Here is a 72,089-nt window from a genome sequence, read left to right on the forward strand (position 1 = left end):
CTGGTAGACAATCACAACGCCCCATTTCGGCAAGGAGCCATCCAGCAGCTCACCTCGCACTTTCCGCTCCACTTCCCGCTGGAACTCCGCGATTAGGTGGTTCCGATATTCTCCCCAAGGGAAGGGCCCGAGGTCGTGCCCCCCCCGGTAATTCGGGGCCAGGCGGCGGGGCCATCAGGGCGTCAATGGTCGCGGTAGTGACTGGATCAGGTGCGGGGTGAGGCGTCCTCCCCGGGGGTCGGGCACTGAGAACTTACGCTTGAGGTAACTCCTCCAGTATACATATAATGGAAAGGGGGCACCACGGATCATGGGATACCACCAGGACCTGAGACATATGAGCATACACAAAAGGTGAAACAGACAAGGTCCTAAGAAAGGGGATCACCACAACAAGGAAATGGCGAAAAATTATATATACACAGCTTTATTGAAATATATATACAAACAAGGGTAACAAACACATGGACATATAAAAACACTTAAAAAGCATACAAATGCTATACACAACAGCCCCTAATACGGCCGTACCCCACATAGGACTCGAGTCATGTACATATGATGTAATTACCTAGAACCAAATTGCTCATAGAATGAAAGAAATAGGCCAAGCTACCTGGGCACTCCCCTGGGTACTGCAAATGGGAACAGACCACTAATAGTGTGAATGCAAAATAGCAAGAGTATAAAGCCCACATAGACATACAAATCCCTGCACTGCAAGTGCTAGATAAGGGACACACATGCACAAACCTGCCTAGCATGTAGAGACGACAGGTGTGTACATAACGGTACATAAATGTCAAGCAGCAAAAAATATATCAGCATAATGCCTCAATAGCATGTGACTAACTATCTAACATGCCACTATACAGAAAAATAGCACCAAGATAGTGTGAGCTGTAGAGATAGCATATTACCCAGGGCACATAATGCCCAAGCCTATAGCGCCTGGAAAAAGAGTCCTAATGTGGGCTACAAGGAGACCCAACGCGTTGGGTCTCCTTGTAGCCCACATTAGGACTCTTTTTCCAGGCGCTATAGGCTTGGGCATTATGTGCCCTGGGTAATATGCTATCTCTACAGCTCACACTATCTTGGTGCTATTTTTCTGTATAGTGGCATGTTAGATAGTTAGTCACATGCTATTGAGGCATTATGCTGATATATTTTTTGCTGCTTGACATTTATGTACCGTTATGTACACACCTGTCGTCTCTACATGCTAGGCAGGTTTGTGCATGTGTGTCCCTTATCTAGCACTTGCAGTGCAGGGATTTGTATGTCTATGTGGGCTTTATACTCTTGCTATTTTGCATTCACACTATTAGTGGTCTGTTCCCATTTGCAGTACCCAGGGGAGTGCCCAGGTAGCTTGGCCTATTTCTTTCATTCTATGAGCAATTTGGTTCTAGGTAATTACATCATATGTACATGACTCGAGTCCTATGTGGGGTACGGCCGTATTAGGGGCTGTTGTGTATAGCATTTGTATGCTTTTTAAGTGTTTTTATATGTCCATGTGTTTGTTACCCTTGTTTGTATATATATTTCAATAAAGCTGTGTATATATAATTTTTCGCCATTTCCTTGTTGTGGTGATCCCCTTTCTTAGGACCTTGTCTGTTTCACCTTTTGTGTATGCTCATATGTCTCAGGTCCTGGTGGTATCCCATGATCCGTGGTGCCCCCTTTCCATTATATGTATACTGATTGTGTTTATGTGGTGTCTCCTTTGACCACATCTTCTGGGTGTTGGCACACGGTAGTCTGAGTAACCTTTTCATTATTATTATTACTATTTCCCATATCTTGTTTGATAGGATATTGTATTACTATGGATTTGGCAGCACGAGAGGCTGCATGGAGTAGTCAGGCCAGTGGTATTTTTAATGATGACTATGGGGATGACCCCGGTAGTAGGGGTGACAATGATGATTTTCAAATTGTTACTAGAGAACTCACCAGTTTGCATAAGGCACTCACTAAATCTTGGTGGAACGTTAAATCACTAGAAGGATACAAGAAAGCGGGACTGGTTCCCAGAGGCCTTAGGGTACGGATTTTCCCGGCATGGGAAGTGGAATCTGGGTTTCAAAATATTTGGGAGTCTGGATTGTTGAAATGCTCTCATATTCTAATTGACATGCTATTGGAGCATGATCAGGGTGTATTGAGAGCATTGAGAGACAAAATCAAATCTTGTGAGGAGAAACTTCTCAAATTTGACAGAACCACACTGGTTGAACCCTTTCAAGCTCAACTTAAAAATACGATAGATAGCTTTGAAAAAGAGGTTATAGCCAAGAAAAAGCAGAAATATAGGAGAGACCAACTTGATTTTAAAAATGGTCGAGCTTACAGGTGGGTGCACAGAGGAAATAAAAGGTTTGGTGCACCAGAAGGCACGATAGCTGCCAGTACCATCACTACGCCTGATATACAATCTAGCGATGATTTTTTATCCTCGGGCCCGAGCGACGTCGAAAGCGCCACAGGAGGGGCCGCAGGAAGAGACACGGCACAGAGAAAACGAACCAAGAATTACAAGGCATGGTCGCCCAGGAACCAGCGAGAGACACGGCAATACAGGAAACGCCAATACTAGATATGGATTCACGGTGTCCACCAGCTGCTGGTAAGCTACAAATCATAAACTTGTCCACATATAATCTATCGGAGGCTGAGGTTACAGTATTGGAGAAGGGGCTATCTTTTTGCCCAACTAGTGGCCTGGACAAATTCACCTTTATTAAGGACGTTTACCTGTTTTGCAGACAGCTTACATTTAAGGTTCTGTTTCATCGCTCTGCAGCATTGGATGATCTCTCCACGTGTGATAGACAGATACTGCGGGATTTATTGGATCTGCTGGACGAAGGGGAGGAAGGTCATACTAGACGTAAGTTTACTGGACGATTACCATCTCAGGCCACCCCCTCGTTTGCATTATGCCCGGCTGTGCAATGTTTCTTTGATGCTGTATGTAGGGAGGTACATCAATTGAAACTAGACCCTACCAGGAGCAGGAATATCAGTAAAGACGAACAGGCCATCATAGCACGGCTGGGGTCCAATAGGGACTTCGTTATTCGGGAGGCGGACAAGGGGGGCAATTTGGTCATTTGGCCAGTTAACCTCTATGTCCAGGAAGCTATGCGTCAATTACGCAACACAGAGTGTTATCAAGTCCTTCCCTCTGACCCTACAGGTGCTTTTCAAGCTAAATTAAACCGGCTGTTAGATAATGCGTTTACATATAACATCATTAATAAACGTGAGAGAGAGTTTTTGACCACCCAACATCCTAGGACCCCGACCTTTTACATGCTCCCCAAGGTCCATAAGTCGTTGGAGGTTCCACCGGGCAGGCCTATAGTGTCGGGGATAGGGGGACTACTTGAGCGTCCCTGCACCTACATTGACTTTTTTCTTCAGCCCCTGGTCCTTAATTTACAATCGTATGTCAAGGACTCAACATCTCTGATTTCATTGCTGCAGGACTTCGAGGTTCCTCCCAACACGTGGCTGGTGACCCTGGATGTGGAGTCCCTTTACACGTGTATAAGCCATGAGTTGGGGACACAAGCTGTAGCGTATTTTCTGGACTTGAATTCATCGGGGGATAGGAGACACGATTCGTTTCTGTTGGATCTGCTGCTGTTTATCCTGGATAGGAACTTCTTCACCTTTGACCGTGTCTTCTATAGGCAAGTGAGGGGCACGGCTATGGGGGCTCGCTGTGCCCCGGCTTATGCCAACCTCTTTTTGGGGTGGTGGGAGGCTACCAGGGTGTACTGTCTGGAGGGGTATGCCAAATATGTTATCAAGTGGCTTCGATATATTGATGATGTTCTATTCCTCTGGACAGGCACCCTGGATGAGTGTCAGGAATTTGTCAAGACACTAAATGAAAATCCATGGAACATCCGATTGACATCTCATTACTCCCAAGTGGATATTGAATTCCTGGACCTTAAACTGAGTGTGAGGGAGACAAAAATCAATACCACCTTGTATCGGAAGCCTACAGCTACTAATAGTCTCCTCCACTTCAATAGTTTCCATCCTCAACATTTGAAGACAGGCATTCCGAGAGGACAGTTTTTCAGAGTCAAGAGGAACTGTAGCCAGCAAGATGACTTCGACAGATGCTCTCGGGAACTCACTACACGCTTTCGTGAACGTGGATACCCACACAAGGTAATCTCTTGCGCTTTTGTTGCAGCAAGAGATAGCGACAGGTCGGTTCTCTTACATCCTCGTGCTAAGACATCTGTTAAACCATTGGGGGTTATTACGGCCTATAATAACCAGTGGACGGATGTAAGAAATATCCTCTCCAAATATTGGGGTATTTTGCGTAGTGAGGTCAGATTGCAACCACACATTGCTACTCAACCGAGTCTAATAGCTAGGAGGGCTAAAAATTTGAGGGACTGTTTGAGCCATAGCCATTTTCAGCGGCCAACCAAGAGGTTGAATAGGGGGGTCAGACTCACGGGTACATTCCCTTGTGGGAATTGTAATGTTTGTCCCTATATGGTTGGTGATAGAGTTATTACCTTGCCCACTTTGCCTTTACAGATCTCCACTAAGGCTTACTTCAATTGCAAATCTCGGAACCTGGTGTACGCTTTGATATGCCCGTGCCGTAAGGTGTATGTCGGACAGACTACACAGGAGTTGAGGAAACGCATACAGCAACACTTCTCAAATATTTCCATGGCTAAAGCGGATAAGGCTAAAGGAAAGACTTTAACGTCAGTGGCTACACACTACCTGGACGAACATAACTCCCAACTGGTGGATACCAAGATACTTGGATTGGAGGGCGTTCAAACGAACATTAGAGGGGGCAATGTCACCCTGGAACTTTTGAGGCGTGAATCTAGATGGATTTTCGATCTTAATTGTCTAACTCCTTTTGGTCTCAATGAGGACCTTCTATTTACAGGGTTTTACAAACAAACCTGATTGAATTGGCCTCCCCTGGGTTATCTACTATAGCGACCTATATGTCTTTCTGTACCACCTATGGTGTCCGTGGTTGCAGGGGGCAATATGAGTCTCTACTATGGTATCTACGATTTTTTGTCCCTGTATTCATGAGTATATGTTGGTGGGCGCAATAAAGATTACTCCTTCATGAGGTACTGTATATCTATAGGGGGTCTTTGTGTTCTCTAATCCCTAAGTGTACCACTGTTTTTCATCTTAGGGCCAGGATATTCGGGTATTCAGATTGGCTCCCCTGTGCCACTACACTTAATAAGGCCTTTCGGGTATAGTCGTGGGGTTTGCTGTAAATGCCCTTTAATATTTGGCACCTCTACTATATCTTTGATAGTCTGTGAGTTTCTTGTCCACTGTGTACCTTCCATTATAATATCGTTGCAAGTTCATGTGCGTTAATGTATTTTTCATTCTATGGGGTTAGGGTGTAACCCTACAGCAAATAGGGTCCATCTAAAGCATTTTGATAGTCCTGGTTATTCTATACAGGCTCCTAACGCTATGCAGCGTAGGAGTATGCGCAGTGTGATTGTTACGCTGCTCCTGAACACACAGGACATGAGGGGGTTAACTGGTTAGTTATGTAGCGTTGGCTGCATGCATTCATTCGTTTGGTGTTTTATTGCATTCCTGCACAGTCACTGCAGTGGATGCGTTTTACACTGTGTGGACACTTCTACTTTGAAGTGCTCACTGAATGGCATCCTGATTGCCTGGGTAATTTTGGGTATTTCTTATTATACGACGCAGGAGCCTGTGTAGAGCGATCTCAGTATTGCTCCAGGCTATACTTATGTGGCAACAGCATCTGATCGGTATGTGCTAGCTGGCGCTTGTACTTGCTGCATCTATGGGTGGTATCGTAGCGTGGTGCATGGAGCGGTTCCCTCTCATGGCATTAGCGCTCACATACTTTATTGGCAGTATGACAGCTCATACAGTGTATTTGGCTCATCTTAATGCGTCTTGACAGCTCTGATATTTTTTGCAGGTTTCTATCACTATGCGGCGCAGGAGCATGCGCTGTGCGATCGTTACGCAGTTTCTGAACATATGGGTTAGTAGTGGTTAACTGGTTGGATTTATGTAGCGTAATTTGCGCTCATTCATCCTACTGGTATCCTATGGTCCTTTGCATAGCCAATATGGTGGATACATTATGTTTTATACTGTGTGGGCACCTCTATTTTCAAACGATTTTGTGTGCTTTGATTGCCTGGATTACTCGGTTTGGGCATTCATTAATATGCGACAGGAGCCTGTGTAGAGCGATCCCAGCATTGCTCCAGGCTGCACATGTGTGACACTGACATCTGATCGGTATGTGCCAGCCGGCACTTGCATTTGCTGCAGTTATGGATTACATTGCAGCGTGGTGCATGTAGTGGCTCCCTCATACCGAAGGGTTAAACTCTGGAAGCTTTTCTTGTCTCCCCGGCAACTGTATTTTCACACCAATCAGCGTTCGATGCCGGAGCATGCTCAGATGGGGGAGATTCTCCATGTTGGTGTGACTCATACTACTCCATGCGGCCGATCTAGCAGCAGCACAGCTGATTATGGTAATGCTATTCATTTATGTGTTATATAAGGGGCAAGTACTTGGTCTTTAAATTACCCCTGACGAAGCTGCCCGGTGTGGTGGCGATACGCGTTGGGTCTCCTTGTAGCCCACATTAGGACTCTTTTTCCAGGCGCTATAGGCTTGGGCATTATGTGCCCTGGGTAATATGCTATCTCTACAGCTCACACTATCTTGGTGCTATTTTTCTGTATAGTGGCATGTTAGATAGTTAGTCACATGCTATTGAGGCATTATGCTGATATATTTTTTGCTGCTTGACATTTATGTACCGTTATGTACACACCTGTCGTCTCTACATGCTAGGCAGGTTTGTGCATGTGTGTCCCTTATCTAGCACTTGCAGTGCAGGGATTTGTATGTCTATGTGGGCTTTATACTCTTGCTATTTTGCATTCACACTATTAGTGGTCTGTTCCCATTTGCAGTACCCAGGGGAGTGCCCAGGTAGCTTGGCCTATTTCTTTCATTCTATGAGCAATTTGGTTCTAGGTAATTACATCATATGTACATGACTCGAGTCCTATGTGGGGTACGGCCGTATTAGGGGCTGTTGTGTATAGCATTTGTATGCTTTTTAAGTGTTTTTATATGTCCATGTGTTTGTTACCCTTGTTTGTATATATATTTCAATAAAGCTGTGTATATATAATTTTTCGCCATTTCCTTGTTGTGGTGATCCCCTTTCTTAGGACCTTGTCTGTTTCACCTTTTGTGAGGTAACAGCTCCGGTGCCACTCCACTCTCCTGAGGGAGGCGTACGGGCTGGGGACCGTTCAGGCATGGGATGCCCCCCCGGCAGCTCCCATGGGTCCAAATCCTCCAGCGGGGGCATGTTGGCATAGTCCTCCAGTGACTGGGGCCGGTGCGGGGCCATTCTTTTCCACAGGAATTCTCTGGTCTTCAGTCCCACCTCATCTGAGTCATAGTTTTGTTTCTTCGGTCTCCACCCCCCATAGAAGATCAGGAGGCGGGTTTCAGCTGCTGACGGATACGTCCTCAGGACACAGTAATATTTAGACTGGGCGGCCATTGTCTTTCGAGCTCTCCAGCTTGTGTACGCCCGCTCCACGGCCTTCTTCTTCTCCTGCGCTCCTCTTGGCGCTGTAATGGCGGCGGTTTTGGCGGGAACTTTTGGCGGCAATAGCAATACACAGTCTTTGCAATAAATCACGGTTCAAGCACAATTCAATCACAGTTCCAAGGCACACATGACCTGATTCTTCAGGCTTAAGTAGATCCTGTTCATGACGCCAAGTTTGGAGCGCTCCCAGACACAGGGCCCTGGGGTACTCGGTACCGGGCCTCTCTGTCTCGGTCTTGGGGTTGTCACGGTGGCCTGACCCGGTCCATGACCCTGCTAAGGGGCGTCCAATTAAAGGTGGTGGTGCGTGGTGCGATGAAATAACGAGGACACAGGGTTGCAGTCTCTTTACCTCTTTACTGAAGGCTTCGGGATCCGCAATCCAGAGCACTGCTAACAGGCCTGGCTGAGACCGGCCGGTCTGAAGGCACATCCAGAGTTCCCTTTGCAGGTGGAAATCAGTGCCTACCTACTAGTGCCTGGGTATTGTAGTACTTCCCTGCTGAGAACCTCGAGATAGTCCTCACAACTGTCGTGTATGTTTCTTATGTTCTTTCTCTCCATCCCCCAGATGGTTCTCCCGCCTTTTTGCTGTGATCTCGTTTCTCACTTCTCCACAATAAACCTCGCTTCTTGTCCTTTCTTAGGATGCCGCCGCAATGTTGAGCAGGCGCGGATCCGTAATGATCTGTCCTGTTCGCTAGGCCACTGTCAGGATCCCACCCCTGACAGGGACCCCCCCTGATTCTTCCCAAGCAACCTCTTCTCTCACTAGGTGTTGCCTGGGCAAAACCCAGTCAGCTTCTCCCTAACTTCCTATCCAGCCCCCAGTTTTACCCAAGTGTGAGGAGTGGCCTAATACATAGAACCCTTGGCTCCCCCTGGTGGCCAGAGTGTGAAGTGTAATGTGTGACTGTGATACCTGGTCAGGTGAACTCCTTTAGTGCAATCAGACGTACCATCACTCCCCTTAGTGGCAGAGCGACGTTACTGCAACGACCAGGTCTCTGGGGCGCTGCATCTGCACTGCTCCGCAAGGCTCTGCATGGCTCCGCAAAGCGAGGCTCTGCACTGCTCTGTGCTGCATCTGCACTGCTCCGCAAGGCTCTGCATGGCTCCGCAAAGCGAGGCTCTGCACTGCTCTGTAAAGCTCTGCGCCTCTCTGCATTGCTCTGCATGGTTCCACAAGGCTCTGCACCTCTCTGCACAGCTCTGCCAGGTTCTGCTCTGCAGATTTCATGGACCAGCCAATCCACAGCAAGCCGCCGGGAGTTCATGGACCTGCCAATCCAAAACAAGCCACCTGGAGTTCGTGGACCCACCGATCCACAGCAAGCACCTGCTGAAATCCTCCCAGGTACCTCCTGGACCGATGCCGCAGTGTAGCAGCAATGTTATTTATGATGTGTTACAATCACATACCTGTTAGAAGATTTTATTGTACAGGGGGTCTTTGAATAGACCTCTGTAATTTTATATAGTTGATAGTACCGTCCTTTTTGTTTTGATTATGTTTACCACTTTAAATCCTCATTTTTTCATTTATCATTATCCCCTAGCACTCCAATAATATGGTTGTTGCCGTGGGCTGCACAAAGATGGACACTATGGCGCGCATGCGCAGTTTCACCAGCACATTACTGGTTTTATTAGTCGTTGTGTGGGGCGATTTAATTAGATTTATGCACGTTCTTTCACACGCCCCATTCTGAATGAGCACACATACCTGGATACTAATATTCCATTTTTCCTTATGTTCCTGCTGCTGCTTGAGCTTTCACAATCTTTAATGCCCTAGTGCGCATGCGCCGCTCGATCAGCGCATTACCGGGCCATCCCTGTGGCTATCTCCTCATACGATGTGCGCTTGCTCCATGACGTCACCTGGCAAGGTTTTTGCCTGCAAGCGCACACCGTACTGACGGCCATATGATGTGATGGATACTTCCGGTCTGCGCTCGTCGGGGCTCATGCGCCGCACCTGTTGGCAATGTAAGATTGGTCTATTTTAACCAAGGGGACACAACACACGCTACTCCCCTTCTTGAAGAAGCACTTACGCGAAACGCGCGTCAAGGGGTCACAGCAGGTGGACCTAGGACACGTATAACCATGGGTGAGTGATGGCAATCTATTGATTCGTGTAGGGGGTTTGGGGGTCTTGTATTAATGGTAACAGCCATAGAGGCTAGTGTACAGAGCCTGGTTGTTGGACCTTGTATCTACTCATGTTCTCCTCCCCCCTCATTTGGTGCAGCCATACCAGCCCTTATTTTGTATTACTTTTGGTCCACTCAAACCTGCTGTGCTAACAGGTTCCCAGTATAGCTCCTCTTATTTACCTATCGCCCGTTGATTGGGCTATTTTTGCATTGTGTATATTTTAAATGTAGCAATAAAATTATTGGTTTTACCTTTCCAATTGGCTAGTGTTTTTTTACTCCATGTTCTCTAGTTTACAAAGTGTAGCAGCAATTGTAGAGATCGTAGCTACTCAGATGCAGCAGGAGGAAGACATGAGGTACGTTTCTTTAAAAGAAAATCCGTGCGGGTTTATTTGCTTCATTAGCCCCTAAGCACAACAAAAGGTAAACGGCCTTCAGAGCAGGCAAAACAACACAAAATGCACTTAGCCGGGCTCTCTGATCCCTCAGGCCTGTGGGCACACAGGCTGGTGTAATGTCCAGCAGGCAGGCTCGGTCTGGAGCCACACACACAGGAGGCCTTCTATCTCCCAAGACACAGACCATGTGCAAACAACAGCCTTCATTATGTAGGCTGTAACCATACCCACAGGTGAGGTATGTGGGTAGCCAGACCCGCCTATCTCTTAGGGTACTGTCACACAGTACCATTTTGATCGCTACGACGGCACGATCCGTGACGTCGCAGCGATCGTATGATTATCGCTCCAGCGTCGTAGACTGCGGTCACACGTTGCAATCACGGCGCTGGAGCGATGCCGAAGTCCCCGGTAACCAGGGTAAACATCGGGTAACTAAGCGCAGGGCCGCGCTTAGTAACCCGATGTTTACCGTGGTTACCAGCGTAAACGTTAAAAAAACAAACAGTACATACTTACATTCCGGTGTCTGTCCTCCGGCGTTCTGCTTCTCTCCACTGTGTAAGCGCCATGGCCGGAAAGCACAGCGGTGACGTCAGACGTCACCGCTGTGCTCGCTTTCCGGCTGGCAGACGCTCACACAGTGGAGAGAAGCTGAGACGCTGGAGGACAGACACCGGAATGTAAGTATGTACTGTTTGTTTTTTTAACGTTTACGCTGGTAACCACGGTAAACATCGGGTTACTAAGCGCGGCCCTGCGCTTAGTTACCCGATGTTTACCCTGGTTACAAGCGAACACATCGCTGGATCGCTGTCACACACAACGATCCAGCGATGTCAGCGGGTGATCAAGCGACGAAAGAAAGTTCCACACGATCTGCTACGACGTACGATTCTCAGCAGGATCCCTGATCGCTGCTGCGTGTCAGACACTGCGATATCGTAACGATATCGCTAGAACGTCACGAATCGTACCGTCGTAGCGATCAAAATGGTACTGTGTGACAGTACCCTTACAGCTACCCGCCACCCGGTCCCAGGAGCACTAAACAACATCTAAGTGCTCACGTGCACTAAAGTTAAATACTCCGGGTTAGATCACAGGAGCAGCAATCCCTGTGACACATACCTTCCCATTGATTTCACGGCCATTTGCTCCTTACAGTATATAAAAATAAATCTGCCCTTCAGGTCTTTTTTTACCAATTGAAACAACCATATCAGTGACTTATGCACAATAGTGACTACCCCTCTAGAATAGGAAGTGTGTGGCGTGTTTTTGCCATTGTATCCAAGGTTTATTCATTTTGGATATAGAGTCTGGTGTTAAGTGGGTTTTCTGAAGGCATATTATCTGTGCCTGCAATTTACGTACCTGGGGAATACCATATTCCATTTTCTGGCATTTCCCAGCCACCTAATGTTCCATGAAAGGAATTTAAGTGATGCCATAAAGACTCCATATTGAATTTTGATATAGGATACTATTCCCTTCCAAAGTGTTTACATTTTTATTTGCAGACCTCTCTTGGACAATGAAGTATAGGTACAATGCTTACAGTCAACCATTGACAAATATTGGTCATAGAAATACAACTGGATATGCCTATAAAGTTTCCAAAACTTAAGTATAAGCATAAGAAAATGCTTATTTTATTTTCTATCTGAACCACTAATAACAATTATACTCAATGCATACCTCTTAAAAAAAAATTATAAAAGGCTTCTACAGAATTGTTGGTCCGACCAACCCAGTTTTTGGTGAACCTAGAGGGCAACCGAGTTTTTGGGCCAGGGATCAAGACGATAGCACCAGCAGAAATGGGTATCTTACCGCCATCCCATTTCGGATTCTTAATAATCTCCATCTGTCTTTCCTAAAAGTATTAACATGCGGAGGTATCAAATCAGAACATGAATCCCACCCCTTCCCTATACACTGTTGGCTAATATATTCAGGGGAGGTAAAACATCTTTTAGCTAACCAGTTTATTAACATTTCAACAAGTCGATGTAAGAATAGACTCTATTCCAATAATCAGAGAGATATTTCAATTGGTCACTCTAATATCCGCACACAGATGCAGATATAACTATCATCAAATAATTTTTAAACAGTAACGTGCTGGTATCAGGTTAAAAATCTCCATCTAAAATTCAGTGTTAATACAATAAACTCTTTAGATTAATATGGATTTTCATTACTATCTCTGGCGCCTTTGTCTCCCGGAAATTCACTCTGCTTCCGCTGGATTCCGAAAGAAAATTACCCTCTCGCCATCTACCACCATTAGCCTGGCTGGGTACGCCATTGAATAAATCACATTGGAACTTTTCACGCATCTCTTAGTTGATATAAATGAAGCTCTCCGTTTCTGCAAATCAGCTGAAAAATCCGGAAACCACCCGGTGTGTCCTCTCCACCCCATATGCAGCAGAGAAGGTGGCTCCAAGAAATAGATCACGTATCCATTTTTCCACAAAGTCATAATTTCTTTGTAAGCACATTTCCATTTTATGATCTGTCACTCGGATACGCTCTGGCCAGAGCACCATTTGGTCCTCCAGATTCGAGATTCTGTCCTCCACCTGTTGAACTTTCTTTCCCAGATTTGACATGTCATTGCGGAGGAGTCCCAAATCAGTTTTAACTTCTTCAATTTTCCCAGTCAGGGAAGCTGTGCTGCTCTGAATGGCAGTTAGCAGTTGTGCGGATTCCTGTTTCAGAGTGGGTTCTGAATCCATATCCTCTGGTTCTTGTGACATTGATGTCTTTTCTTGAGACAATTTATTTAAAGGTTTCTGAATTGTCATCAAATTCTTTCCCCTGGCGTAGATCCTCAGCTTGACAGCTGCAGATTGTGATTTATTAGGACTCATAATGCTTTCCCCAAATTATGTATGCACTATGAGAATAAGTCTTATGACTGGTTATTCAGTATGAATTGATAGGATAGCGTTAGAGGTTCGGATATTAATAGTAAGAGGGTTACAAAGTCATGTTTCTACTCAATTTAGCAGCATAATTATGTGCAATGGGTGCAATTCTCAAACAGAGCACTAGATGGCATCAGCGCCCTGCAGCCTGCAAGTCCATAGAGTTTTATCACACTGGCCAAGTGTCTCCAGCTTGTCCCAGGAAATCACTCCAAACAATGAGGGAAGGGGGAAGAGGGGAAGTTGTTTACCTTAGTCTGTAAACCCCCGTACTTCTGCTGCAGCTAGCCAGCTATCTTCCACAGCTGTCTCAGGATCTCCTGCCTGCCTCGTCGTCGTGTCTCTCCTCCAACTCCAATGTCTTCTCCACGTACCAGAGAAATCCCAAGATGGCCCCCGCACCTCAGGTCAGTTCCTGCCACCAGCGGTCCCGCGTCTCCAGGGGACCAAGGCCTCAGCACCCAGCCCACAGGCGCTCTCCTCAGCCCCCTCGATGCCTTCAACTCATCCGGGAATCGACCTGCAGGTGAGTCACTGACCGTGCATAACAGATGTCTGTCGACTCCGAGCGCATACAGCGAGCCGCTGCCTCAGCTCTGCATGTGTGCCGTTTTGCGGGACAAGTGCTAACTCAAATCCTTCCTGTCGGCTCCCTGGTGTCTCCTCCAGCCAAACTGAGACAATAACCTGCCGTTTACTAGGCAGGAACCCGATGTTTGTGAAAACGACGGGGAGAGCTCAGTACTGCACGTCTGCTCTCTTCAGTGTCTTAGCCACGCCCCATCTGAGTTATTTTTGATGGTCAACAAAATATGATTTTCTAGTAATTTATTTTTCACACTCTACTGTAGGTATGATAATGGTTTCTCTCTGTGTGAGATTTTTGATGTTTAAAGGGGATATCCACTACTTGGACAAACCCTTCTCACTGGAATGGAAAAGATTTATCCAGCTTCTACTCTACAATTCCAAGACATGTTTAAAGTTATGAAATCTTTATTTTTTCAAAGTTAAAATATATATTCTTTTTTTCTTTCTTGGTTGAAACATGCAGGGAAAATGTATTTAAAGATCATAGAAAACATAGGGAAAAGACTAGTAGAATTCCAAATGCTTTTTGAAAGCAAGTGCATTCTTAAACTTGGTTCACTATCTTCACTCTTTGGACACATCAAGCAATAAGAGTAAGCCAGAGAGCAGCTGCAGCCTTGGCTTCCTTTTGATGTTAAATACATCTGAAGGCAGGAACAGTGAATCAATCAGCATGGGAAAACGGGAAAAAGGATTTTCACAGTGCTCACCAGAGGAGTATCACAGGACCACGGGTGCCAGGTTCAATGTCGCTGGAGTCCACTTGTAAATGCAGGCAAAAAAGAAAAAAAGAGCACCAGTTGATTTCCATAAAAAATCAAATGTTGTCTTATTTAATCCAGTATTTGTAAAAAGTTAAAAACATACATGTGGCCTGCAGGAACAGTGAAGCCAGTGCTTATTCCGCGCTGGGCTTGTGTTATGTAACAACCTCACATGAGCCCCGGGAACGTGACTGCTAAGACCCTTGAACAGCGCAGGCATGCAAAATGAGTATGAGTGTTTTTATTTGAAAGAGGACAAACATGAGGGATGACAAAGTGTTGTCCTAGTAATGGACAACCCCTTTAAGAAATACAATTTTCAGTTAAAACATTTCCAACATTCTTAACATGAATCCTTTGTGATTTCTCTGATGTTAAAGAGTTGATTTTAGTGTAAAACATTTCCTACATTATGAACATGAAAAAGGTTTCACCCCTGTGTGGGTTCTCTGGTGCGTAACCAAAGCTGATTTCTGCTTATAACATTTCCCACATTCTGGACAGGAAAAAGGCTTCTCCCCTGTGTGGGTTCTCTGGTGCGTAACCAAAGCCGATTTCTGTTTAAAACATTTCCCACATTCTGAACAAGAAAAAGGCTTCTCCCCTGTGTGGGTTCTCTGGTGTATAACCAAAACTGAATTCTCGTTAAAACATTTGACACATTCTGAACATGAAAAAGGTTTCACCCCTGTGTGGGTTCTCTGGTGCGTAACCAAAGCTGATTTCTGCTTATAACATTTCCCACATTCTGGACAGGAAAAAGGCTTCTCCCCTGTGTGGGTTCTCTGGTGCGTAACCAAAGTCGATTTGTGTTTAAAACATTTCTCACATTCTGAACAAGAAAAAGGCTTCTCCCCTGTGTGGTTTCTCTGGTGCGTAACCAAAACTGATTTCTGTTTAAAACATTCCCCACATTCTGAACAAGAAAAAGGCTTCTCCCCTGTGTGGTTTCTCTGGTGCTTAATCAAAACTGATTTCAAGTTAAAACATTTCCCACATTCTGAACAGGAAAAAGGCTTCTCCCCTGTGTGGGTTCTCTGGTGTATAACAAAACTACATTTCTGGTTAAAACATTTCCCACATTCTGAACAAGAAAAAGGCTTCTCCCCTGTGTGGGTTCTCTGGTGTGTAACCAAAACTGAATTCTCGTTAAAACATTTGCCACATTCTGAACATGAAAAAGGTTTCACCCCTGTGTGGGTTCTCTGGTGCGTAACCAAAGCTGATTTCTGCTTATAACATTTCCCACATTCTGGACAGGAAAAAGGCTTCTCCCCTGTGTGACTTCTTTGGTGTATAACAAGATGGGATTTATCTTTAAAACATTTTCCACACTTGGAACAAGAAAATCTTTTCTCCACTGTGTGAATTTTTGGATGTTTAAGAAAAGACTTTTCGATGGGAAAACTGTTTCCATATTCTGGACATGAAAATGGCTTCTTTGATTTAGGAGTTTTTCCGTTTTTAATGCTTATTTTGTGACTTTGATTTTCCTTAGCTGTTGCCAATGAATCAGAACACAGGACCTGTTTCAAAGGATCAGATGATAATTCTTTGCTGTGAAAGGATGATGCTATATCTGGAGTAATGGAATTAACTTCAATTGTATCCAGTGGGATCTCAAAATCATCTGATCTAATAATTAAAGATGTCAGCTGTTCCTCTGATCTCCTGGTACAGTCATCTGCCAAGATATAAACCAGTTATTATTTTTGAATAAAATATCTTGAATGACATTTACCATTTCTACTTCAACTGTCTCTAAAAATGGCAAGTTATGCAAAAACATTGAATTCTTCACCAAGACAATGACAGCTCACAGTCTAATAGAAAATATCATAGGATGAACCAGTGGAGCGGTGTTCAACTGTTTGTTCATTCTGCCTCCAAAATATGGAACAAAAAGCCGCACAGAAACATTATGTTGACGAACCTAATACCAATAAAACTTTTATTCATCTAACAAAAAACAAGTCCCCGCTCAGGTCCATCATCTGTCAGTGGAAAAACAGGAGGTTTCCACATTATTAGTGGCTCAAAGGCTCTTAAAAATTAACATGGCTTCCTTAACCAATCCAGCAATAACCACTCTCCCAAAGTCAAATTTCCCCCTCACCTCTGAGCCTTTCAGTATGCCCAAACCAAATGTATTTGGCATTACTATAGTGAGAAGAACCCACTTAATTTACCGTGTGTGTGTCTCCTGGAGCACAATCAGGGCACTATGTGTCGGGTAATGGCACATTTGCCATTTTTTTTCTCCTACATCCACTGTGTGCTAATTTCCAGAAATTGCCTATGGAATCAAAAATTGCCACTATTCCAATAGATTAGTTCTCTGAGGGTTATAATTTCCAAAATGGAGTATTTTTATGGGGATTCCTACAGCTCTGATTTTCTGAAATTTTCTCATATTAGGGCTTCTGCAGATGGTGTGTCACATCTCTTCTAGGATCTGCCCCTATGATGTCAGCAGGCGTGTCCTTATTCATATGGCTGTCCGGGCTAGAAATGGAGTAGACGTTGGTACCAGAAGCTCTGGATCACAAAGGCTCGATTCAGCCACTAAGACAAGGGGGCCTGGGACAAGTAGTACCTTCTAGTCTGGCAGTATGGGTGTATGTGTTGTCCAGCTGAAGTAATCCACTCCCTTATACAGCCAATTGGTTAGCACCATATTCTATGAAAGCTCGAAGCATATTGAAGGAAGCTGCCAGATACAGCCTTGTTCTTCTCTGGTTCAGTCCTCTATTTTCAATCATGGCTTATGTATCTGTTTCCTGTTGTGATCCAGGCCTGTTTGCTGACTACTCTTATGTCTTCTGATTTTGTATTTTCTCTGCCTTACTGGTTCTGACCCAGCTACCTGACTATTGTTCTTCCCATTTCACACCACCGAACAGCAGGCAACACTGTGGGCCAAGCCAGGTGGGTCTCTATGTAAGTCCAGATCCATGTAGAGGTGTTAAAGGGTAATGAGCAAGACAATCCCTGGGATCAGGAAGATGGAGTAGATAGCGCCAAGCCTGTTTGTGGTGGCCATCTTTTGAGCTGATAGGTGGCCACAAACACTGCTCCTAATACATTGTGTCTGCAAGCTATTCCAGTAAGATCTGGATTCAAATAGCTAAATGGCACGCTTTCCCTTCTCAACCCTGAAATGTGCCCAGACAGTAATGTACAACTATATATAGGGAATTGTCAGATACAAGAGAAGTTGTAAAATAATGTGTGAGGTCGATCTGTTTGATATTACCCTTTGTGAAAGTGAAAAAATTTGGGCTTATATTTTGTGAAGAATTCTAAAATTATCACCACATGAAGTGACACACGTCAGATTTGAAAAATGGACCCTGATTAGAAACATAAAACTGGCTGCAGGAACTGGATATTTTGGGAACTAATTACTGTAGTCAAAATCTGTGACTATAGACAATAACACATCTACTGAAATGATCAAACTCAACAAACTTCATTAGTAAAAAATGAGTGATCAGAGGTGAAACCTCTCTGGAGCAGTTACAGTATGGGGATTGGTGGTTCTTGGCAATCTAAATTATCATAATTTTCTGTCAGATGAGTTTCAAGAAGAAATATTAGATAGTCAAAGGTAAGAGAAGAGAAAGTATTAGTGCTCCCCATTTCAGGAGAGATTGTGCAGTAATCTGAATTCTTTAGGATTGAAAACAAATTGAAATTTATGACGTGGAGTGAATCCATGAAACCAAGGCTCGAGCCATGCCAACATCTTCTGCAGGCATAAATAAATGTATTTTACAGCCATCAGCCATGTACAGTTTAGAGATATATCATGGGACAAGTGTAATATTTTGTGTGTAGTTTATCATAATCCTCCTTGAAGTTAGTTGGTTTTAAAGAAATTGAAAAGTCATGATAAAGGGAAACTCTGTTGTTATTGTACAGAAATTCACACTTGGCCGTGACTGCACATTTAATGTTGTTGCTCATTAAAGCAAAGTTTGGCCAGAAAGACTGGACCTGGTCTTGTAGGGACCATATGAGAACATTCAGCAGCACAGAAGAGGAGAAGGTAAATTCATCCAATAAGATATCAGGATTCTAGGAATCCAGCAGCATCATTACCCTCTGCTTTCTCTTACAGGCCCATTATAATATTTTTCTTCAAGTGATTTTCTTACTTGTTAGCACATTCTACGTTATTTGGCTTTGTAGTTTACAGATCTGGGCAGGTAATGGTCAGTGACTACTAATCACAGGGGGGTAGGTGGATACTCCAGGTTATAAGTTCTATAGAAAAGGATTTAATTTCACAAAGTAATTTCAATATTTCCAAATAGAGCAGAATGTTGTGGTCTATAGGCAAAATGGGGATCACACGATTGTGATACGACAGAACAGACTATCGATAAATCAGCCACAGCTGGTGACTGAGAAGAATCTGTGACTTCTCTGCATTTAGTAGTTTCTACTCACCTGGGTAGTCATATGTGGGAATCTCCTCTTTACACCGCTTATCACCCATCACATAGGTCTCTGCAGTATTAATAGGGGTCAGATCTTCACCCTGAAACAAATATTGTAAAAGTCACACACAGATGGAGAAGTCACATCTATGGTCAGCTCTAATCCTGCCATCTCCACCGTTCTCATTACACAAGTATAAAACATATAATATTGGTGGATAAAACAAAGCTGAGCACAAGACCTTCACAGCCATCTACACATCATAGGGGAGATCTCATGACACCTTCTCTCCATCTACCTGATGATACTGAGGAACATTGGGATCTTCTTGTTTACAGTCCTCTGGAAGAAGAGGATGGGGACATCTCTCTGGTGTTGTCCTCTTACTGGATAGATCTGAAGGAAACACATACAAGGGCTGAATTCATTGTTTACATACAGATAATTATAGGCTGTGTGCATTTAGTCCTGTCTATTACCTGGTGATGTTAGGGGTTGAGGAATCTCCATCATGATTTCCTTGTATACATCTTTGTGTCCCTCTAAATACTCCCACTCCTCCATGGAGAAATAGACAGCGACATCCTGACACCTTACAGGAACCTGACACATACAATGATACCGTCATCCCCTGATCCCTTCATAGCATTACTGTATAATGTTCCAACATTCCCAGCAGAGTCACCTCTCCAGTCATCAGCTCAATCATCTTGCAGGCGAGTTCTAGGATCTTCTGGTCATTGATATCCTCATAAACCAGGGGGTTACACGGAGGCCTTAGGACTGGACTCATGGGTCTTCCCCATCCCTCAGACACAGGGTCCTGACAGCACTCACTAGAGGTCTTCTTCACTACTGTGTAATTCTGGTTATGGAGAGACACATTAATAAATCTCACTACAGACATTTCCAGAGTCCTCACCTCTCCTGTTCTGTCCATCTGTTATTCTCATAGATAAGAATGATGTAATGTGACTTCATCAGAATCTCTCACCTCTCCAGTAAGCCGGAAGAGGATCTCTAGGGTGAGGTGTAATATCCTCTCCCCCATCTTGTCTCTGTCCATATCCATTCTTGATGGGTAATTCAGGAAAATTGTCTTATATAGATGATCTTCACTGAGAGGATCTGATATTGTAGGAACCTGAATGAGAAGATGAGCCGATGTAACATCATAAAAATCCTGTGAAATAATACAATTACTGGAGATAATAAGGGAAACACATGAGGAGATAGAACATGTAGATGTTGTATTCTCTAGTCTTTTATGGACTGGAACATAAGTTGAATTGCTGGCTAAGACATCTCCATGCTCCCAATGACTGGCTATGTTTCTTACTGCTTCAGCAACTGATTGGCTGTAGGAATCACAAGTTCGTTGGGAATGACTAGGAAATACAGAGACTGGCTGGGGACCCAAGCAGCAATGGTATTTTTTATTATTTTACAACATACGGCGTTCTTCACTGACGTCTACTAATAAAACCTATATATTTAGGCCACAGACAACAAGCAGTTTCTTCCTCGGAGTTGGCAGCTGAATACGTTCCTCATAGACTCATCTTCCATAACGCTAATTCTCGTCTCATTTACCGACACTGGAATCAGAATTAGCAATACTGCAGGAGATATTCATTACACGTGACAGGAGAAATAACTACTTCATGATGAGGACGACATCTTCATCTTCTACTACGGCTCTAGGAACATATTTGGCCAAAGTCCGTCACTTACTCCATCACCACCGGCCGTCTATATGACTGTTTCCCATCTTCCCCGTACTGTAATCTTCTATCACATTACATCTCATGTCTGATTCACACACAGAAGTTTGAGGCTTTTATAAAAGCTTGTTTGTAAGAACAACAAGACAGGAGTTGTTTGACGTCAATATCTCCATGTACACAGTTTTATTTTCTCTTTATATTAGGTTTTTTTAGATTTTTTTTGTAGGCTTCTTTGTATTACATGAAAAATACCCTAAAAAATTGGGGATGCAGGTACTGTGGAAAAATTATACTGTGTGTGTGGGGGGGCCAAGAAACTGGCACTGTACTGTATCAAAAATGGGATAAGTGAGGATTTATTATCAAGTGGTTTGGTTGGAAGAATATTGTGTGGGACATCTTGTACTATCATAATGTGTGGGGGATACTGTGGGAACATTATACTGTGTCTGGGGGCCAAGAAAGGGGCACGGTACTATGAGAGTAAAGGTACCGTCACACTCAGCGACGCTGCAGCCATATAGACAACGAGCCGATCACTGGAGCATCGCTGTTTAAATCGCTGTAGAGACGTCAAACACAGCAACTCCAGAACGATGCAGGAGCGATCCAGTGACGTAACGGAGACTCACTTATCGTTCTTGCAGGTCGTTAGCTCCATGTAAAACGTTGCTGACATCGTTGCTTTTGATGTCAAACATGACGATACACGCCGACCTGACGACGAAATAAAGTTCTGGACTTCTAGCTCTGACCAGCGATGGCACAGCGGGATCCAGATCGCTGCTGCGTGTCAAACACAACGAGATCACTATCCAGGACGCTGCAACGTCACGGATCGTTGTCGTTCTCGTTGCAAAGTTGCTGAGTGTGAAGGTACCTTAATACAGGTTTCCTTGGTTCCCGTCTTTCATAGTTGGGTCGTTTGTATCTGTCAGCGGAAAAGGAACAAAACCATTGTGATTCTTATAAGGAGACAACACAAAACCCCCTAAATATAACATTATATAACAACCCCACAATCTGTGACTCTTCAGGGTAAATCGCTCTCTCACCATTGGATTAGAGCTGATACTATGAAGGGCTTACTGTTCAAAAAATATATTGCCGAGGGGAGGACAAAAGAGCTTACAAAAGAAAAATAACCCCCGTAAAACTGGAATACTTTATTAGATAATGCACTAAAACCAAAAAACCCTATCAAAAAGTCAGTATTTCCAGGGGAGAAAAATATATATAATATAATCACCCGTATTAGTTTATAAATACTGGTAAGATACCACACCCACAATATTATTTGAATATCCAATAGAAAAAGTGATATAACACTAGTGACCAATAATAGCTGTAAGGGTGTATATATATATGTGCACTATCCCTCACAGCTACACAAAAACCCTAGAGAATGATACTACCTAGATGTGGAGGTTGGCACCCTAAGAAGAATAACGAGAATGGCGCCCCCACTCGTACGATGACTATCCCTGGTCTCCTACTGTCTCCCTATAAGGGATAGAATTGGAAACAGAAGGCCAGGTGGCTGGTAATAACGTGTGACACTATATGATACCAGCTATACAGCATTTCAGGCCCAACCCCCAACATGTGATGTAAGGTTAAAGGATAGTTGTACTGACTAAAATATCACCAAATAGAACACAAAGAAAACAAATAACATCGGTATATAACCAGCACAAGCCTGGGTTGGTTAATAATATAGTCTAGAGGATACATATAAAATATGCAACCAACACTGTCAGAGACTGACTGATAATCACTAAAAAATACTCATACCACATGATACATAACAAAACACAACACGCAACCACATACACCTGGAAATAGATTGTCATAAACTGATAAGGTCAGCCAAATGAGAAATGCAGTTTTGGAACAAGAGATACATTTATGATAGTAATATTATACTCATCTATTGCACTAGTAATCCCCAGCCGATCATTCATCCAGGAATAGTGGCTCACAAAGTGACTCAGGGCGAGCAAAATCTCCAAAACACCTCTCGACGCGTTTCCCCCACATGCCTGGGTTCATCAGGAGAGTACAGATAACAACATGGCAGTATATAGGTATACAAAAAGATAGGGCTGCAGTGATTTACCTGTGGGTACGGCTTAAATAGATAAGCTCACAGCAAGGAAAGAAAGGACTTCCTGTTTGGCGATTAAAACATAACCGTCACTTAGATCATTCCATAGTCATGATAGCGCCAGGTAAAACCCCATAAGACGCCATGATAGTGAAGTCCAAAATGGACCCACACGGAAATGAAGAGCGCTGACACACTCTAGAGGTAAATAGACCGGAAATACGGGGCAAAACCATGAATCACAGCGCATGCGCCGAAAAATAGAGAAAAAGCCCGCAGTGGACAACAGAGCGCAAGCGCACCCAGTACACCCTATCAAGGGAAGATATCAACCAGCGTTTCAGCGCCACAGCCAAGGGGACAACGCATGTGCAAAAAGTATAAGGGCTATTAAGGCAGCGAATAAAAAGACACCCTGACAAATACAGATAAAGAAGGCACATGCACTGAATCATAGGTATGCTACCATATTAACCGGGGCAGTGTAATACATGCCTCAATGAGAAACTATACAAGATGAATAAATAAACAAAGATATATGCAATATTAAATATGCGATACGGCCAAAACAGGTAAGTAACCAGATACTAAAGAAGAATCCTATAGTGATACAGTAATAATAAAATAATAATATCACCATCCCATAACCCTGCAAAAAAAAACCCAATCCAAACCACAAGTACCTGCAAAATAAATAAATGATATAATATGATAAACAAACATAGATAAGTGATACAGTACGGGTAATATAACCCGATTGAGAAAAGTGGCTAGTAATAATGGATTACCGAATCAAAGAAAACAGCAGTAATTTTGCTGCTCATTTAAGCCATTCGGTACAAGAGTTCGCAGCCTAAAAATCCTGGGAGAACTCATAGAAAAAGCCTTGGTATTTAAGTCTGATCCTGAATTCACAAGGAGGGAGTCATTGTTACAAACCTCTGTGGAGAAGTTTCAGGTGAATATTAGGGATAGGAAGCACTTCCAATTTACGAGGGACTTTACTGAGTTTAAAGAAAACAGGGCATATAATTTTTTGAATCCTCAACGTGATAATCGGACTCAGATTTCATCATCAGAAACAGACAACTCTGATAGGGAGAGATCGAACTCGAGGAGTAGGTGGAGACAGAGGGGGAGGACACGGGGTAGAGGACAGAGACATAGATGGCAAGGTCACAATACATATATGAATGCCCCTATGGGGCCCACCAATATGGGTACGCAAATGCAAGGAGGTTTCCAAACAAACAATCCAACTGTTATGGTGAGCGATCCATCTTTGTCGTTGCCGGTACCTGGACCTTCATCGTCCTTACCCTCCTCCTCTCCTTTTTTGGAGCAGAGGGCCCCACTCGGGTATCCACTGAGAAACAGAATGGTCTAGTTCCTGTGGGGTCCAGTCAAGTTGTGAATCTTAGCAATTATAAACTATCATATGAGGAATGTAATGTCTTAAAGGCCTTAATTTCGTTCCCACAACTAAATTTGATGTATTCTGTTGGGTTAAAGATATCAATCTGTTCGCACGTAAACTCAAGTGGCACAAGTTTTATCTTGATAAGGATAGGGAAAGGTGTGAAAATTTGGGTATCTCGGCCGAGGACCTTGAAGCTGTTGATGTTTTGACTGATTTACTGAGGGACAATGAACGTGATGATGGGTTGGGTCCTTTCACGTCCCTTAAACGTAAAAGTACCAGAGTACCCCCGGCGGGGGGATTGGATTCTATTGACATTTTCCTCAACGTTGTGGAGGAAGATCTTTTGAGGATAAACCCAAATGATAGGGGTAATGATCCGTTGTCTAACCTCACTAGGTCAGAAATGGAGGCTCTAACTGAACTGGAGAAAAATAAAGATATTGTAATCAAGCCCTCCGATAAGGGGGGCAATATGGTTATAATGAATCATGACCAGTATATGTCTATGTGTCAATTGGTACTAAACGATAGAGAGACATATGAAATTTTGAGTAAGGACCCAACTCCATTATATATGGACACGTTAATGGATATCCTTGTTAGAGGCCTGGACCTCAGGTTGATAACCAAAGACGAATTTGAATTTCTTTCCCCTTCCCTCCCTCTGGTGCCTGCCTTTTACTGTCTCCCAAAGATACATAAGGGGCTTGTGCCCCTTAAGGGTCGCCCTATAGTGTCAGGGGTTGGCTCTGTGGGACAGAATTTGGGGATTTACATAGATAAAATTCTCCGTCCATTTGTGATCTCATTGCCCTCATATTTGAGGGACACTTTGGATTTACTTACTAAACTTGAGGATATTGACATTGGTACTAATACTTATTTAGCGTCCATTGATGTTGAAGCGTTGTACAGTAATATTCCCCACGAGGCAGGCATCAGAGGGATGGAATTTTTCCTTAATACTCGGGCCACCCAGTGTATCCCACATAACAAGTTCGTGGTTGAACTCATGGCATTTATTTTAAATCATAACTGTTTCCTTTTTTTTGGTAAGACCTACCACCAGCTCAGGGGGACGGCGATGGGGAGTTCCTGTGCCCCATCGTATGCCAACCTCTTCCTGGGCTGGTGGGAGGAGACCATTATTTTTGTGGAAGAAGCCTGGTGGTTCCCTAAGATTTTGTTTTGGTCGAGATTTATCGACGATGTGTTCATATTATGGTCAGGCACTATTGAGGAGTTTGATCAATTTATTCGGTGCATTAATGATAATAAAATCAACATGAGGTTCACATCGGAGATACAGGAGGAGTCCATCAACTTTCTTGACCTTAACGTAAGGAAGGATCAGAGGGGTGGACTGTCCACCAGAACTTTTAGGAAACCAACATCCACTAATGGTCTCCTCAGATGGGATAGTTTCCATCCAGGTACCTTGTGTAAAGGTATCCCCAAAGGCCAATTTTTACGCATAAGGAGAAACTGTTCTGATAACCATGAGTTCACGGAACAGGCCCGTGACCTGAGGTGTAGATTTGGTCAGAGAGGGTACCCTGGGCTGGTCCTTGATGGGGCATGGAGGCATGCAGCTGGTTGTGCTCGTCATGATTTACTTCATCCGCCACCTAAGGTGGATACACCCGAAATCCCGAGAATTATTGGCATGTTTGACAACAAATCATGTGTGGTACAAAACATTCTAAAGAAGCATTGGGGGATCCTTAGGGCTGATCCTGATCTCAAGGACTTTGTTCCATCCACCCCTAAAATTACATACAAAAAGGGTAGGTCCATCAAGGATCGATTGGTTCACAGCTTCTATGATCGTCCTAAAGCATCTGGCACCTGGCTGGACCGCAAACCCTGTGGCACCTTTAGGTGTGGGGGTTGTAAATTTTGTTCATGGGTTAGAAAGGAGAAAACCTTCAAGAGTACCACATCAGACAAAATCTACTACATGAGAGATTTCGCTAATTGTAAATCGGAGGGAGTGGTGTATATGGCGACCTGTTTGTGTCCACTTAATTACGTTGGTAAAACTAAAAGAGAGCTGCGGAGACGCATTGGTGAACACCTGGGTGACATTAAACATAACCGGGATACACCGATAGCGAAACACGTCAGATTAGTCCATTTGAATGACAACAGAGCAATTTCCTTTTGTGTCCTTGAGGTCATGCGGCGTAACCCACGAGGTGGTAATTTGGACAAGTTACTCCATCAAAAGGAGTGTCAATGGATTTTTAGGCTGCGAACTCTTGTACCGAATGGCTTAAATGAGCAGCAAAATTACTGCTGTTTTCTTTGATTCGGTAATCCATTATTACTAGCCACTTTTCTCAATCGGGTTATATTACCCGTACTGTATCACTTATCTATGTTTGTTTATCATATTATATCATTTATTTATTTTGCAGGTACTTGTGGTTTGGATTGGGTTTTTTTTTGCAGGGTTATGGGATGGTGATATTATTATATTATTATTACTGTATCACTATACGATTCTTCTTTAGTATCTGGTTACTTACCTGTTTTGGCCGTATCGCATATTTAATATTGCATATATCTTTGTTTATTTATTTATCTTGTATAGTTTCTCATTGAGGCATGTATTATACTGCCCCGGTTAATATGGTAGCATACCTATGATTCAGTGCATGTGCCTTCTTTATCTGTATTTGTCAGGGTGTCTTTTTATTCGCTGCCTTAATAGCCCTTATACTTTTTGCGCATGCGTTGTCCCCTTGGCTGTGGCGTTGAAACGCTGGTTGATATCTTCCCTTGATAGGGTGTACTAGGTGCGCTTGCGCTCTGTAGTCCATTGCGGGCTTTTTCTCTATTTTTCGGCGCATGCGCTGTGATTCATGGTTTTGCCCCGTATTTCCGGTCTATTTACCGCTAGAGTGTGTCAGCGCTCTTCATTTCCGTGTGGGTCCATTTTGGACTTCACTATCATGGCGTCTTATGGGGTTTTACCTGGCGCTATCATGACTATGGTATGATCTAAGTGACGGTTATGTTTTAATCGCCAAACAGGAAGTCCTTTCTTTCCTTGCTGTGAGCTTATCTATTTAAGCCGTACCCACAGGTAAATCACTGCAGCCCTATCTTTTTGTATACCTATATACTGCCATGTTGTTATCTGTACTCTCCTGATGAACCCAGGCATGTGGGGGAAACGCGTCGAGAGGTGTTTTGGAGATTTTGCTCGCCCTGAGTCACTTTGTGAGCCACTATTCCTGGATGAATGATCGGCTGAGGATTACTAGTGCAATAGATGAGTATACTATTACTATCATAAATGTATCTCTTGTTCTAAAACTGCATTTCTCATTTGGCTGACCTTATCAGTTTATGACAATCTATTTCCAGGTGTATGTGGTGGCGTGTTGTGTTTTGTTATGTATCATGTGGTATGAGTATTTTTTAGTGATTATCAGTCAATCTCTGACAGTGTTGGTTGCATATTTTATATGTATCCTCTAGACTATATTATTAACCCCTTCCCGACCCATGACGCCACGTAGGCGTCATGAAAACCCGTGCCAATCCGACCCATGACGCCTATGTGGCGTCATGGAATGATCGCGTCCCTGCAGATCGGGTGAAGGGGTTAACTCCTATTTTACCCGATCTGCAGAGACAGGGGGAGTGGTACTTCAGCCCAGGGGGGGTGGCTTCACCCCCCCGTGGCTACGATCGCTCTGATTGGCTGTTGAAAGTGAAACTGCCAATCAGAGCGATTTGTAATATTTCACCTAAAAAACTGGTGAAATATTACAATCCAGCCATGGCCGATGCTGCAATACCATCGGCCATGGCTGGAAAACCTGAAGTGAACCCCCCCACCCAACCGATCGCCCCCCCAGTGCTCCGTTATGGGGTCCGGTCCCCTCCGTCCTGTGCTCCGCTCCCCCGTCCTCCTGCCCGCTCCCCCCCTGCTCCTATGTCACCCCCCGGTGCTCCGACGCCCCCCCGTGCCCCGATCTCCCCCCCCCTTATACTTACCGAGGCTCCCGGTGTCGGTCCGTCTCCTCTCTGGGCGCCACCATCTTCCAAAATAGCGGGCGCATGCTCAGTGCGCCCGCCGAATCTGCCGGCTGGCAGATTCATTACAAGTACATTTTGATCGCTGTGGTAGGTTCTATCACAGCGATCAAAATAAAAAAATAATAAATAAACCCCCCCCTTTATCACCCCCATAGGTAGGGACAATAATAAAATAAAGAAAATATTTTTTTTTCTTTTTCCACTAGGGTTAGGGTTAGAACTAGGGTTAGAACTAGGGGTAGGGTTAGGGGTAGGGTTAGGGTTACGGGTAGGGTTAGGGGTAGGGTTATGGCATGTGCACACAGAGCGGATCGGCCGCGGATCCGCAGCGGATCGGCAGCGGATCCGCAGCGGATTGGCAGCGGATTGGCCGCGGATCCGCAGCGGATTGGCCGCGGATCCGCAGCGGATTGGCAGCGGATCGGCCGCGGATCCGCAGCGGATTGGCCGCGGATCCGCAGCGGATTGGCCGCTGCGAATTCGAAGCAGTTTTCCATCAGGTTTACAGTACCATGTACACCTAAGGAAAACCAAATCCGCTGTGCCCATGGTGCGGAAAATTCCGTGCGGAAACGCTGCGTTGTATTTTCCGCAGCATGTCAATTCTTTGTGCGGATTCCGCAGCGTTTTACACCTGTTCCTCAATAGGAATCCGCAGGTGAAATCTGCACAAAAAAACACTGGAAATCTGCTGTAAATCCGCAGGTAAAACGCAGTGCCTTTTACCTGCAGATTTTTCAAAAATCGTGCGGAAAAATCTCACACGAATCCGCAACGTGGGCACATAGCCTTAGGGTTAGGGTTGGAATTAGAGTTAGGGTTGGAATTAGGGCTAGGGTTTGAAATAGGGTTAAGATTAGGCTTGTGGTTAGGGTTACGGATAGGGTTAGGGGTGTGTTGGGGTTACAGTTGTGGTTAGGGTTGGGATTAGGGTTACGGTTGGGATTAGGGTTAGGATTAGGGTTGGAATTAGGGTTACGGGTGTGTTGCGGTTAGGGGTGTGTTGGGGTTAGGGTTGTGATTAGGGTTATGGCTACAGTTGGGATTAGGATTAGGGGTGTGTTGGGGTTAGTGTTGAAGTTAGAATTGAGGGGTTTCCACTGTTTAGGCACATCAGGGGTCTCCAAACGCAACATGGCGCCACCATTGATTCCAGCCAATCTTGCGTTCAAAAAGTCAAATGGTGCTCCCGCCCTTCCAAGCCCCGACGTGCGCCCAAACAGTGGTTTACCCCCACATTTGGGGTACCAGCATACTCAGGACAAACTGGGCAACAACTGTTGGGGTCCAATTTCTCCTGTTACCCTTGCAAAAATAAAAAATTACTTTCTAAAACATAATTTTTGAGGAAAGAACAATTATTTTTTATTTTCACGGCTCTGCGTTATAAACTTCTGTAAAGCACTTGGGGGTTGAAAGTGCTCACCACACATCTAGATAAGTTCCTTCGGGGCTCTAGTTTCCAAAATGGGGTCACTTGTGGGGTGTTTCTACTGTTTAGGCACATCAGGGGCTCTGCAAATGCAATGTGACGCCCGCAGACCATTCCATCAAAGTCTGCATTTCAAATGTCACTACTTCCCTTCCGAGCCCTGACGTGTGCCCAAACAGTGGTTTACCCCCACATATGGGGTATCAGCGTACTCACAACAAACTGGGCAACAAATATTGGGGTCCAAATTCTCCTGTTACCCTTGTGAAAATAAAAAATTGCTTGCTAAAACATCTTTTTTGAGGAAAGAAAAATGATTTTTTATTTTCACGGCTCTGCGTTGTAAACTTCTGTGAAGCACTTGGGGGTTGAACGTGCTCACCACACATCTAGATAAGTTCCTTGGGGGGTCTAGTTTCCAAAATGGGGTCACTTGTGGGGGGTTTCTACTGTTTAGGCATATCAGGGGCTCTGCAAACGTAACATGATGCCCGCAGACCATTCCATCAAAGTCTGCATTCCAAAACGTCACTACTTCCCTTCCGAGCCCCGGCATGTGCCCAAACAGTGGTTTACCCCCACATATGGGGTATCAGCGTACTCAGGAGAAACTGGACAACAACTTTTGGGGTCCAATTTCTCCTGTTACTCTTGCAAAAATAAAAAAAATCTGGGCTAAAAAAATATTTTTGAGGAAAGGAAACATTTTTTATTTTCACGGCTCTGCGTTATAAACTTCTGTGAAGCACTTGGGGGTTCAAAGTGCTCACTACACATCTAGATAAGTTCCCTTGGGGGTCTAGTTTCCAAAATGGAGTCAATTGTGGGGAGTTCCTACTGTTTAGGCACATCAGGGGCTCTGCAAACGCAACCTGACGCCCGCAGAGCATTCCATCAAAGTCTGCATTTCAAAACGTCACTACTTCCCTTCCGAACCCCGAAGTGTGCCAAAACAGTGGTTTACCCCCACATATGGGGTATCAGCGTACTCAGGAGAAACTGGACAACAACTTTTGGGGTCCAATTTCTCCTGTTACCCTTGGGAAAATAAAAAATTGTGGGCTAAAAAATCATTTTTGAGAAAAGAAAAATTATTTTTTATTTTCATGGCTCTGCTTTATAAACTTCTGTGAAGCACTTGGGGGTTCAAAGTGCTCACCACACATCTAGATTAGTTCCTTGGGAGGTCTAGTTTCCAAAATGGGGTCACTTGTGCGGGAGCTCCAATGTTTAGGCACACAGGGGCTCTCCAAACGCGACATGGTGTCCGCTAATGATTGGAGCTAATTTTCCATTCAAAAAGCCAAATGGCGTGCCTTCCCTTCCGAGCCCTGCCGTGCGCCCAAACAGTGGTTTACCCCCACATATGGGGTATCATCGTACTCAGGACAAACTGGACAACAACATTTGGGGTCCAATTTCTCCTATTACCCTTGGGAAAATAAAACATTCTGGGCTAAAAATCATTTTTGAGGAAAGAAAAATAATTTTTTTATTTTCACGGCTCTGCGTTATAAACTTCTGTGAAGCACCTGGGGGTTATAAGTGCTCACTATGCCTTTAGATAAGTTCCTTGGGGGGTCTAGTTTCCAAAATGGGGTCACTTGTAGGGGAGCTCCAATGTTTAGGCACACAGGGGCTCTCCAAACGCGACATGGTGTCGGCTAACGATTGGAGCTAATTTTCCATTCAAAAAGTCAAATGGCACGCCTCCCCTTCCGAGCCTTGCCGTGCACCCAAACAGTGGTTTACCCCCACATATGAGGTATCGGCATACTCAGGAGAAATTGCCCAACAAATTTTAGGATCCATTTTATCCTGTTGCCCATGTGAAAATGAAATAATTGAGGCTAAAAGAAATTTTGTGTGAAAAAAAAGTACTTTTTCATTTTTGCGGATCAATTTGTGAAGCACCTGGGGGTTTAAAGTGCTCACTATGCCTCTAGATGAGTTCCTTGGGGGGTCTAGTTTCCAAAATGGGGTCACTTGTGGAGGAGCTCCAATGTTTAGGCACACAGGGGCTTTCCAAACGCGACATGGTGTCCGCTAAAGATTGGAGCCAATTTTTCATTCAAAAAGTCAAATGGCGCTCCTTCCCTTCCGAGCCCTGCCGTGCGCCCAAACAGTGGTTTACCCCCACATATGAGGTATTAGCGTACTCAGGACAAATTGGACAACAACGTCCGTGGTCCAGTTTCTCCTTTTACCCTTGGGAAAATAAAAAAATTGTTGCTAAAAGATCATTTTTGTGACTAAAAAGTTAAATGTTCATTTTTTACTTCCATGTTGCTTCTGCTGCTGTGAAACACCTGAAGGGTTAATAAACTTCTTGAATGTGGTTTTGAGCACCTTGAGGGGTGCAGTTTTTAGAATGGTGTCACTTTTGGGTATTTTCAGCCATATAGAACCCTCAAAATGACTTCAAATGTGAGGTGGTCCCTAAAAAAAATGGTTTTGTAAATTTTGTTGTAAAAATGAGAAATCACTGGTCAAATTTTAACCCTTATAACTTCCTAGCAAAAAAAAAATTGTTTCCAAAATTGTGCTGATGTAAAGTAGACATGTGGGAAACGTTATTTATTAACTATTTTGTGTCACATAACTCTCTGGTTTAACAGAATAAAAATTAAAAATGTGAAAATTGCGAAATTTTCAAATTTTTTGCCAAATTTCCGTTTTTTTCACAAATAAACTCAGAAATTATCTACCTAAATTTACCACTAACATGAAGCCCAATATGTCACGAAAAAACAGTCTCAGAATCGCTAGGATCCGTTGAAGCGTTCCTGAGTTATTACCTCATAATGGGACACTGGTCAGAATTGCAAAAAACGGCAAGGTCATTAAGGCCAAAATAGGCTGGGTCATGAAGGGGCTAATCAACCCAGGCTTGTGCTGGTTATATATCGATGTTATTTGTTTTCTTTGTGTTCTATTTGGTGATATTTTAGTCAGTACAACTATCCTTTAACCTTACATCACATGTTGGGGGATGGGCCTGAAATGCTGTATAGCTGGTATCATATAGTGTCACACGTTATTACCAGCCACCTGGCTTTCTGTTTCCAATTCTATCCCTTATAGGGAGACAGTAGGAGACCAGGGATAGTCATCGTACGAGCGGGGGCGCCATTCTCGTGATTCTTCTTAGGGTGCCAACCTCCACATCTAGGTAGTATCATTCTCTAGGGTTTTTGTGTAGCTGTGAGGGATAGTGCACTTATATATATATACACCCTTACAGCTATTATTGGTCACTAGTGTTATATCACTTTTTCTATTGGATATTCAAATAATATTGTGGGTGTGGTATCTTACCAGTATTTATAAACTAATACGGGGGATTATATTATATATATTTTTCTCCCCTGGAAATACTGACTTTTTGATAGGGTTTTTTGGTTTTAGTGCATTATCTAATAAAGTATTCCAGTTTTACGGGGGTTATTTTTCTTTTGTAAGCTCTGATACTATGAAGCTAAAGTGACTAAACAGACTTTCTGTCACCTCCATAAAGGGGCACTTTTCTGTGTTTGTCAGAACTGTCTGAGGATTATTAGGGGTGACAGTTTCCCCCCAATTAGAAGGGACACCTGTGGATATTGGGGTCTTTACCTGCTACAGTTCTCATGGGATTTACTTGGTGAAGTGCTGGAATCACTTTCCCAGAAAAAGTTAAATGGCATCTGTAACTTCAATGTCTTTCTATGAAGCTTCATCTCTGAACTTTCTTCCTCTGTTTTCTGCCGTATTTCTATTACTCTCCGGAATCAGGAATGTACTAAGTCCTATAGAAACTGCGAAGAAAGAATAATTTCTAATTCTGTGTTTCCAGGATTCTTCTTGGGGGAATTGGCTGCGATATCCCCTGTGCAATATATTTCTAGTATTATTGGTTTATAATAGAGTTATTTTTGGGGATTTATTCTGACGAAATGTCTTTCTTCGGCCTTGCTAACTATTGTAAAGGTGGTTTATTCAGCGCATTTCGAAGTCTAAGCGACTTCTTCCATCAGGAAATACCATGCGAATACAGAGTCAGAAGTAGGATACTGTCTTATACAGGTCCTTCTCAAAAAATTAGCATATAGTGTTAAATTTCATTATTTACCATAATGTAATGATTACAATTAAACTTTCATATATTATAGATTCATTATCCACCAACTGAAAAATTTGTCAGGTCTTTTATTGTTTTAATACTGATGATTTTGGCATACAACTCCTGATAACCCAAAAAACCTGTCTCAATAAATTAGCATATTTCACCCGTCCAATCAAATAAAAGTGTTTTTTAATAACAAACAAAAAAACCATCAAATAATAATGTTCAGTTATGCACTCAATACTTGGTCGGGAATCCTTTGGCAGAAATGACTGCTTCAATGCGGCGTGGCATGGAGGCAATCAGCCTGTGACACTGCTGAGATGTTATGGAGGCCCAGGATGCTTCAATAGCGGCCTTAAGCTCATCCAGAGTGTTGGGTCTTGCGTCTCTCAACTTTCTCTTCACAATATCCCACAGATTCTCTATGGGGTTCAGGTCAGGAGAGTTGGCAGGCCAATTGAGCACAGTAATACCATGGTCAGTAAACCATTTACCAGTGGTTTTGGCACTGTGAGCAGGTGCCAGGTCGTGCTGAAAAATGAAATCTTCATCTCCATAAAGCATTTCAGCCGATGGAAGCATGAAGTGCTCCAAAATCTCCTGATAGCTAGCTGCATTGACCCTGCCCTTGATGAAACACAGTGGACCAACACCAGCAGCTGACATGGCACCCCACACCATCACTGACTGTGGGTACTTGACACTGGACTTCAGGCATTTTGGCATTTCCTTCTCCCCAGTCTTCCTCCAGACTCTGGCACCTTGATTTCCGAATGACATGCAAAATTTGCTTTCATCAGAAAAAAGTACTTGGGACCACTTAGCAACAGTCCAGTGCTGCTTCTCTGTAGCCCAGGTCAGGTGCTTCTGCCGCTGTTTATGGTTCAAAAGTGGCTTTACCTGGGGAATGCGGCACCTGTAGCCCATTTCCTGCACACGCCTGTGCACGGTGGCTCTGGATGTTTCCACACCAGACTCAGTCCACTGCTTCCTCAGGTTCCCCAAGGTCTGGAATCGGTCCTTCTCCACAATCTTCCTCATGGTCCGGTCACCTCTTCTCGTTGTACAGCGTTTTCTGCCACATTGTTTCCTTCCAACAGGCTTACCATTGAGGTGCCTTGATACAGCACTCTGGGAACAGCCTATTTGTTGAGAAATTTCTTTCTGGGTCTTACCCTCTTGCTTGAGGGTGTCAATGATGGCCTTCTTGACATCTGTCAGGTCGCTAGTCTTACCCATGATGGGGGTTTTGAGTAATGAACCAGGCAGGGAGTTTTTAAAAGCCTCAGGTATCTTTTGCATGTGTTTAGAGTTAATTAGTTGATTCAGAAGATTAGGGTAATAGGTCGTTTAGAGAACCTTTTCTTGATATGCTAATTTATTGAGACAGGTTTTTTGGGTTATCAGGAGTTGTAGGCCAAATTCATCAGTATTAAAACAATAAAAGACCTGACAAATTTCAGTTGGTGGATAATGAATCTATAATATATGAAAGTTTAATTGTAATCATTACATTATGGTAAATAATGAAATTTAACACTATATGCTAATTTTTTGAGAAGGACCTGTATATACAAAATTTCAAATAACGGCACCAATGAGATCACCTGACAAGCAAATATTTAAACATTGAAATTTCATGGTATTATCCAAATTTTTCTTTTTTCATCTTTGCACTATGGAATAGGAAAATTTGGTTAATACCATGAAATTTCAATGCTTAAATACTTTACTCAAATATACATGAATTCTTGAATATGTCATGTGCTGTATCTGTGAACTCTGACATTGTCTGTTTGTCAGGTGATGCCAATGGCGCCGTTATTTGAAATTTTTATATATAAGACAGTATCCTAGTCGCTTAGACTTCGAAACACGTTGAATAAACCACCTCTCTTTATGTGAAATACGTCTGGACCTACATCTACTCAGCAGCACAGATTATATCCACATTAACACGCTCATTCATCTTCCTAGGCTTGTCATTACCTCCTCTCTGTGTGCGTGCCACAGGTGGGGTCGTTGGCCCTGGAAGCTCTGAAGTAACAGCTTCTCTTATCCTGGCTAGTCAGCGGAAAGGTGAGACTCTGTAATGTGCACTATATTGAGTATTTTGCTGGGACTATTCTATGTATTATTTGCCTGTTTTGTGGTTAAATAAATTATTGCCACACTCTTTTACCCTCACTCTGTGCTGTCTGAGTAGTATTACGCCCATGGTAAAAGGAGAATGGGCATTCGTTAGGATGATCCCTAGTCCATGTAGTTTCGGCTTGCGAACCAGAGCACCGCCGACCCCCCATGTCTCTACATTAATCAATGCCAAGGGGAAAAAAAGATAATTTCAGCCCCTTAAAAATGATAATAACAAGATAATTGTTATAGAAGACAAAAGGCTGAGATATTAAACAGGCACTTTTCATCCATGTTCAAAAATGAACCATCTGTTTCAGTTATCATTCAACAAGGCAAAAATTCAAGTTCACCATCTGAAATAATAGATAAACACAAAAAGAAGTACTCATGTGTCTGAGCAATTTGAACATTGGAAGATGGCTGATGTGGTACTGATATTTAAGAAAGGTAAGAAGGTGGATCCAGGTAACTACCGTCTGGTCTGACATCAATAGTGTGCAAAAATGTTTAGGGCATCATAAGAGATGACCTGCAGAGATATATTGCAGAGAATAATTTATCTGACAACCAGCATGGTCTCATGAAAGATAAGTCTTGTCTAACTAACATGTTGTATTTCTATGAGGTGAGTGCAAATCTGGATGTTGGTAATGATGTGATTTATCTGAACTTTGCAAAGACATTTAATTCTGTACCACATAACAGCCTTATACTGAAGCTACAGAAGCAAGGACTGGGGGAACTATATGCAGATGGGTAAGGAATTGGCTAAATGACAGGAAACAAAGAGTTATTATCATAAATGGTACGTTCTCTAAATAGGATATAGTCAGCAGTGGATCTGTGCTAGGATCAATTCTTTTTAACCTCTTCATTAATGACCTTGCAGATGGGATTGAGAGTAAAGTGTCAGTCTTTGCTGACGACACCAAACTATGTAGGTGTGATGGTGTGATATGTTATGTAGGTATCATTTTGTGTATATTTCTATTTTACTGATTATCATGGTGTTACTGTATCTTGTAGGACCAGTTGTTATTTGCCCTCTGATATTCTCCCCACACTTCTGTATTGTCATCTCTCCACAGGGTCAGTGAATAGTGTTGTTTGCTAATATGCTAATGACATGTTGACCTAGCTTGTTGAAACAATGAGCCCCTGGGACCTTCCCCCTCCTGGCCTGTGAATGAGGTGAGACACAGAGATCAGTCTGATGTGGAACCATGATGTGAAGAGCATATCAGAGAGAAAGAAGGGAATATGGACTGTTATCCTCTGTGCTGGATTGTTGGACTTTTATCCTGTTAAGGTACCTTCACACTAAGCGACGCTGCAGCGATATCGACAACAAAGCCGATCGCTGCAGCGTCGCTGTGTGGTCGCTGGAGAGCTGTCACACAGACAGCTCTCCAGCGACCAACTATGCGAAGTCCACTGGTAACCAGGGTAAACATCGGGTTAATAAGCACAGGGCCGCGCTTAGTAACCCGATGTTTACCCTGGTTACCAGCGTAAACGTAAAAAAAACCAAACACTACATACTTACATTCCGGTGTCTGTCCCCCGGCGCTGTGCTTCTCTGCACTGTGTAAGCGCCAGCCGGAAAGACGTCACCGCTGTGCTCTGCTTTCCGGCCAGCCGGCGCTGACACAGTGCAGGAAGCTCTGAGCATGTTATGACCCCAATGGCAGAGGGTCTCAGGAATAAATACTAAGTCTGCAAACATAGAAAACCAGCTCATAGGGCAGTGGTAACTGGGCTGACCATATATCTAATCCTAGCACCACAAATACCAGCAGCCGGGGAACGTGCCTACGTTGATCCTAGACGTCTCGCGCCAGCCGGAGAACTAACTAACCCTAGAAGGGAAAAGACAGACCTTTCTTGCCTCCAGAGAAAATACCCCGAAAGTTGGATAGAAGCCCCCAACAAATGATAACGGTGAGGTAAGAGGAAAAGACAAACATAAGAATGAGCTAGATATTTAGCAAAGAGAGGCCCACTAGCTAAATAGCAGAATATAGAAAGATCACTTATATGGTCAGCAAAAATCCTATCAAAAATATCCACACTGGAAATTCAAGAACCCCCGAACCGTCTAACGGCCCGGGGGGAGAACACCAGCCCCCTAGAGCTTCCAGCAAGGTCAGGAATCACATTTAGTATAAACTGGACAAAAATGAGAGCAAGCAAATAACCCAAAAAAACAAGAAGCAGACTTAGCTTAATTTTGCACGAACCAGGACCAGCAGAAAGGAGCAAACAGAATGTGTCTGGTTACAACGATGCCAGGCACTGGACTAAGGTTCCAGGAGGTTTATATAGCAACACCCCTGAAGTAACGATGCAGCTGGGTGCAAACTGAGGGAAGAAAATCCCAGAGTCATATCACAAGTAACCACAAGAGGGAGCCAAAAAGTCTAATTCACAACAGTACCCCCCCCCTTAAGGAGGGGTCACCGAACCCTCATCAAGACCACCAGGGCGATCAGGATGAGCAGCGTGAAAGGCACGAACTAAATCGGCCGCATGCACATCAGAGGCAACCACCCAGGAATTATCCTCCTGACCATAGCCCTTCCACTTGACCAAATACTGAAGCCTCCGTCTGGAGAGACGAGAATCCAAGATCTTCTCCACCACATACTCCAACTCGCCCTCAACGAACACCGGAGCAGGAGGCTCAGCAGAAGGAACCACAGGCACAACGTAGCGTCGTAACAAAGACCTATGGAACACGTTGTGAATGGCAAACGAAACCGGAAGATCCAAGCGAAAGGACACTGGATTAAGAATTTCCAATATCTTGTAAGGACCGATGAAGCGAGGCTTAAATTTAGGAGAGGAGACCTTCATAGGAACAAAGCGAGAAGACAGCCACACCAAATCCCCAACGCGAAGTCGGGGACCCACACCGCGGTGGCGGTTGGCAAAACGCTGAGCCTTCTCCTGTGACAACTTCAAGTTGTCCACCACATGATCCCAAATCCGCTGCAACCTATCCACCACAGAATTCACCCCAGGACAGTCAGAAGGCTCCACATGTCCCGAGGAAAAACGAGGATGGAAACCAGAGTTGCAAAAAAAGGCGAAATCAAAGTAGCGGAACTAGCCCGATTATTAAGGGCAAACTCAGCCAACGGCAAGAAGGTCACCCAATCATCCTGATCTGCCGAAACAAAACACCTCAAGTAAGCCTCCAGAGTCTGATTAGTTCGCTCAGTTTGTCCATTAGTCTGAGGATGAAAGGCAGACGAGAACGACAAATCAATGCCCATCCTAGCACAAAAGGATCGCCAGAACCTGGAAACGAACTGGGATCCTCTGTCAGACACAATATTCTCAGGAATGCCGTGTAAACGAACCACATTCTGAAGGAACACAGGAACCAGATCGGAAGAGGAAGGCAGCTTAGGCAAAGGCACCAAATGGACCATTTTTGAAAAGCGATCACATACCACCCAGATGACAGACATACCCCGAGACACCGGGAGATCAGAAATGAAATCCATGGAAATATGTGTCCAAGGCCTCTTCGGGACAGGCAAGGGCAAGAGCAACCCGCTGGCACGAGAACAGCAAGGCTTAGCTCGAGCACAAGTCCCACAGGACTGCACAAATGACCGTACATCCCGTGACAAGGAAGGCCACCAAAATGACCTAGCCACCAGATCTCTGGTGCCAAAAATTCCCGGATGACCTGCCAACACCGAGGAATGAACCTCAGAAATGACTCTGCTGGTCCACTTATCAGGAACAAACAGTCTGTCAGGTGGACAAGAGTCAGGTCTACCAGCCTGAAATCTCTGCAACACACAAATCAGGAGAAATGGCTGACAGGATAACTCCCTCTTTAAGAATACCAACAGGTTCTGTGACTCCAGGAGAGTCAGGCACAAAGCTCCTTGAAAGAGCATCAGCTTTCACATTCTTTGAACCTGGTAAATATGAAACCACAAAGTCAAAACGGGAGAAAAACAATGACCAGCGGGCCTGTCTAGGATTCAGGCGTTTAGCAGACTCGAGATACATCAAATTTTTGTGATCAGTCAAGACCACCACATGATGCTTAGCACCCTCGAGCCAATGACGCCACTCCTCAAATGCCCACTTCATGGCCAGTAACTCCCGATTGCCAACATCATAATTCCGCTCAGCAGGCGAAAACTTCCTAGAGAAGAAAGCACATGGTCTCATTACCGAGCAACCAGGGCCTCTCTGTGACAAAACGGCCCCTGCCCCAATCTCAGAAGCATCCACCTCGACCTGAAAGGGAAGTGAGACATCAGGCTGACACAAAACAGGCGCCGAAGTAAACCGGCGCTTCAACTCCTGGAACGCCTCCACGGCTGCAGGAGCCCAGTTAGCAACATCAGAACCTTTCTTGGTCATATCCGTCAAAGGTTTAACAACGCTAGAAAAATTAGCGATAAAACGATGGTAGAAGTTAGCAAAACCCAAGAACTTCTGAAGACTCTTAACTGACGTGGGTTGAGTCCACTCATGAATAGCTCGGACCTTGACTGGGTCCATCTCCACAGCAAAAGGGGAAAAAATAAACCCCAAAAAAGGAACCTTCTGTACTCCAAAGAGGCACTTTGAGCCTTTAACAAACAAAGCATTCTCACGCAAGACCTGAAACACCATCCTGACCTGCTCCACATGTGAGTCCCAATCTTCAGAGAAAACCAGAATATCATCCAGATAAACAATCATAAATTTATCCAGATACTTCCGGAAAATATCATGCATAAAGGACTGAAACACTGAGGGAGCATTAGAAAGCCCAAAAGGCATCACCAAGTACTCAAAATGACCTTCGGGCGTATTAAATGCAGTCTTCCATTCATCACCTTGCTTAATGCGCACAAGGTTGTACGCACCACGAAGATCTATCTTGGTGAACCACTTGGCACCTTTAATCCGGGCAAACAAGTCCGACAACAGAGGCAAAGGATACTGAAATTTTACAGTGATTTTATTCAGAAGCCGATAGTCAATACAAGGTCTCAAAGATCCGTCCTTCTTGGCCACAAAAAAGAATCCCGCACCAAGAGGGGAAGAGGATGGACGGCTATGCCCCTTCTCCAGAGACTCCTTGATATACGAACGCATTGCGGCATGCTCAGGTACAGACAGATTAAATAATCTTCCCTTAGGAAATTTACTACCTGGAATCAAATCTATGGCGCAGTCACAGTCCCTATGAGGAGGCAGAGCACTGGATCTGGACTCGCTGAATACATCCTGATAATCAGACAAATACTCAGGAACTTCCGAAGGAGTAGAGGAAGCAATAGACACCGGCGGGGAATCAGCATGAATTCCCTGACAGCCCCAACTTGACACAGACATTGCCTTCCAATCCAAGACTGGATTGTGGGTCTGTAACCATGGCAGACCCAAAACGACCAAATCATGCATTTTATGCAGAACAAGAAAACGAATCACCTCCCGATGTTCAGGAGTCATGCACATGGTCACCTGCGTCCAAAACTGCGGTTTATTTTCCGCCAATGGCGTAGCATCAATACCTCTAAGAGGAATTGGATTTACTAATGGTTCAAGAACAAAACCACAGCACTTGGCAAATGACAGATCCATAAGACTCAGGGCAGCACCTGAATGCACAAACGCCATAACAGGGTAGGAAGACAATGAGCAAATTAAAGTCACAGACAAAATAAATTTAGGTTGCAAATTACCAATGGCGACAGGACTAACAACCCTTGTTAGGCGTTTAGAGCATGCTGATATAACATGTGTAGAATCACCACAGTAAAAACACAACCCATTCTGACGTCTATGATTTTTCCGTTCATTTCTAGTCTGAATTCTATCACATTGCATTAAATCAGGTGTTTGTTCAGACAACACCAGAGGATTAGCGGTTTTGCGCTCCCGCAAACGCCGGTCAATTTGAATAGCAAGCGCCATAGAATCATTCAGACTTGTAGGAATGGGGAAACCCACCATCACATTCTTAATGGCTTCAGAAAGGCCATTTCTGAAATTTGCGGCCAGAGCACACTCATTCCACTGAGTAAGCACGGACCATTTCCGAAATTTTTGGCAATACACTTCAGCTTCATCCTGACCCTGAGAAATAGCCAGCAAGGGTTTTTCTGCCTGAATTTCAAGATTGGGTTCCTCGTAAAGCAATCCGAGCGCCAGAAAAAACGCATCAATATTTGCCAATGCCGGATCTCCTGGCGCTAGCGAGAAAGCCCAATCCTGAGGGTCGCCCCGCAAAAAAGAAATAACAATTTTAACTTGCTGAGCTGAGTCTCCAGACGAACGGGGTCTCAGAGAAAGAAACAATTTACAATTATTCATGAAATTCCTAAACCTAAATCGGTCTCCAGAAAATAATTCCGGAATAGGTATCTTAGGTTCAGACATAGGACTACTGGTAACAAAATCTTGTATACTCTGCACACGAGCTGCCAGCTGGTCTACACTTGTAATCAAGGTCTGGACATTCATGTCTGCAAGCAAGCACAAGCCACTCAAAGGTAAAGGGGAGGAAGAGAGGAAGGAAAAAAAAAAAAAAAACTCAGAATTTCCTTTCTTATTATCCCACTTCTGCAATGCATTAAACATTCAATGTTGGCCTGGCATACTGTTATGACCCCAATGGCAGAGGGTCTCAGGAATAAATACTAAGTCTGCAAACATAGAAAACCAGCTCATAGGGCAGTGGTAACTGGGCTGACCATATATCTAATCCTAGCACCACAAATACCAGCAGCCGGGGAACGTGCCTACGTTGATCCTAGACGTCTCGCGCCAGCCGGAGAACTAACTAACCCTAGAAGGGAAAAGACAGACCTTTCTTGCCTCCAGAGAAAATACCCCGAAAGTTGGATAGAAGCCCCCAACAAATAATAACGGTGAGGTAAGAGGAAAAGACAAACATAAGAATGAGCTAGATATTTAGCAAAGAGAGGCCCACTAGCTAAATAGCAGAATATAGAAAGATCACTTATATGGTCAGCAAAAATCCTATCAAAAATATCCACACTGGAAATTCAAGAACCCCCGAACCGTCTAACGGCCCGGGGGGAGAACACCAGCCCCCTAGAGCTCCCATCAAGGTCAGGAATCACATTTAGTACAAGCTGGACAAAAATGAGAGCAAGCAAATAACCCAAAAAAACAAGAAGCAGACTTAGCTTAATTTTGCACGAACCAGGACCAGCAGAAAGGAGCAAACAGAATGTGTCTGGTTACAACGATGCCAGGCACTGGACTAAGGTTCCAGGAGGTTTATATAGCAACACCCCTGAAGTAACGATGCAGCTGGGTGCAAACTGAGGGAAGAAAATCCCAGAGTCATATCACAAGTAACCACAAGAGGGAGCCAAAAAGTCTAATTCACAACAGAGCAGCAGCAGCGCGGACGCCGGTGGATGTGACAGACATCAGAGGGTGAGTATGTAGTGTTTTTTTTTTTACTTTTACAATGGTAACCAGGGTAAATATCGGGTTACTAAGCGCGGCCCTGCGCTTAGTAACCCGATATTTACCCTGGTTACCATTGTAAAACATAGCTGGCATCGTTGCTTTTGCTGTCAAACACAACGATACACGCCGATCTGACGACCAAATAAAGTTCTGGACTTTCTGCAATGACCAGCGATATCACAGCAGGATCCTGATCGCTGCTGCGTGTCAAACACAACGATATCGCTATCCAGGACGCTGCAACGTCACGGATCACTATCGTTATCGTTGTTATGTCGTTTAGTGTGAAGGTACCTTTACTGAAATGCATTCGTGTTCTGGAATATTTTATCCTTTGTGTGATGGATAGTATATATGGACCTTTTGTGTTTTGCCTAAATAAAGGTCTTGGAATTGGTGACTACTCTCTTGCTCTGTTGCTTGTGTGGTACCGGAGAAGGACCCTGTGACAGTAGGATACTAAAATCTGACCTTGAAATTACAATAGTAAAAAATGATCTGGATAAGATCAAATGAAGTTTAATATTGATAAATGTAGAGTAATGCACCTAGCACGGCAGACACTATAACAGCTTTTAAAAAATGGCTGGATGATTTCCTCAGTACAAGTAACACTGTGGGATACAGTTAAATTAGTGACAAAATGAACAATTGGTGGAGAAAGCTGGATCTTGATGGACCTAGGTCGTTATTCCACCCATGTAACTATGTTTATTGGCTGTCGGCCGTGAAACATACGGGGCCAAAGCACACATGATACTGGATCAAGTGCCGAGCACGCTCACTCATCACTAGTGTCTACATTATTGTGCTGGAGCGGAACTAGGAGAGAAATCATCGCATTGTGGGAGAACTTCTCTGGGCTTCTGTCCTCTCATCCTGCAGGTGTCTGAGGACTTGGGAACCAGCGAAGCCGCATTCTGTCCCCAGCTGTTAGGTCACTATTCACACCACACAGAGGCTCCAAAAGCATCTTAGCGCTGAAGGGGTTAATGTCCCCCCCAAGAAATGGGGAATCTCCACCACCTACCTCCACCTGCAGGGCCGCACTCCAGATATATATACTCCAGGCTGCTCTGTGTGCACAGGACCTGTGATGAGGTCACAGGAGGGGAGGAGTCAGGGGTCACATGATCTGGGGCCTCGGTGTCAGTGAATGATATCCGGAGTGTAGACCCTACATGGAAACTTCTCCTCAGTCAGTGACATTCCCGCCATTATTCCCCCTCACTACTGGCACAATTACCTCGTGCCGCCTTTTCTACACAGTGTTATGTGTGGAATGTAACGTGTGATTTCTCTGCTTGGAGACAAATAGACCCCACACATGAGGGAATTGTCACCAGTTACCGGACGTCTAATACAGCTCTGGCAAAAATGAAGAGACCACCACATCAAAACCCTGTCATGGGCAGCCCAATCTCCAGACCTGAACCACATTGAAAACCTCTGGTGGAAAGCATGCCAAGACGGATGAAAGCTGTGATTAAAAATCATGGTTATTCCACACAATACTGATTTCTGAACTCTTCCTGAGTTAAAACAGTAGTATTGTTGTTTCTAAATGATTATGAACTTGTTTTCTTTGCATTATTTGAGGTTTGAAAGTAGTGGGTTTTTTTTTTGTAATTTTGACCATTTTTGTTTGTCAGGAAAAAAATACAAAATGTATTGCTTGGAACTTCGGAGACATGTTGTCAGAAGGTCACAAAACAAAAGAACAATTTACATTTAACTCAAAAATATACCTATAAAGAGAAAAATCAGACAAACTGAACATTTTGCAGTGGTCTCTTAATTTTTGCCAGAGCGGTATATGGCGGCATATGATTGTGCTATCGACTCCATACTAGGAGATAAAATGCAGAAATCTCATTTATTTAACCCCTTCCAGGGAGGATGGCCTTACCAGACTATATTCAAAAGAGTCCAGCTAAGGGTCATATACGGCCATCCACCTCTGCAGTCGCTGTGGGTTGTTTAGTTTTTTTAAAAACATTTCTGATCAAGGGGTTACATTTCTTAGCATTTGGCTTAGTTTGTGCTCCAGACTGAGTATCAAGCTGACAATTTCCTCAGGCTATCGTCCAGAGATTAATGTAAAAACAAAGGATTAACCAGGTGGTATAGCAGTGTTTAACAGGTTTTGTTTCTTCTAAATAGGAAGATTGGGTGGAATTTCTGTACGTTGCCGAGTTTGTTCTTAGGAACCGTTCCTATACAGCTACTGGAACCTCACATTTTTTTGCTGCAGGGGTTTTCATCCACTGTTTGGGAACTTTTCTGGGGTGCAATCCTCCATGACAGAGGAATAGGGATTATCTTCCAGATTAACTAAGGTCTGGAAGGTCAAAAGGAGTCTTTTTGGTAGCCGTTGATCGGGCCAAGAGATGTGCTAACCACAAACATAGGAAGGCTCCTGTCTTTTGGGTGGTTGTCCTCAAAAATCTACTTGCTCCTAAATTCATAGGTTCTTATAAAAGAATTAACATTTTGAATCCTGTGACGGTTAGGTTGCTACTTCATATTGCCTCTAGGATCAATAATTTCTTCCATGCACCCCTGTAACACTCCAAGTTAACCTTTTGTTACAGTGGCTTTGCTTTCTTCACGGGGAGAGTGATGCCATGCTTGGAAGTGAGGAAGGATCCCTTTAACGAGTAACCAGCACATACAACACTGTTCTGACTCCATGCCAGAAGGGGGAGCTTCCCTAGATATAAATATTCTGGCCTGGGGGAGGAGTTAGTTAGATTGTGAGAGGAGAGTGAGGAGAGAGGAAGCAGACAGAGTCTGAGAGAGGAAATCTGGTGCCGTGCAGACCTGTGGATCTGCAGCTCCTGTAAGGAGAAAGAAAAGCAGAGCAGTCTGTAGGATACTGACAGGGAAGAGAAGCAAAGGAGAGTAAAGAGCTGGAGGGAAGCTGCAACTGACCTTCCTCCATGCTGTAGGGCAGAATTCCGGTAGCCGGAAGACCGAGGTTGTGAGGGTAACTATGATCCACAGCAGAAAACAGCGGACAGGAGATTGCCAGTCACCTGTCCACCATTAACACCTGGAGGCACAGTAACAGATAGAGCCAAGAGTCATCCTGAGAGACCCTGTAAAAAGGCTTGAGTTACCTGCCATGCGGGTAGTGTCCTACCACTAAAGGAGACAGAGACAACGTGAGGACCTTGTGTGAGGCCTAAGGCAGCAAGGGACTACAACACATTGTAGAAGGGAAGGCTTTCAACCACACCTGGCTAGGGGGATTCCTGAGTCGCTTCCAAGCTGGCTGGACCGTACCAGCCCCTGTGATCCGGTGCCCTGGACTGAGGCTTCCTTACACCAGTAAAGAGGTAAAGAGACTGCAACCTTGTGTCCTCTGTTTCTTACTATACCATCCCTGCTGCCATAACATTACCACAATGGAACCCTTTACGCAGCATTGGTCACCCCTGACCGAATACCACAGGTGGCGTTATGAATATTCTTATTCCTAAAAACTCCTTTAAAGACCTTTCCTTTAATTTGGACACCCAGGGCCACGGACCGGCTCGCTGCCACCGTGACCACCCCTTTAATGATGACCAGACCCGGTACCGAGTACCCCTAGGCCTTAGCGGTGCACTCCAAAACTTGGCGTCACGAACAGGATGAACCGACCCAGCAAACTGGGTCTTGTGCATCTCAGAGACTGTGATTTATTGAGAGACCATTGAACTGTTAATTGCCGCCATTAGCATTGCAGCGCCATGTGGCGTGCAGGAGGAGTTGGGCGTGTTGTCATGGGCGGGGCTTGGAAAAACAGCAAAAAGTTATGGCCGCCCCTCACCAATACTACTATGTCCGAGAGATCTGTCCATCAACAAGAGAAGTCCACCTCCTAGTCTGGGATGGGGGAAGCAAGGAAGAAGTAACCGCCCACAGAAGAGAATGCGGGAAGAGCAGAATGAAGATGTGTAACACCCTAGGTTCCTGGTTGTTGCAGTGGCATTGCTTTCCTCACGGGGAAAGTGATGTCATGCCTGGAAGCAAGGAAGGATCCCTTTATCAGGTATTCACAAACATACAACATGTTCTAACTCTAGGCCAGAAAGGGGAGCTCTGATTCAGTTTGTGGGTGGCTCCCATAGATATATTCTGGCTGGAGGGGAAGGCAGCAAGGGACTGCAACACAGCGCTAGAAGGAAGGCTTCCAACCCCACCTGGCTAGGGGGATTCCAGACTCGCTTTAAAGCCAGCCGGACCATACCAGCACCTGTGATCTGGGACCCTGGACTGTTGCTGTCTACCATCAGTAAAAAAAGGTAAAGAGACTGCAACCCGGCATCCTCCATTTATTTTCCGGCACTACACCATCCTTGCCAAGCACATCGAGAGCCCTGGGGACTCAGCTTCACCTGTTGGAAGCCATAATAATAATAATAATAATAATAATTTTTATTTATATAGTGCCAACATATTCCGCAGCACTTTACAATTAAGCGGAGACATGTACAAACAATAAATTCTGTAAGAGTTAAGACAATTTAAACCGTGACATTAGGAGTGAAGTCCCTGCTCGCACGCTTACAATCTACAAGATACCATCCCTGCTGCCATAACATCACCCCAGAGGACACCTTTAAGCAGCATCATTCACCCTTGACCGAGTACCACAGGTGGTGTCACAAATTTTTATCATTTCACAAACCCCTTTAAATACCTTTTCCTTTAACATGGGTGCCCAGGGCCATGGTCCTGGTATATGCTGCCATGACACATTCCTTTAAGTATCAGACCCGATACCGAGTACCCCACGGCCCTGGTGGGAGTTCCAACTTGATCACGAACAGGATGGACCGTGTTATGATCTGGTGGCCTAGGAGCAGCATGGACGAGCTCTGGAGAAGGTGGCCTCTATACTGACCGCAGACCCTGAACTTAACACCGCAACTAGAAGTAGCCATGGGATGTTCCTGTCACTCCCTAGACACCTCGTCACAGCCGGAGGACTAATTACCCCTAAAGAAAGAAACAGGAAAACTATCTTGCCTCAGAGAAAATCCCCAAAGGAAAGACAGCCCCCCACAAATATTGACTGTGAGAGGAGAGGGAAATTACATACGCAGACTGAAAACAGAATTTAGCAAAGGAGGCCACGCTTAGCTAGAAAGAAAAGACAGGACAGAGTACTGTGCGGTCAGTATTAAAATACTACAAAAATCCACCACAGAGAATACAAAAATCTCCACACCTAACTAAAGGCATGGAGGGTAACTCTGCAACTCCAGAGCTTCCAGCTTGGCTGAATAAATCCTTACACAGACAAAGCTGGACAAGAAAGAACATAGCAATTCACTGAGCTATAAAGTCCACCGCATGTGGACTGCAAAAAACAAAGCCAGGACTTATCTTTGATGATTTGGACAATCCAGCAGGAGAAACCAAGCAGAGATGTGAATCCTCCAGAAAACAATGGACAACTGGCACTGACTAAAGGATCTAGCCAGAATAAGTAGCCCAGTCAGAATTGGTAGCAAGTGAAAGCACCTGATAACTGCTGAGATCAGCAGCAGTACCACTTACAACCACCGGAGGGAGCCCAAGAGCAGAATTCACAACAGTACCCCCCCCTTGAGGAGGGGTCACCGACCCCTCACCAGGGCCCCCAGGCCGATCAGGACGAGCCAAATGAAAAGCACGAACCAAATCGTCAGCATGAACATAGGAGGCAGCAACCCAAGAATTATCCTCCTGGCCATAACCCTTCCATTTGACAAGATACTGAAGCCTCCGCCTCGAAAAACGAGAATCCAAAATCTTCTCAACCACATATTCCAACTCCCCATCAACCAACACCGGAGCAGGAGGGTCAACAGAAGGAACAACGGGCACCACATATTTCCACAACAAAGATCTATGGAAAACATTATGAATCGAAAAGGAGGTTGGAAGGGCCAAACGAAATGACACTGGATTAATAATCTCAGAAATCTTATAGGGACCAATAAAGCGAGGTTTGAACTTAGGGGAAGAGACCTTCATAGGAACATGACGGGAAGACAACCAGACCAAATCCCCAACCCGAAGCCAGGAACCAACACCCCGACGACGGTTAGCAAAACGCTGAGCCTTCTCCTGAGACAATACCAAATTGTCCACCACATGGGTCCAAATCTGCTGCAACCTGTCCACCACAGAATCCACACCAGGGCAGTCAGAAGGCTCAACCTGTCCAGAAGAAAAACGAGTATGAAAGCCAGAATTGCAAAAAAAAGTCGAAACCAAAGTAGCCGAGCTAGCCCGATTATTAAGGGCAAACTCAGCCAATGGCAAAAAGGTCACCCAGTCATCCTGATCAGCAGACACAAAGCATCTCAAATAAGTCTTCAAGGTCTGATTAGCACGCTCGGTCTGGCCATTTGTCTGAGGATGAAATGCGGAAGAAAAAGACAAATCAATGCCCAGTCTAGCACAAAAGGCCCGCCAAAACCTAGAAACAAATTGGGAACCTCTGTCAGACACAATATTCTCAGGAATGCCATGCAAACGAACCACATGCTGAAAAAACAGCGGATCCAAATCAGAGGAGGAAGGCAACTTAGGCAAGGGTACCAAATGGACCATCTTAGAAAACCGATTACAAACCACCCAGATAACAGACATCTTCTGGGACACAGGAAGGTCAGAAATAAAATTCATAGAAATATGCGTCCAAGGCCTCTCAGGGACCGGCAAAGGCAAAAGCAACCCACTAGCACGGGAACAGTAGGGCTTGGCCCGCGCACAAGTCCCACAGGACTGCACAAAAGAACGCACATCCCGTGACAAAGAAGGCCACCAAAAAGACCTACCAACCAAATCTCTGGTACCAAAAATCCCAGGATGACCCGCCAACACAGAACAATGAACCTCAGAAATCACCTTACTAGTCCATCTATCAGGAACAAACAGTTTCCCCGCTGGACAGCGGTCAGGTTTATCAGCCTGAAATTCCTGAAGAGCCCGTCGTAAATAAGGGGAGATGGCAGAAAGAATCACCCCTTCTTTCAAAATGCTGACCGGCTCAAGGACCCCAGGAGAATCAGGCAAAAAGCTCCTAGAGAGGGCATCAGCCTTAACATTCTTAGAACCCGGAAGATACAAGACCACAAAATCAAAACGGGAGAAAAACAGGGACCAACGAGCCTGTCTAGGATTCAACCGCTTGGCAGACTCGAGGTAAATCAGATTCTTATGATCGGTCAAGACCACAACACGGTGCTTGGCCCCCTCAATCCAATGTCTCCACTCCTCAAATGCCCACTTCATAGCCAACAATTCCCGATTGCCGACATCATAATTGCGTTCCGCAGGCGAAAATTTTCGGGAAAAGAAGGCACATGGTTTCATCAAGGAACCATCAGAATTCCTCTGAGACAAAACGGCCCCTGCCCCAATCTCAGAAGCATCAACCTCAACCTCAAAAGGAAGAGAAACGTCCGGCTGACGCAACACAGGGGCAGAAGTAAATCGGCGTTTAAGTTCCTGAAAGGCAGAAACAGCCGCAGAGGGCCAATTAGTCACATCAGCGCCTTTCTTCGTCAAATCGGTCAATGGTTTAACCACACTGGAGAAGTTGGCAATGAAACGGCGATAAAAATTAGCAAAACCCAAAAATTTCTGAAGACTCTTCACAGATGTGGGTTGAATTCAATCATGAATGGCCTGAACCTTAACCGGATCCATAGACGAGGGAGAAAAAATGAAACCCAAAAAATAAACCTTCTGTACTCCAAAGAGGCACTTAGACCCCTTCACAAACAAAGCATTCTCACGAAGGATCTGAAATACCACCCTGACCTGTTTCACATGAGACTCCCAGTCATCAGAAAAAATCAAAATATCATCCAAATATACAATCATGAATTTATCAAGATAATTGCGGAAGATATCATGCATGAAGGACTGAAACACCGATGGAGCATTAGAGAGCCCGAATGGCATCACAAGGTATTCAAAATGACCTTCAGGCTTATTAAACGCAGTTTTCCATTCGTCACCCTGTTTAATACGAACAAGATTATATGCCCCTCGAAGGTCAATCTTAGTAAACCAACTAGCCCCCTTAATCCTAGCAAACAAGTCAGAAAGCAAAGGCAAAGGGTATTGAAATTTGACCGTAATCTTATTCAAGAGGCGATAATCAATACAGGGTCTCAATGAGCCATCCTTCTTGGCAACAAAAAAAAAACCCGCTCCCAAAGGTGAAGAAGATGGCCGAATATGCCCTTTCTCCAAGGACTCCTTAACATAACTCCGCATGGCGGCATGTTCTGGCACAGACAGGTTGAAGAGTCGGCCCTTAAGGAACTTACAGCCTGGAATCAAGTCAATAGCACAATCACAGTCCCTATGCGGTGGAAGGGAACTGGATTTGGGCTCATCAAATACATCCTGGAAATCTGACAAAAACTCAGGAATTTCAGAAGAGGGGGAAGAGGAAATTGACATCACAGGAACGTCATCATGAACCCCCTGACAACCCCAACTAGTTACAGACATAGATTTCCAATCCAGTACCAGGTTATGTACCTGTAACCATGGGAAACCCAGTACAATAGAATCATGCAAATTATGCAACACCAGAAAACGACAATCTTCCTGATGTGCTGGCGCCATGCACATAGTCAGCTGTGTCCAGAACTGAGGTTTATTTTTAGCCAAAGGTGTAGCATCAATGCCCCTTAAAGGAATAGGATCCTGCAAAGGCTGCAATGGGAAACCACAACGCTTGGCAAATTCTAAATCCATCAAGTTCAAAGCGGCGCCTGAATCCACAAATGCCATGACAGAAAATGACGATAATGAGCAGATCAGGGTCACAGATAACAGAAATTTAGGTTGTACAGTACTGATGGTAACGGAACTAGCGATTCTCTTTGTACGCTTAGGACAATCAGAAATAACATGAGCAGAATCGCCGCAGTAAAAACACAACCTATTCTTACGTCTGAATCCTTGTCGTTCAGCTCTAGACAAAATCCTAGGCATAGGCTCAGAACTCCGCTCAGAGGACAACGTCATCGTGTGCACAACTCTGCGCTCACACAAGCGCCGGTCAATCTGAATGGCCAGAGACATAGAATCACTCAGACCAGCAGGCGTGGGGAACCCCACCATAACATCTTTAACGGATTCAGAAAGACCCTTTCTGAAAATTGCCGCCAAAGCATCCTCATTCCATTTCGTGAGCACAGACCATTTTCTAAATTTCTGGCATTATAATTCTGTCGCTTCTTGACCCTGACTGTTATGATCCTGGTGGTAAGGATCACAAAAACTGACCTGATAAATAAACCAGAATTTAAAGACAAGCTCTGGGGATGTGGGAACTTTACTGACCGCAACCCTGATCCTATCAACACACACTAAAGGCAGCCGTGGAGCGTTCCTGACAACCTAGACACCTCTTCACAGCCTGAGAAACTAGCTACCCCTAGAGAGAAACAAAGCCTCACTTGCCTCAGAGAAATTACCCCAAAGTTTAGACAGCCCCCCACAAATAATAACGGTGAGTTAAGTGGAAAAGACAAACGTAGAAATGAAAACAGGTTTTAGCAAATGAGGCCCGCTAACACTAAATAGTCAGAAGATAGCAAGGAATCTGTGCGGTCAGTATAAAATACTATCAAAATTATCCACGCAGAGAATACAAAAAACCCCCACACCGACTCACGATGTGAGGGGCGCAACTCTGCACCCCAGAGCTTCCAGCAAGCGAGAAAATCACATATAAGCAAGCTGGACTGAACTCATCATATACTGAGAAACATTTTCAAGAAAACAATGAGCAAACATGAACTAGCAAGACTTAGCTTCTCCACGAGGAGACAGGTCACAAGGGAAGTCCCAGAGAGGTCAGAACCAGTACTGAATACAACGACAGCAGGCAACAAGTAAAGGTCCAGGTGGAGTTAAATAGGCAGCCAGACTAGCAGAACACGAGGCAGCTGGATCCCAGGTACAGACCAGCCGTATCGCTAAAAGCCACCAGAGGGAGCCCAAGAACAGAACTCACACAGTACCACTCACGACCACAGAAGGGAGCCCGAGAACGGAATTCACAACAGTACCCCCCCCTTGAGGAGGGGTCACCGAACCCTCACCAGAGCCCCCAGGCCGATCAGGACGAGCTAAATGAAAGGCACGAACCAAATCGGCCGCATGGACATCAGAGGCGACAACCCAGGAATTATCCTCCTGACCATAGCCCTTCCATTTATCTAAGTACTGAAGCTTCCGTCTCGAAATACGAGAATCAAAGATCTTCTCCACCACATACTCTAATTCTCCCTCGACCAACACCGGAGCAGGAGGATCAACAGAAGGAACCACAGGCACCACATACCTCCGCAACAATGACCTATGGAACACATTATGAATGGCAAACGATGCTGGGAGGTCCAAACGAAATGACACAGGGTTGAGGATTTCTAAAATCTTATAAGGACCGATGAAACGAGGCTTGAACTTAGGAGAGGAAACCTTCATAGGAACATAACGAGAAGACAACCATACCAAATCCCCCACACGAAGTTGGGGACCCACACAGCGACGGCGGTTAGCAAAGCGCTGAGCCTTCTCTTGTGACAACGTCAAATTGTCCACTACGTGGTTCCAAATCTGCTGCAACCTATCCACCACAGAATCCACCCCAGGACAGTCCGAAGGCTCAACCTGACCTGAGGAAAAACGAGGATGAAAACCAGAGTTACAAAAAAAAGGCGAAACCAAAGTAGCAGAACTAGCCCGATTATTGAGGGCGAACTCAGCCAATGGCAAAAAAGTCACCCAATCATCCTGATCAGCAGAAACAAAACATCTCAGATAAGTTTCCAAGGTCTGATTAGTTCGTTCGGTTTGGCCATTCGTCTGAGGATGGAAGGCCGACGAAAAAGACAAATCAATGCCCATCTTAGCACAAAAGGACCGCCAAAATCTGGACACAAACTGGGATCCTCTGTCAGACACAATGTTCTCAGGAATACCATGCAAACGAACCACATTCTGAAAAAACAAAGGAACCAAATCGGAGGAGGAAGGCAGCTTAGGCAAGGGCACCAAATGGACCATTTTAGAAAAACGATCACAAACCACCCAGATGACAGACATCCTCTGAGAGACTGGAAGATCCGAAATAAAATCCATGGAAATATGCGTCCAGGGCCTCTTCGGGACAGGCAAAGGCAAAAGCAATCCACTGGCACGAGAACAGCAAGGCTTGGCCCGAGCACAAATCCCACAGGACTGCACAAAGGAACGCACATCCCGCGACAAGGAAGGCCACCAGAAGGACCTAGCCACCAAATCCCTGGTACCAAAAATCCCAGGATGACCCGCCAACACCGAAGAATGAACCTCGGAAATAACTCTACTGGTCCATCTATCCAGGACAAACAGTCTCTCCGGTGGACAACGGTCAGGTCTATTGGCCTGAAATTCCTGCAGCACCCGTCGCAAATCAGGGGAGATGGCAGACAAAATCACCCCCTCTCTGAGGATACCAGCCGGTTCAGAAACTCCCGGAGAGTCAGGCACAAAACTCCTAGAAAGGGCATCAGCCTTCACGTTCTTCGAACCCGGAAGGTATGAAACCACGAAATCGAAACGGCAGAAAAACAGCGACCATCGAGCCTGTCTAGGATTTAACCGTTTGGCAGACTCGAGATAAGTCAAATTCTTGTGATCCGTCAAGACCACCACACGATGTTTGGCTCCCTCAAGCCAATGTCGCCACTCCTCAAATGCCCACTTCATTGCCAACAACTCCCGATTACCAACATCATAATTCCGCTTGGCAGGCGAAAACTTTCTTGAAAAGAAAGCACATGGCCTCATCATAGAGCCATCAGAGCTTCTCTGCGACAAGACAGCCCCTGCTCCAATCTCAGAAGCATCAACCTCGACCTGGAAAGGAAGAGAGACATCCGGCTGACGCAAGACAGGAGCCGAAGAAAACCGACGTTTCAGCTCCTGAAAGGCCTCCACGGCTGCAGGAGACCAATTTGTCACATCAGAACCCTTCTTGGTCAAATCCGTCAAAGGCTTAACCACACTAGAAAAATTAGTGATGAAGCGACGGTAAAAATTAGCAAAGCCCAAGAACTTCTGAAGACTCTTCACCGATGTAGGTTGAGTCCAGTCATAAATAGCCTGGACGTTGACTGGATCCATCTCAATAGTAGAAGGAGAAAAAATAAAGCCCAAAAAGGAAACCTTCTGGACTCCGAAGAGACATTTAGAGCCCTTCACAAACAAGGCATTGGCACGCAGGACCTGAAATACCATCCTGACCTGCTTCACATGAGATTCCCAATCATCAGAAAAGACCAAAATATCATCCAGGTACACAATCATAAATCTATCCAGATACTCTCGGAAGATGTCATGCATGAAGGACTGAAACACGGAAGGGGCATTAGAAAGCCCAAAAGGCATCACTGTCATGATCTCAATGGCAAGAGAACATAGCATCAGCATATATAGGAACTAGCTCTTGGAAGATGGGAACTGAGCTGACCATGAGCTAAACCTAACGCACAACTAGCAGTGGCCGGGTAGCATGCCTACGTTGATTCTAGATGCCCAGCACCAGCCGGAGGACTAAATAAAGCTAGCAGAGGAAAATATTAGTCCTAGCTCACCTCTAGAGAAATACCCCGAAAGGAGACAGAGGCCCCCCACATGTATTGGCGGTGAATTAAGATGAAATAACAAACGTAGTATGAAAATAGGTTTAGCAAATTTGAGGTCCACTTACTACATAGCAGAAGACAGAAAGGACACTTTCATGGTCAGCTGAAAACCCTATCAAAACACCATCCAGAAATTACTTTAAAACTCTGGCATTAACTCATAACACCAGAGTGGCAATTCCTGTTCACAAGAGCTTTCCAGACACAGTAACGAAACTACAGCTGTGAACTGGAACAAAAATGCAAAAACAAAACATGGACAAGAGTCCAACTTATCTAGTAGTTGTCTAGGAGCAGGAACAAGCACAGAGAGGCTTCTGATAACATTGTTGACCGGCAAGCAACTAACAGGACAGCAAGGTTATATAGCGACTCCCACATCTTGATGGGAACAGGTGAACAGAGAAGATGAAGACACCAGTTCAATTCCACCAGTAGCCACCGGGGGAGCCAGAATCCAAATTCACAACAGTACCCCCCCCTCAAGGAGGGGGCACCGAACCCTCACCAGAACCACCAGGGCGATCAGGATGGGCCCTATGAAAGGCACGAACCAGATCAGAGGCATGAACATCAGATGCATTCACCCAAGAATTATCCTCCTGGCCGTATCCCTTCCACTTGACCAGATACTGGAGTCTCCGTCTGGAAACACGAGAGTCTAAGATTTTCTCCACAACGTACTCCAACTCACCCTCAACCAACACCGGAGCAGGAGGCTCAACGGAAGGCACAACCGGTACCTCATACCTGCGCAATAATGACCGATGAAAAACGTTATGAATAGAAAAGGATGCAGGGAGGTCCAAACGGAAGGAAACAGGGTTAAGAATCTCCAATATCTTATACGGGCCGATGAACCGAGGCTTAAACTTAGGAGAAGAGACCCTCATAGGGACAAAACGAGAAGACAACCACACCAAATCCCCAACACAAAGCCGAGGACCAACACGACGGTGGCGGTTGGCAAAAAGCTGAGTCTTCTCCTGGGACAACCTCAAATTGTCCACCACCTGCCCCCAGATCTGATGCAATCTCTCCACCACAGCATCCACTCCAGGACAATCCGAAGATTCCACCTGACCAGAGGAAAATCGAGGATGAAACCCCGAATTACAGAAAAACGGGGACACCAAAGTGGCAGAGCTGGCCCGATTATTGAGAGCGAACTCCGCCAATGGCAAAAAAGCAACCCAATCATCCTGGTCAGCAGACACAAAACACCTCAGATATGTCTCCAGGGTCTGATTAATCCGCTCGGTCTGGCCATTCGTCTGAGGATGGAAAGCGGACGAAAAAGATAAATCTATGCCCATCCTAGCACAGAATGCCCGCCAAAATCTGGACACGAATTGGGTCCCTCTGTCAGAAACGATATTCTCAGGAATACCATGCAAACGAACAACATTTTGAAAAAACAGAGGAACCAACTCGGAAGAAGAAGGCAACTTGGGCAGAGGAACCAAATGGACCATCTTAGAAAAACGGTCACACACCACCCAGATGACAGACATCTTCTGAGTAACAGGCAGATCTGAAATAAAATCCATCGAGATGTGCGTCCAAGGCCTCTTGGGAATAGGCAAGGGCAACAATAATCCACTAGCCCGAGAACAACAAGGCTTGGCCCGAGCACAAACGTCACAAGACTGCACAAAGCCTCGCACATCTCGTGACAGGGAAGGCCACCAGAAGGACCTTGCCACCAAATCCCTGGTACCAAAAATGCCAGGATGACCTGCCAACGCAGAAGAATGAACCTCAGAGATGACTCTACTGGTCCAATCATCAGGAACAAACAGTTTATCAGGTGGGCAACGATCAGGTCTATCCGCCTGAAACTCCTGCAAGGCCCGCCGCAGGTCTGGAGAAACGGCTGACAATACCACTCCATCCTTAAGGATACCTGTGGGCTCAGAGTTACCAGGCGAGTCAGGCTCAAAACTCCTAGAAAGGGCATCCGCCTTAACATTCTTAGAACCCGGTAGGTATGACACCACAAAATTAAACCGAGAGAAAAATAATGACCAGCGCGCCTGTCTAGGATTCAGGCGCCTGGCGGTCTCAAGATAAATCAAATTTTTGTGGTCAGTCAATACCACCACCTGATGTCTGGCCCCCTCAAGCCAATGGCGCCACTCCTCAAAAGCCCACTTCATGGCCAAAAGCTCCCGATTCCCAACATCATAATTCCGCTCAGCGGGCGAAAATTTACGGGAAAAGAAGGCACAAGGCCTCATCACGGAGCAGTCAGAACTTTTCTGCGACAACACTGCCCCAGCTCCGATCTCAGAAGCGTCGACCTCAACCTGAAAAGGTAGAGCAACATCAGGCTGACGCAACACAGGGGCAGAGGAAAAACGGCGCTTAAGCTCCCGAAAGGCCTCCACAGCATCAGGGGACCAATCAGCAACATCAGCACCCTTCTTAGTCAAATCGGTCAATGGCTTAGCAATATCCGAAAAACCAGCAATAAATCGACGATAAAAGTTAGCAAAGCCCAAAAATTTCTGAAGACTCTTAAGAGAAGAGGGCTGCGTCCAATCACAAATAGCTTGAACCTTGACAGGATCCATTTCAATGGAAGAGGGGGAAAAAATATATCCCAAAAAGGAAATCCTCTGTACCCCAAAAACACACTTAGAACCCTTCACACACAAAGAATTAGACCGCAAAACCTGAAAAACCCTCCTGACTTGCTGGACATGAGAGTCCCAGTCATCCGAAAAAATCAGAATATCATCCAGATACACAATCATAAATTTATCCAAATAATCGCGAAAAATATCATGCATAAAGGACTGGAAAACTGACGGAGCATTTGAAAGACCAAAAGGCATCACTAAATACTCAAAGTGGCCCTCGGGCGTATTAAATGCGGTTTTCCACTCATCCCCCTGCCTGATTCGCACCAAATTATACGCCCCACGAAGGTCAATCTTAGAGAACCACTTGGCCCCCTTTATGCGAGCAAACAAATCAGTCAGCAACGGCAATGGGTATTGATATTTAACAGTGATTTTATTCAAAAGCGAATCAATACATGGTCTCAAAGAGCCGTCTTTTTTTGACACAAAGAAAAAACCGGCTCCTAAGGGAGATGACGATGGACGAATATGTCCCTTTTCCAAGGACTCCTTTATATATTCTCGCATAGCAGCATGTTCAGGCACAGACAGATTAAATAAACGACCCTTTGGGTATTTACTACCCGGGATTAAATCTATGGCACAATCGCACTCTCGGTGCGGAGGTAACGAACCAAGCTTGGATTCTTCAAAGACGTCACGATAGTCAGACAGGAACTCAGGAATTTCAGAGGGAATAGATGATGAAATGGAAACCACAGGTACATCCCCATGAGCCCCCTTACATCCCCAGCTCAACACAGACATAGCTCTCCAGTCGAGGACTGGGTTGTGAGATTGCAGCCAAGGCAATCCTAGCACCAAATCATCATGTAGATTATACAGCACCAGAAAGCGAATAATCTCCTGGTGATCCGGATTAATACGCATAGTTACTTGTGTCCAGTATTGTGGTTTATTATTAGCCAATGGGGTGGAGTCAATCCCCTTCAGAGGAATAGGAGTCTCCAAAGGCTCTAAATCATACCCACAGCGTTTGGCAAAGGACCAATCCATAAGACTCAAAGCGGCGCCAGAGTCGACATAGGCGTCCGTGGTAATAGATGACAAAGAGCAAATCAGGGTCACAGATAGAATAAACTTAGACGGTAAGGTGCAAATGGAAACAGATTTACCAAGCTTTTTAGTGCGCTTAGAGCATGCTGATATAACATGAGTAGAATCACCACAATAGAAGCACAACCCATTTTTCCGTCTAAAATTCTGCCGCTCGCTTCGGGACAGAATTCTATCACACTGCATACTCTCTGGCGACTTCTCAGTGGACACCGCCAGATGGTGCACTGGTTTGCGCTCCCGCAAACGCCTATCGATCTGAATAGCCATTGTCATGGACTCATTCAGACCCGCAGGCACAGGGAACCCCACCATAACATCCTTAATGGCATCAGAGAGACCCTCTCTGAAAGTCGCCGCCAGGGCGCACTCATTCCACTGAGTAAGCACAGACCATTTACGGAATCTTTGGCAGTAAATTTCCGCTTCATCTTGCCCCTGAGATAGGGACATCAAAGTTTTTTCTGCCTGAAGCTCCAAATGAGGTTCGTCATAAAGCAACCCCAAGGCCAGAAAAAACGCATCCACATTGAGCAACGCAGGATCCCCTGGTGTCAATGAAAAAGCCCAGTCTTGAGGGTCGCCCCGGAGCAAGGAAATCACAATCCTGACCTGCTGTGCAGGGTCTCCGGCAGAGCGAGATTTCAGGGACAAAAATAATTTGCAATTATTTCGAAAATTCTGAAACCCGGATCTATTCCCCGAGAAAAATTCCGGCAAAGGAATTCTCGGCTCAGATACAGGTGCATGAAAAACAAAATCTTGCAAATTTTGTACCTTCGTGGCGAGATTATTCAAACCTGCAGTTACACTCTGAAGATCCATTACAAACAGGTGGACACAGAGCCATTCAAAGATTAGAAGGAGAGAAAAAAAAAAAAAAAAAATTTCAGCAGACTACTTATTTCTCTCCTTTCTCAGCCAAGGATTTTAACCCTTTAGTGGGCCGGTCAAACTGTCATGATCTCAATGGCAAGAGAACATAGCATCAGCATATATAGGAACTAGCTCTTGGAAGATGGGAACTGAGCTGACCATGAGCTAAACCTAACGCACAACTAGCAGTGGCCGGGTAGCATGCCTACGTTGATTCTAGATGCCCAGCACCAGCCGGAGGACTAAATAAAGCTAGCAGAGGAAAATATTAGTCCTAGCTCACCTCTAGAGAAATACCCCGAAAGGAGACAGAGGCCCCCCACATGTATTGGCGGTGAATTAAGATGAAATAACAAACGTAGTATGAAAATAGATTTAGCAAATTTGAGGTCCACTTACTACATAGCAGAAGACAGAAAGGACACTTTCATGGTCAGCTGAAAACCCTATCAAAACACCATCCAGAAATTACTTTAAAACTCTGGCATTAACTCATAACACCAGAGTGGCAATTCCTGTTCACAAGAGCTTTCCAGACACAGTAACGAAACTACAGCTGTGAACTGGAACAAAAATGCAAAAACAAACATGGACAAGAGTCCAACTTATCTAGTAGTTGTCTAGGAGCAGGAACAAGCACAGAGAGGCTTCTGATAACATTGTTGACCGGCAAGCAACTAACAGAGCAGCAAGGTTATATAGCGACTCCCACATCTTGATGGGAACAGGTGAACAGAGAAGATGAAGACACCAGTTCAATTCCACCAGTAGCCACCGGGGGAGCCAGAATCCAAATTCACAACACATCACCAAGTACTAAAAATGGCCTTCGGGCGTATTAAATGCTGTTTTCCATTCATCGCCCTGCTTAATACGCACAGGATTATAAGCTCCTCGAAGATCTATCTTGGTGAACCAACTAGCCCCCCTAATCCGAGAAAACAGATCGGACAGCAATGGCAAAGGATACTGAAATTTGACCGTGATTTTATTTAGAAGGTGATAATCTATACAGGGTCTCAGAGAACCATCCTTCTTGGCCACAAAAAAGAACCCCGCACCCAAAGGGGATGAGGACGGGCGAATATGCCCTTTCTCCAAAGACTCCTTTATATAACTCCGCATAGCGGCATGTTCTGGTACAGATAAATTAAAAAGTCGTCCCTTAGGGAACTTACTACCAGGAATCAAATTTATAGCACAATCACAATCCCTATGAGGAGGTAGGGCACTGGATTTGGGCTCATCAAATACATCCTGGTAGTCCGACAAAAATTCAGGGACTTTGGAAGGAGTAGAAGAAGCAATTGACACCAAAGGAGCATCGCCATGAATCCCCTGGCAACCCCAACTTGACACAGACATTGCTTTCCAATCCAGGACTGGATTATGAACCTGCAGCCATGGCAGACCCAACACGACAACGTCATGCAAATTATGTAACACAAGAAAGCGAATCACCTCCTGATGTGCAGGAGTCATGCACATGGTCACTTGAGTCCAGTACTGAGGCTTATTCTTGGCCAATGGCGTAGCATCAATTCCCTTTAGTGGAATAGGAAATTGCAAAGGCTCCAAGATAAAACCACAGCACCTGGCAAATGACAAATCCATCAAATTCAGGGCAGCACCTGAATCCACAAAAGCCATAACTGAGTAGGATGACAGGGAGCAAATCAAAGTAACAGACAAAATGAATTTAGGCTGTACAGTACCAATGGTGACAGACTTAGCGAACCTATTTGTGCGCTTAGAACAATCTGAGATAACATGAGCAGAATCACCACAGTAAAAGCACAACCCATTCTGACGTCTGTGATTTTGCCGTTCAATTCTGGTCAGAATCCTGTCACATTGCATAGACTCAGGCTTCTGCTCAGAAAATACCACCAGATGGTGCACAGGTTTGCGCTCCCGCAAACGCCGATCAATCTGAATGGCCAAAGACATTGACTCATTCAGACCCGCAGGCGTGGGGAACCCCACCATAACATCCTTAATGGCTTCAGAAGACCCTTTCTGAAAATCGCTGCCAGGGCACACTCATTCCATTGAGTGAGCACAGACCATTTCCTAAACTTCTGACAGTAAACCTCTGCTTCATCCTGACCCTGAGAGAGAGCCAACAAAACCTTTTCTGCCTGGTCTACTAGATTAGGTTCCTCATAAAGCAATCCAAGCGCCAGAAAAAACGCATCCACATTTAGCAATGCAGGATCTCCTGGCGTCAGGGAGAATGCCCAATCTTGAGGGTCACCACGTAACAAAGAAATAATAATTTTAACTTGCTGAACAGGGTCACCAGAGGAACGAGGTCTCAGAGAAAGGAATAATTTGCAATTATTTTTGAAGTTCAAAAACCTAGATCTATCTCCAGAGAACAACTCAGGAATTGGTATTTTAGGCTCTGACATAGGACTGTGAACTACATAATCCTGAATGCTTTGTACCGTTGCAGTGAGATGATCCACACTAGAGGACAGACTCTGAAGGTCCATATCTGCAGCTGAATTCTGAACCACCCAGAGATTAAGGGGAGGAGAGAGGCTAGACACACTGCAGAGGAAAAAAAAAATGAACTCAGGACCTCTCTTATCCCTCTTTTGCGATGCATTAACACTTTACTGGCCTGATGTACTGTTATGATCCTGGTGGTAAGGATCACAAAAACTGACCTGATAAATAAACCAGAATTTAAAGACAAGCTCTGGGGATGTGGGAACTTTACTGACCGCAACCCTGATCCTATCAACACACACTAAAGGCAGCCGTGGAGCGTTCCTGACAACCTAGACGCCTCTTCACAGCATGAGAAACTAGCTACCCCTAGAGAGAAACAAAGCCTCACTTGCCTCAGAGAAATTACCCCAAAGTTTAGACAGCCCCCCACAAATAATAACGGTGAGTTAAGGGGAAAAGACAAACGTAGAAATGAAAACAGGTTTTAGCAAATGAGGCCCGCTAACACTAAATAGTCAGAAGATAGCAAGGAATCTGTGCGGTCAGTATAAAATACTATCAAAATTATCCACGCAGAGAATACAAAAAACCCCACACCGACTCACGATGTGAGGGGCGCAACTCTGCACCCCAGAGCTTCCAGCAAGCGAGAAAATCACATATAAGCAAGCTGGACTGAACTCATCATATACTGAGAAACATTTTCAAGAAAACAATGAGCAAACATGAACTAGCAAGACTTAGCTTCTCCAGGAGGAGACAGGTCACAAGGAAAGTCCCAGAGAGATCAGAACCAGTACTGAATACAACGACAGCAGGCAACAAGTAAAGGTCCAGGTGGAGTTAAATAGGCAGCCAGACTAGCAGAACTCGAGGCAGCTGGATCCCAGCTACAAACCAGCCGTATCGCTAAAAGCCACCAGAGGGAGCCCAAGAACAGAACTCACACAGTACCACTCACGACCACAGGAGGGAGCCCGAGAACGGAATTCACAACACCTGACACAGGGTTAACAAGGTCTTTTCTGCATGATCCACTGAATTAGGTTCATCATACATTAACCCTTGCACCTGAAAAAAGGTGTCTACATTAAGCAAGGCTGGATTCCCAGACTCCAGGGAAAATGCCCAATCCTTAGGATCGCCACGCAGCAAAGAGATGACAATTTTAACTTGCTGAATGGGATCACCAGAGGAACGAGGTTTCAGAGCAAAAAACAGTTTGCGGTTATTGTTAAAGCTCAAAAACTTGGACCTGTCCCCAAAAAACAAATCAGGAATTGGAATTCTAGGCTCCAAAACCGGAGTCTGGACAATATAATCGGAAATACCCTGTACTCTTGCAGCAAGTTGATCCACGTGAGAAGCCAGTCCCTGAATATCCATGCCTGCGCCAAACTCCTGAACCACCCAGAACTTAAGAGGGAAGAGAAGACAAAACAGACTACAAAAAAAAATGGCTCAGCACTTCCCTTCTTTTGAGATGCATTTAACTCTTTGTAGGCCAGTTGTACTCTTATGATCTGGTGGCCTAGGAGCAGCATGGACGAGCTCTGGAGAAGGTGGCCTCTATACTGACCGCAGACCCTGAACTTAACACCGCAACTAGAAGTAGCCGTGGGATGTTCCTGTCACTCCCTAGACACCTTGTCACAGCCGGAGGACTATTTACCCCTAAAGAAAGAAACAGGAAAACTATCTTGCCTCAGAGAAAATCCCCAAAGGAAAGACAGCCCCCCACAAATATTGACTGTGAGAGGAGAGGGAAATTACATACGCAGTCTGAAAACAGAATTTAGCAAAGGAGGCCACGCTTAGCTAGAAAGAAAAGACAGGACAGAGTACTGTGCGGTCAGTATTAAAATACTACAAAAATCCACCACAGAGAATACAAAAATCTCCACACCTAACTAAAGGTATGGAGGGTAACTCTGCAACTCCAGAGCTTCCAGCTTGGCTGAATAAATCCTTACACAGACAAAGCTGGATAAGAAAGAACATAGCAATTCACTGAGCTATAAAGTCCACAGCATGTGGACTGCAAAAAACAAAGCCAGGACTTATCTTTGATGATTTGGACAATCCAGCAGGAGAAACCAAGCAGAGATGTGAATCCTCCAGAAAACAATAGACAACTGGCACTGGCTAAAGGATCTAGCCAGAATAAGTAGCCCAGTCAGAATTGGTAGCAAGTGAAAGCACCTGATAACGGCTGAGATCAGCAGCAGTACCACTTACAACCACCGGAGGGAGCCCAAGAGCAGAATTCACAACAGGACCGACCCCTTTGAAATGGGTCTTGTTGGCCTCAGAGACTGTGCTTAACTGTGAGACTATTGGACTGTAAATTGCCACCAAAACTGTCACTATTACAGCATCATGTGGTGCACAGGAGGAGAAGTGTCATGATCTCAATGGCAAGAGATCATAGCATCAGCATATATAGGAACTAGCTCTTGGAAGATGGAAACTGAGCTGACCATGAACTAAACCTAACGCACAACTAGCAGTGGCCGGGTAGCATGCCTACGTTGATTCTAGATGCCCAGCACCAGCCGGAGGACTAAATAAAGCTAGCAGAGGAAAATATTAGTCCTAGCTCACCTCTAGAGAAATACCCCGAAAGGAGACAGAGGCCCCCCACATGTATTGGCGGTGAATCAAGATGAAATAACAAACGTAGTATGAAAATAGGTTTAGCAAATTTGAGGTCCACTTACTACATAGCAGAAGACAGAAAGGACACTTTCATGGTCAGCTAAAAAACTCTATCAAAACACCATCCAGAAATTACTTTAAAACTCTGGCATTAACTCATAACACCAGAGTGGCAATTCCTGTTCACAAGAGCTTTCCAGACACAGTAACGAAGCTACAGCTGTGAACTGGAACAAAAATGCAAAAACAAACATGGACAAGAGTCCAACTTATCTAGTAGTTGTCTAGGAGCAGGAACAAGCACAGAGAGGCTTCTGATAACATTGTTGACCGGCAAGCAACTAACAGAGCAGCAAGGTTATATAGCGACTCCCACATCTTGATGGGAACAGGTGAACAGAGAAGATGAAGACACCAGTTCAATTCCACCAGTAGCCACCGGGGGAGCCCAGAATCCAGATTCACAACAGTACCCCCCCCTCAAGGAGGGGGCACCGAACCCTCACCAGAACCACCAGGGCGATCAGGATGGGCCCTATGAAAGGCACGAACCAGATCAGAGGCATGAACATCAGATGCATTACCCAAGAATTATCCTCCTGGCCGTATCCCTTCCACTTGACCAGATACTGGAGTCTCCGTCTGGAAACACGAGAGTCTAAGATTTTCTCCACAACGTACTCCAACTCACCCTCAACCAACACCGGAGCAGGAGGCTCAACGGAAGGCACAACCGGTACCTCATACCTGCGCAATAATGACCGATGAAAAACATTATGAATAGAAAAGGATGCAGGGAGGTCCAAACGGAAGGAAACAGGGTTAAGAATCTCCAATATCTTATACGGGCCGATGAACCGAGGCTTAAACTTAGGAGAAGAGACCCTCATAGGGACAAAACGAGAAGACAACCACACCAAGTCCCCAACACGAAGACGAGGACCAACACGACGACGGCGGTTAGCAAAAAGCTGAGTCTTCTCCTGGGACAACCTCAAATTGTCCACCACCTGCCCCCAGATCTGATGCAATCTCTCCACCACAGCATCCACTCCAGGACAATCCGAAGATTCCACCTGACCAGAGGAAAATCGAGGATGAAACCCCGAATTACAGAAAAACGGGGACACCAAAGTGGCAGAGCTGGCCCGATTATTGAGAGCGAACTCCGCCAATGGCAAAAAAGCAACCCAATCATCCTGGTCAGCAGACACAAAACACCTCAGATATGTCTCCAGGGTCTGATTAATCCGCTCAGTCTGGCCATTCGTCTGAGGATGGAAAGCGGACGAAAAAGATAAATCTATGCCCATCCTAGCACAGAATTCCCGCCAAAATCTAGACACGAATTGGGTCCCTCTGTCAGAAACGATATTCTCAGGAATACCATGCAAACGAACAACATTTTGAAAAAACAGAGGAACCAACTCGGAAGAAGAAGGCAACTTGGGCAGAGGAACCAAATGGACCATCTTAGAGAAACGGTCACACACCACCCAGATGACAGACATCTTCTGAGAAACAGGCAGATCTGAAATAAAATCCATCGAGATGTGCGTCCAAGGCCTCTTAGGAATAGGCAAGGGCAACAACAATCCACTAGCCCGAGAACAACAAGGCTTGGCCCGAGCACAAACGTCACAAGACTGCACAAAGCCTCGCACATCTCGTGACAGGGAAGGCCACCAGAAGGACCTTGCCACCAAATCCCTGGTACCAAAAATGCCAGGATGACCTGCCAACGCAGAAGAATGAACCTCAGAGATGACTCTACTGGTCCAATCATCAGGAACAAACAGTTTATCAGGTGGGCAACGATCAGGTCTATCCGCCTGAAACTCCTGCAAGGCCCGCCGCAGGTCTGGAGAAACGGCTGACAATACCACTCCATCCTTAAGGATACCTGTGGGCTCAGAGTTACCAGGCGAGTCAGGCTCAAAACTCCTAGAAAGGGCATCCGCCTTAACATTCTTAGAACCCGGTAGGTATGACACCACAAAATTAAACCGAGAGAAAAATAATGACCAGCGCGCCTGTCTAGGATTCAGGCGCCTGGCGGTCTCAAGATAAACCAAATTTTTGTGGTCAGTCAATACCACCACCTGATGTCTGGCCCCCTCAAGCCAATGGCGCCACTCCTCAAAAGCCCACTTCATGGCCAAAAGCTCCCGATTCCCAACATCATAATTCCGCTCAGCGGGCGAAAATTTACGGGAAAAGAAGGCACAAGGCCTCATCACGGAGCAGTCAGAACTTTTCTGCGACAACACTGCCCCAGCTCCGATCTCAGAAGCGTCGACCTCAACCTGAAAAGGTAGAGCAACATCAGGCTGACGCAACACAGGGGCAGAGGAAAAACGGCGCTTAAGCTCCCGAAAGGCCTCCACAGCATCAGGGGACCAATCAGCAACATCAGCACCCTTCTTAGTCAAATCGGTCAATGGCTTAGCAATATCCGAAAAACCAGCAATAAATCGACGATAAAAGTTAGCAAAGCCCAAAAATTTCTGAAGACTCTTAAGAGAAGAGGGCTGCGTCCAATCACAAATAGCTTGAACCTTGACAGGATCCATTTCAATGGAAGAGGGGGAAAAAATATATCCCAAAAAGGAAATCCTCTGTACCCCAAAAACACACTTAGAACCCTTCACACACAAAGAATTAGACCGCAAAACCTGAAAAACCCTCCTAACTTGCTGGACATGAGAGTCCCAGTCATCCGAAAAAATCAAAATATCATCCAGATACACAATCATAAATTTATCCAAATAATCGCGAAAAATATCATGCATAAAGGACTGGAAAACTGACGGAGCATTTGAAAGACCAAAAGGCATCACTAAATACTCAAAGTGGCCCTCGGGCGTATTAAATGCGGTTTTCCACTCATCCCCCTGCCTGATTCGCACCAAATTATACGCCCCACGAAGGTCAATCTTAGAGAACCACTTGGCCCCCTTTATGCGAGCAAACAAATCAGTCAGCAACGGCAATGGATATTGATATTTAACAGTGATTTTATTCAAAAGCCGATAATCAATACATGGTCTCAAAGAGCCGTCTTTTTTTGACACAAAGAAAAAACCGGCTCCTAAGGGAGATGACGATGGACGAATATGTCCCTTTTCCAAGGACTCCTTTATATATTCACGCATAGCAGCATGTTCAGGCACAGACAGATTAAATAAACGACCCTTTGGGTATTTACTACCCGGGATTAAATCAATGGCACCATCGCACTCTCGGTGCGGAGGTAACGAACCAAGCTTGGATTCTTCAAAGACGTCACGATAGTCAGACAGGAACTCAGGAATTTCAGAGGGAATAGATGATGAAATGGAAACCACAGGTACATCCCCATGAGCCCCCTTACATCCCCAGCTCAACACAGACATAGCTTTCCAGTCGAGGACTGGGTTGTGAGATTGCAGCCAAGGCAATCCTAGCACCAAATCATCATGTAGATTATACAGCACCAGAAAGCGAATAATCTCCTGGTGATCCGGATTAATACGCATAGTTACTTGTGTCCAGTATTGTGGTTTATTATTAGCCAATGGGGTGGAGTCAATCCCCTTCAGAGGAATAGGAGTCTCCAAAGGCTCTAAATCATACCCACAGCGTTTGGCAAAGGACCAATCCATAAGACTCAAAGCGGCGCCAGAGTCGACATAGGCGTCCGTGGTAATAGATGACAAAGAGCAAATCAGGGTCACAGATAGAATAAACTTAGACGGTAAGGTGCAAATGGAAACAGATTTACCAAGCTTTTTAGTGCGCTTAGAGCATGCTGATATAACATGAGTAGAATCACCACAATAGAAACACAACCCATTTTTCCGTCTAAAATTCTGCCGCTCGCTTCGGGACAGAATTCTATCACACTGCATACTCTCTGGCGATTTCTCAGTGGACACCGCCAGATGGTGCACTGGTTTGCGCTCCCGCAAACGCCTATCGATCTGAATAGCCATTGTCATGGACTCATTCAGACCCGCAGGCACAGGGAACCCCACCATAACATCCTTAATGGCATCAGAGAGACCCTCTCTGAAAGTCGCCGCCAGGGCGCACTCATTCCACTGAGTAAGCACAGACCATTTACGGAATCTTTGGCAGTAAATTTCCGCTTCATCTTGCCCCTGAGATAGGGACATCAAAGTTTTTTCTGCCTGAAGCTCCAAATGAGGTTCGTCATAAAGCAACCCCAAGGCCAGAAAAAACGCATCCACATTGAGCAACGCAGGATCCCCTGGTGTCAATGAAAAAGCCCAGTCTTGAGGGTCGCCCCGGAGCAAGGAAATCACAATCCTGACCTGCTGTGCAGGATCTCCGGCAGAGCGAGATTTCAGGGACAAAAATAATTTGCAATTATTTCGAAAATTCTGAAACCCAGATCTATTCCCCGAGAAAAATTCCGGCAAAGGAATTCTCGGCTCAGATACAGGTGCATGACAAACAAAATCTTGCAAATTTTGTACCTTCGTGGCGAGATTATTCAAACCTGCAGTTACACTCTGAAGATCCATTGCAAACAGGTGAACACAGAGCCATTCAAAGGAGAGAAAAAAAAAAAAAAAAAAAAATTTCAGCAGACTACTTATTTCTCTCCTTTCTCAGCCAAGGATTTTAACCCTTTAGTGGGCCGGTCAAACTGTCATGATCTCAATGGCAAGAGATCATAGCATCAGCATATATAGGAACTAGCTCTTGGAAGATGGAAACTGAGCTGACCATGAACTAAACCTAACGCACAACTAGCAGTGGCCGGGTAGCATGCCTACGTTGATTCTAGATGCCCAGCACCAGCCGGAGGACTAAATAAAGCTAGCAGAGGAAAATATTAGTCCTAGCTCACCTCTAGAGAAATACCCCGAAAGGAGACAGAGGCCCCCCACATGTATTGGCGGTGAATCAAGATGAAATAACAAACGTAGTATGAAAATAGGTTTAGCAAATTTGAGGTCCACTTACTACATAGCAGAAGACAGAAAGGACACTTTCATGGTCAGCTAAAAAACTCTATCAAAACACCATCCAGAAATTACTTTAAAACTCTGGCATTAACTCATAACACCAGAGTGGCAATTCCTGTTCACAAGAGCTTTCCAGACACAGTAACGAAGCTACAGCTGTGAACTGGAACAAAAATGCAAAAACAAACATGGACAAGAGTCCAACTTATCTAGTAGTTGTCTAGGAGCAGGAACAAGCACAGAGAGGCTTCTGATAACATTGTTGACCGGCAAGCAACTAACAGAGCAGCAAGGTTATATAGCGACTCCCACATCTTGATGGGAACAGGTGAACAGAGAAGATGAAGACACCAGTTCAATTCCACCAGTAGCCACCGGGGGAGCCCAGAATCCAGATTCACAACAGAGAAGGGTGTGTTGTTGTGGGCAGCACCTGGAGGAAAGGCACGAAAACCATGACCGCCCTGTTGTGAACCATAGTTCTTGGCTCCCTCTTGTGGTCATTAGCGGTATGGCACTTGGAGTGTCTTTCCCCAGGTTGGCACTCACCTGCTTCGTTTGGCCTGGGTGTGCCTATATAAACTTCCTGGATACTCTGTATTGTGCCTGGATTCGTTGTTATCAGACCTTGTCTGTTTCCTCCTGTCTCCTGGTCTCCTGATTTTGCAAGATAAGCTAAGTTCTGCTTTCTTATTTTTGTGCATTTGAATTTCCCTTATTTTGTTCCAGCTTTGTTTAAAATGTGATTCCTGATTTTGCTGGAAGCTCTAGGGGGGCTGTTATCCTCCCCCCACACCGTTAGTCGGTGCGGGGTTCTTGGATATTCAGCATGGATATTTTGTAGGGTTTTTTGCTGACCGTATAAGTCATCTTTCTATTTTCTGCTATTAGTCAGTGGGCCTCTTTTTGCTAAATCTAGTTCATTCTTACGTTTGTCATTTCTTCTTACCTCACCGTTATTATTTGTTGGGGGCTTGTATTATAACTTTGGGGTCCTTTCTCTTGAGGCAAGAGAGGTCTTATTTTCTCTGAAAGGGTTAGTTAGTTCTCCGGCTGGCGCGAGACGTCTAGAACCAACGTAGGTACGTTCCCCGGCTGCTGCTAGTTGTTTGTGCTAGGATCAGGTATACGGTCAGTCAAGTTACCACTTCCCTATGAGCTGGTTTTTTGTGTTTGCAGACTTAGCTGGTACTCCTGAGATCCTCTGCCATTAGGATCATAACAGTAATCCAGGCCAAAAAGTGCATTGCTGAAGCGGGACTATAAGAAAAGA

General features: G+C 44.9%; 1 protein-coding gene across 1 annotated transcript; it reads right to left on the reverse strand.

The window, feature by feature from the left end:
- Positions 1 to 14,162: 14,162 nt before the first annotated feature.
- On the reverse strand, positions 14,163 to 44,531 carry LOC143766598 (uncharacterized). Its single transcript, XM_077254389.1, has 7 exons — positions 44,469 to 44,531; positions 19,980 to 20,129; positions 19,671 to 19,850; positions 19,465 to 19,588; positions 19,284 to 19,381; positions 18,995 to 19,085; positions 14,163 to 16,223 (listed from the first exon to the last, which is right to left on the reverse strand). The coding sequence occupies exons 2-7, from the start codon at positions 20,055 to 20,057 to the stop codon at positions 14,950 to 14,952; spliced, it is 1,845 nt and encodes a 614-aa protein (XP_077110504.1). The 5' UTR covers positions 20,058 to 20,129; positions 44,469 to 44,531; the 3' UTR covers positions 14,163 to 14,949.
- Positions 44,532 to 72,089: the final 27,558 nt, after the last annotated feature.

Source organism: Ranitomeya variabilis, chromosome 4 (genome assembly GCF_051348905.1).
Source record: "Ranitomeya variabilis isolate aRanVar5 chromosome 4, aRanVar5.hap1, whole genome shotgun sequence".
In the NCBI taxonomy this organism is placed as follows: Eukaryota; Metazoa; Chordata; class Amphibia; order Anura; family Dendrobatidae; genus Ranitomeya; species Ranitomeya variabilis.

Coding starts and splice junctions, on each gene's coding strand:
- LOC143766598 (XM_077254389.1), bottom strand. CDS start 20,057: ATGGATATGGACAGAGACAAGATGGGGGAGAGGATATTACACCTCACC. Junction 19,382..19,464: donor TCAACCCCTAACATCACCAG/GTAATAGACAGG, acceptor TGTTTCCTTCAG/ATCTATCCAGTAAGAGGACA. Junction 16,224..18,994: donor TCCCACATATGACTACCCAG/GTGAGTAGAAAC, acceptor ATATCTTGGCAG/ATGACTGTACCAGGAGATCA.